Source organism: Balaenoptera acutorostrata, chromosome 12, assembly GCF_949987535.1.
Source record: "Balaenoptera acutorostrata chromosome 12, mBalAcu1.1, whole genome shotgun sequence".
NCBI classification, from domain to species: Eukaryota; Metazoa; Chordata; class Mammalia; order Artiodactyla; family Balaenopteridae; genus Balaenoptera; species Balaenoptera acutorostrata.
The window spans coordinates 10607079-10661234 of NC_080075.1; the positions used below are offsets into that span (position 1 = coordinate 10607079).

Sequence of the window (54156 nt, forward strand, 5' to 3'; positions counted from 1 at the left end):
GAAAAAGAGACCATAACTACAGATAAAACAGGGATTTTAAATAAAATAAAAATATTTGAACAACTTAATGGCAAAAAAGATAAACTTTTAGAAAAGCCTAACTTAAAAAAATTCAAGAAGAGATAGAAAAACTGAATATCCCCTAAAACCAGTCAAAACACACACTATACAACAATAATCCCAGTTTAACAGGTGAATGTAACTAAACATTCAAGGAGCACAAACTCTTCCAAGGGTAGGGAAAATCATTAAGTTGCGTAAATCCCAGGAATGCAAGTGTTCTTTAACATTAGAAAATTTATCAATGTAATTTACCACATTAACAGATTAGAGAAAACCATACAATCATCTCAAAAGATGCAGATTTTACTACTGTTCATTAAAAAAAAAAACTTTTTTTTTAAATAAAAGATTAAAAGACACATGTTATATTCATCATTTTATTGGGCTACACCATCATAAAGCTTACATGATGGACAGGTCATATAAACAGCTATACCAATACCTAATAGTCATACAGCACTTGATAGCTTACAAATCACTCTGCACCCATTATCTACCTAATCTAGCCACTCTCAAGGAGGTATGACATTTTAAAATATATATAAATGAGGAAACAGATTTAAAAGGATGACGTGATTTGTCCCAAATCCCAATTATTTTCCTTCTTTATTTTGTTGGTTCTCTGTGATATCCACACATAGATAATACATAATAGGAAAAAAACACAAAATTCTGAATCTAATTCTCCAGTGGTTCTCACATGTTCTTGGAACAAAGATACAAATAAAAATGTTTAACCTCATAGTTTATATTCTTAGTCATATCTATCCTTCCTTCTTGAATTTGTAAACTATAATTAAATGCTGGTATTTCCTCAACTTAAAAACTATAGTTCCCTCAAAGCTAGATGACACTTGCAGCCTGATAGTTTCTACCTTCCAACCAGGCAATGTATCTTTGGGGAACAAGTGAGCATTCCTCTTGGTCCTTACTTGGTTACAAATGCCCGGTGTAAGCTACAAACCTTTGATGCAACTTGACCTGCCATTTCAGTGTCAGATGGAGGATGTCATGGGAAAGATGGAGTGGTGATTTCCCCTATTTCTCTAAGTATAGCTAAAACCCCTGGACGTTCTATAGAAAACAACATAAGATTCTGAAAGGTGGAGAGAATACAGACAGGCTGGGGACCTCTGGACCCGAAGAACAACACAGAGCTCCTTGGCTTTTCTTTTTGCTTCATTTGTCCCAGACTGGGTTCTGAAGAAGCAGGCAATCCAGAAACACCAACAAGCACAGACCAAAAAAAAAAAAAAAAAAAAAAGCCCAAGAAAAGTCTGCTCTTTCTAGCCAAAGGACTAGGAAAAGAGCAGCTTAGCAAGACAGAAAACTTTTAGACAAGAACCACCCTACTCCGGCCAGAGACCATGGAAAAACACTGTGGTCTTATCCACAAACAACAAAGGCCAAGTGGGGAGCCTACACATCCACCCTCACAGGCTGTAATGAGGCTCCTCAATGCCCCATCCCCACCCTGAGTGGTGTCAGAGAAGGTCAAGTGGGGGACAGGATTGTCAAAGCCAACCCCTCCCCCATCCCACCCCAGCAGTGTCACCGGGGACCCTCTGGGGAGACTAGGCTTCCAACCCTACCCAGGGACAAGACGTCTCTCCCCTTCCTTACTGGTGTGGTGCCAGTGGAGGCCACGTGGGGAGCTGGCACTCCTCCCCACCCCCAGCCCAGCAGTACTGAGGATCCCTGTCCCACGTGTCAACAGAGGCCAATGATGGGCCGGGACTTCCAACACCAACGTATACTCATAAGGCAGTGTCCCCCCAACCCTTTCCACCAGAGCAGTGTCAGAGGAAGGCTGCTCAGACAGAAGCTCCAAACAGAGTCAGAGCCTCATAATACTCAAAATGTCCAGATTTCAATGGAAAATCACTCATCACACAAGAACCAGGAAAATCTCAACCTGAGTGAGATGATCCACAGATGCCAACACTGACATGGCACAGATGTGCGAATTACCTGACAAGGATTTTAAAACAGTCATTATAACAATGCCTCGGTGAGCAATTACAAACACACTTGACACAAATTTAAAAAATAGAAGTCTTAGCAGAGAAATAGAATAGAGAATCAAATGCAAGTGAAAAATACAATAACTGACGTAAAACCCAATAATGGGCTCAAATAGTAGAATGGAAGGGACAGAGGAACCAGTGAACTTGAAGACAGAACAATAGAAAATAACCAATCTGAACAACAAAGAGAAAATTGCTATGGACTGAACTGTGTCCCCCAAATTTATATGTTGAAGCCCTAACCCCCAATATGACTGTATTTAGAGATGGGGTTTTTAGAAGGTAATTAGGTTAAGTGAGGTTATAAGTATGGGGTCTTAATGTGATAAGACTGGTAGACTTCTAAGAAAAGGGAGAAAGAATTCTCTCTCTCCACACCCATGCACTGAGGGAAGGCCATAAGAACACAGCAGGAAGGTGGCCACCTGCAAGCCAGGAAGAGAGCTCCTACCAGAAACCAAATCAGCTGGCCCCTTGAAACCAAATCATCTTGGCCTTCCCAGCTCCAGAGCTGTGAGAATTAAATCTCTGTTGTTTGAGCCACCCAGCCTATGGTACAGGCACACCTCAGAGATATTGTGGGTTCAGTTCCAGAAAGCCACAATAAAGTGAGTATCGCAACAGTGAGTCACATACTGTTTTTGGTTTCCCAGTACATATAAAAGTTATCTTTATACTGTAGTCTATCGAGTGTGCAATGGTATTATGTCTAAAAAACAAGTATGTACCTTGATTTAAAAATACTTTATTGCTAAAAGTTGCTAACTTTCAGCGAGTCATACTAGTAACATCAAAGACCACTGTTCACAGATCACCATAACACATATAATAATAATGAAAAAGTTTGGAATATTGAGAGAATTACCAAAATATGACACAGAGACACGAACTGAGCAAATGCTGCTGGAAAAATGGCGCCAATAGAGTTGCTCAACAGTGGGTTGCCACAAACCTTAAATTTGTAAAACAAAAAACAAAAAACAATCCCACAATACCTGCAAAGCGCAATAAAATGAAACACAATAAAACGAGGTCTGCCTGTATTTTGTTTTGGAACCTAGACAGATTAAGATAGGTTTTGGTACCTAGAAGAGGGATGCTGCTCTAACAAATACCTAAGAATGTGGAAGTAGCTTTGGAACTGGGTTACGGATAGAGGCTGGAAGAGTTTTGAGGTGCCTCCTAGAAATATGGGTATTAAAGGCCATTCTGGTGAGGTCTCAGACCTCAGAAATGAGGAACACATCGTTGGAAACGGGAAGAAAGGCAATCCTTGTTGTAAAGTGGCAAAGAACTTCACTGCACTGTGTTCCAGTGTTCTGTGGAATGTAGAACGTGTGAGCAATGAAACTGGATGTTCAACAGAGGAGATTTCCAAGCAAAGTATTGAAGGCATAGCTTGGGTCCTCCTTACTGATTAGAGCAAAATTCGAGAGGAGAGGGACTTCCCTCATGGCACAGTGGTTAAGAATCCGCCTGCCAGTGCAGGGGACACTGGTTTGAGCCCTGGTCCAGAAAGATCCCACATGCTGCAGAGCAACTAAGCCTGTGTGCCACAACTACTGAGCCCGTGCGCCACAACTACTGAAGCCCACGCGTCTAGAGCCCACGTTCAGCAACAAGAGAAGCCACCGCAATGAGTAGCCTGTGCACCTCAACGAAGAATAGCCCCCACTCGCCACAACTAGAGAAAGCCTGTGCACAGCAACAAAGACCCAACCCAGCCAAGAAAAAAAAAATTCGAGAGGAGAGAGAGGAATGAAAAAGGAATTGTTAACCCAAAAGGAACTAGAACTTAGAGGTTTGGTAAATTCTATCCATGTTGCAAAACACGAGAAAACTTGTTCTGAAGAGAACACTAAGGGCGAGGCTGAGCAACCATTTGATAAAGAGATCATGGGTGTGACTCATAGATTTAATCAGCCATCTCAGCAGAAGCCAGGGACAGAAATGGGACTATACCAGCAGAAACACAGCCAGCTGGGATTAAAGGGGATAGAAAAACCAGACAAATGAAGGAAGGCTGTTGGACTTCTTAGATCCTATAGGGCCAGACAATAGAGCTTATTCAGCTGCAAACGTGCGCTGTGCTTCAAGAAAGGGAAGAATGATTCTGAAGTCGACTCAGAGATCTTGAGGCTGCCTCCTCAGCTTCAAAGGGTGGGGACATCACCTTGGTTTCAACAGGCCAGACAGCCTCCAGCCACAGTTTGGAGGAAGGGCTGCCCAGCAGAGCTTGGCAGCAGGATGGCTGCACTAGCAGGTCTGGAAGGTGGGACACAAAGCTAGAGAGGTTTATCTTCACCTGAAGATCTCATGGAGTTTGCTTTGCTAGGTTTTGGGCTTGCTTGGGATCCATCACCCCTTCCTTCTTTCCTACTTCTCCCTTTTGGAGTGAGAACATCTACCATATGCTGTCCCATAATCGAATTTTGGAAGCACATCACCTATCTGGTGTCACAGGTTCACAGCTGGACATGAATTTTGCCTCAGGATGAATGATACTTCAAGTCTCACCCATATCTCATTTATGTGATATTTAGATGAGACTTTGAACTTGACTTTAGAGTTGATGCTGCAATAAGTTAAGACTTTGGAGGTTGTTGGGAGGGAGTGGATGTATTTTGCACGTGAGAACATGAATTTCGGGGCCAGGGACTGAAATGCTATGGACTGAATTGTATCCCACCAAAATTCATATGTTGAAGTGCTAACTTCCAATGAGACTGTATTTGGAGACAGGGTTTTTCAGAGTAAATTAAGGCTACATGAGGTCATAAGGCTGGATTCCTAAGCGGCTAGGACTGGTGGTTTTACAAGAGGAAGACAGCAAGCGCTTTCTTTCTTTCCATGCTCAGGCACCAAGAAAAGGCCGTGTAAGGACACAGCAAGAAGGCAGCCACCTGCAAGCCAGGAAGAGAGCCCTCATCAGAGACCAAGGCCGACACATTGATCTTGGACTTCCAGCCTCCAAAACTGTGAGAAATTAATCTCTGTTGTTTGAGTCACCCAGGCTATGGCACTTTGCTAGGGCAACCCATGCAGACTAAGATAAAAACGTACCAAAGAGTAAGTAAACAGAGTCTCAGGAACCTGTGAGACTAAAGATCTAACATTTGTTAGAAGGGTGGGGGTGGGGGCTGAAAATGTATTCAAAGAAATGGTGGCTGAGAATCCCCCAAATCTGGCAAAAGACACACACCTACAGCCTCAAGAAGCACAGAAAGCAGGATAAACTGAAAGAAATGCACACTAAGACATCACAGTCAAACTTGTAACCACTAAAAACACAGTACTCAAAATGTTTGCAAAAATAATCTTCAAAGTTTCAGTGAAAAAAACCAAATATGTCACCTGCCTCTATTCAAGAGTAAAATGATGAAAGGTAAGGATTTCTAGTGTTTTCAAGTTGTTTACAACCTAATATGCAGCGTCAGTTCAGGTCTACAGCTAAATTAAACGATGGCATGAAAAAGCCTAGGGTACAAACTACATACAACTGAGGCAAATTTTTATAAATATGCACATTCTCAGGTAACTCAGCTTAAAACAGGTTGAAAGCATCAGAGGTCCCTTCTGTAGTCTCCCTTTCTAGGTTGTCAGTCTTGACCCTTGGAGTTAATGTGATTCTTAGTAGGTAACTTCTCAATGAACATGGTCTAAAAGACCAAAAGTGCAGAAGTGGACTTGCCAGGCCAACATTCCTTGCCTTCAAGGTGGAAACTTTGTGACCAACTAACAAGCCTGACTGATATTTTTCCTGGTTCTTGGTACTCATTTGAGTAGTTATCTCAATCAACATTTCCTGAGTTCATCCCCCAGCTCTTTTTGTCTATTCTTATTATCCACCTCCTAAGTGCTCTGGTATTTAAGACCACAGACAACGTCCCTTCCACCACCACTCTCAACCCTGTACAGGTTCACTGTGAATTGCCAACCTCTTATTTCCACCCTTGCAACTTGCCTAAAAGGACCATTTATCCCTTCAAAACTTCATCTCCTTAGCATTATGAGACCACCTACCCCAGCCAAGATGGCCTCTTTCCATCATGGCACACCTTATTTCTCTGGCAAGGATTTGGTAGCTTACACACACATTAAGGTGTTGGAAATAATTTTCCCCTCTCTCCAGGGAAATACACAACGTCCTCTGTTACTTTAAAAAATGTAAAACCCTTCTTTCACACTCTAAATAAGCTATGTCCCATATCAACAATGACTTCTCAATTAAATCTTTTTTTGTAACACAGTCTTAAATTCCTTTGTAGCCCTCACAGCATGTATAGTAATTGTTCAATAAATGTGTTCTGAATATACTACATGTACATGACCTTTATCCAGTATGAATTCTCTTTTGCTGGCCAAAGGCTGAATGCTCACTAAAGGCTTTTCCATATTCCTTGGTTTTCCCTCCAGAATGAGTTTTCTGATGTTGAGAAAGGGATGAACTCTGGCTGAAAGCTTTTCCACATTCCTTACACTTATAAGGTTTTTCTCCAGTGTGAGTTTTCTGATGCTTTGTAAGAGATGAGCTCTGGCTGAAAGCTTTTCCACAATCCTTACACTTGTAAGGTTTCTCTCCAGTGTGTGTTCTCTGATGACGAATAAGGGCTGAGCGGTCACTGAAGGCTTTGGCACAATCATTGCATTTGTAGGGTTTCTCCCCAGTGTGAGTTCTCTGGTGTTGAGTCAGGGCTGAACAGTAGCCAAAGGCTTTCCCACATTCATTACACTCATAAGGCCTCTCCCCAGTATGAGTTCTCTGGTGCTGAATAAGGCCTGAACGATCACTAAAAGCTTTCCTGCATTCATTACACTTATAGGGTTTTTCTCCAGTGTGAATGACCTGATGCTGGGTAAGGAATGTGCTTTGGCTGAAGGCCTTCCCACATTCATTACACTCATAAGGTTTCTCTCCAGTATGAATTCGCTGATGTTGAGTGAGGTATGAACTCTGATTAAAGGCCTTCCCACATGCATTGCATTCATAGGGTTTCTCCCCAGTATGGATTATATGATGCCGAATAAGGGCTGAGCGGTGACTGAAGGCTTTCCCACATTCGTGACATTTGTAAGGTTTCTCTCCCGTATGAATTCTCTGGTGTAGAGTAAGGTGTATGCTCTGACTAAAGGATTTACCACATTCATTACATTCGTAGGGTTTTTCTCCTGTGTGAATTCTCTGATGTAAGACAAAAGCTGAGTAGTAACTAAAGGCCTTTTCACACTCATTACACTTCCAAGGCTTCTTTTCTGCACAAATTTTCTCATGTTTCATTAGATCTGAATTTTGTTTCAAGTTCTTTTTAAGTGAATCACAAGTGTGTCGTTGCTCTCCTTGCTGCTGAACAAGTAATGTCCTCCGACTAAAATTTCTTCCAAATCCATCACACTGGTAACTTCTCTCCCCAGAAGGTTTCTTCTGAGGGACAACCTCTTGTATTAAATGTTTCTCATGGTTTTCCTGCTGACTCTCTAAAGAATCCTCACATTCACTGGAACTTTCCTTTGGAAATCTCTCTATTAACACCCCGGTGTTAACAGGGGCTGATTCTTCTTCAGAAATGTCCTGCTCTGGAGTTAGCTCCTTGCATTCCGGTCCTGTATCCCAGTTTCAAAGAAACAAAAATACAATGTATCATTTCCTACACTGAGAGAAAAATAATTGCTGTGGTAGGAAAATAACAAAACAAACAAAAAATGCTTACAGGGGACAGAGGAACTTGTAAGTTCTCAAAAATGGTCCTGCAACCTTGAGAGAGCATGAGAAAAGAAAGATGACTGGGCAAAGCAGTGCTCAACATTCCTGTATCCAGCAAGGGAGGAAATGAGAAAGAATAACAGAACAAGACTAAACAGAGGTGATGGGGGAAATAGCAGATAAGAAACAGGGTCTGGTGGAGACTGGACTGGGATCTGAAAATGATGGTCTCCCATGCATTGCCCACTGTCACCACCTCACCAGAGCATCATGCCCTGAGAATGTCCATCATTAGCTGATCTTACCACCAATCTTTTCTTGTTCCAATATGTCCCAATCACTGCTAGCAGACTCCTTTTAAAAGCCTACCTCTTACACAAAAATCTCTGTTGGTTCCACTGTCTCAAGGTAAGACACAAATCCTAGAAGCTAGCATTCAAGGTAGTCCAGATCTACAAATTCAATTAGTAATTAAAAAGCAACTGATCATCTCTGATCGTGCCACACCGAACAAATTGGAAACAGCAAAACAGAACCAACCTTTACAAAAAAATAAGTAGTGTGTGGGGAGGGGAAGGTCAAATTCCCACATGCTCAGATTGGTCCCCAACCTGTCAGGACACCTGCCCCCCAAATACCAGGCTTCTTAGGAAGAGTTTGGGGAAAAACACTGCACTGCTAGAAATGTTTAAATATTCTAGGCTTAAATGGTCATTAATATCCATTCCAACCATGACTCTACATGAAATAAATCAATACAATGTAACATTCTCAATGATGTATCATAATCAAGGAAGTGGCTAGGATTTTAAGGATAAATAGGTAGAAACAGCTTAAAGGCAAATGGACTTTTAGCTAAGGAGAGTGGAAGAATTGAAGCCCCAAACATTTGCAGAAAACACATGGTTAGCGGAGGATAGTCAGAGACTTGCCTGTCTCGTGTTAAGGGTTCAAGTTGAATAGAGAAGATAAAATGACTAGGCAGGTAGGTCTTGAAGGCAGGTAGAGGAATACAGAACTGGCAGAGTAAACAACTCACTGTGGGAAATCTGGCAGTATTATGCTGCCTAATTAGACAAGGATAAGAAAGTATAACTAAAAGCTAAAGAAAGTATAATTAGCTGGTAGTCTACTGCAGTATCCAGTTTGACAGAAGTGATAGGCTCAAATCCATGACATCTTTCAAAAGAAAAGTTAGCAGGACTTAATCATTAGCTATCACTTGCTTAGCATATAGCCAGGTACTGTTCTAAGCATTCCCTTGGATTATTTCATTTGATCCTCACAACAACCCTATGAGTTAAGTGCTATCATAACCCGCATTTTACAGTTGGGGAGTTTGAGTCACAGAAAGAATAATTAATCTGTTAAAGCTCACAGAGCTAGTAAGTAGTTCAGATTGGCTTTGAACCCAGGAAGAGTGGTTCCAAAGTCTGCATTCTTAACCACTATGCTATGCTACCTCCACTTAGAGAAGAAGGCAAGGGACGACTCAGAGATCAATTTATAGTCATTGTTCTGAGACAAAAAGTCACGTTATCCTGAAGAAATAAAATAACGTATATGAAAAAACCTGTTTAGAGCCTTGCACCCAAACAAATTATTAACAAACATTAAAATGTTGATTTCATTTCACCTTATTTGGGAAAAAGAATTGGTTTGAAAGGGTGGAAAGTACAGAGTTTCTAAAAAATAAAATTATGACTCTATAACAGATCAGCATCATCCACAGAGCTGGAGTATGGCCCAGGAGAAAGGCACTTCACTTCAACCTTTCCATGGGTCTAGCGAAATCTGGAAAGGCTCCTCCACAAGCATTGCAAAGATGCTTTTCCCACTGACCATCTGGGTTTTACGTTCACTGTTTCCAAAAATCACTCACCTGGACTAGTTGCTTTAGAGACTTCTCTCTCCAGCTCCTCCCCACACTCCAACCGAGAGATTACATCAGGCTTGGAAATTGGAAGCCCTGTTCGTGGGGAAAGAAAAAGGAGTCTGGTAAAGAGCTCAGTGTTAGCTCCTTGGTCGTTAGAAAAGACAGTCAATATAAGAGAGAGAAAGGTCAGTTCTGGATTTCTCCCTCAACAGCGCTCAGAAGAAGGTAGGAAGATTGATATGGGGTCTATTTGAGTTCAGAATAATTGAATCACTTGTTTTTACCTCTCCCTATTAAAAGAATAAGCACCCATCTCTTAAGAGGTGTTTTTATTAGAACGTTGTCTCAACATCCTTGGTCAGGGAGTAGGGAAGAAGGACGCTACCGCCTAGGCAATTACGATATAAAGGTGTCCACTTCTAACTCTAGAAGGTTTAAACTTATATCAGGAAACAAAAAGAAGAAATTGCCCGCATCAGACCTTACATAGGGATTAAGAATCTTTGAATCTAAGAACCTCAGAGCTCCTAGGAACTGAGGAAGCAAAGGTACCACACTGGGTAAATTCCCACACTGGGTGTGGGCCGGGGTGATGCTTACCCAGCAAGACCAGATTCCTATGCTTCTCAGGCACATCTCCTTGAGGAGCGTTCAGCTGCCCCCACTGGGTGACAGCTTCAGCCATATCCCTGATCATCGACTCCTGAAAAACCGAACACATCAAGTGCTCACCAAGGGACGTCCTTCCAGAAGCCTCTGGGAAGGACTCAAACAGACGGCATAAGAGGAGAAAGACAGGAAGGACAGGAAGGTTAGACAAAACGACCTCTACCGTCCCTTCCAATACTAAGATTCTCTGGTGTATTTGGAGTCACAGACTCGCTCCTTACCTCCACGCATCAGAATCGCATGTAACCTGCAAGTGCGAAGGAACACCTGCAGGGTAAAATCTGAAGGTACCAAGTTACCAGTTTATGTGGTGAAAAGTTAAATTATAGAACTACAGAAATCCTTACTATTTGGCAATAGTGGAGATATGGGAAAGTGGAGATATGGGATATCTCCCAATATGGGATATGGGAAAGTGGAGAAAATATAATTATGAATGAAGTATTTTCTTTATGGTATGATTTTAGAATACAAGAGATTCAAGAAATATGAATTTTTTTCTCTCTGGTTTTCCTTTGAGAATAAAATCAGTCCAATATATTTTCTAAAAATTAAGATGTTTGCTACACGTCACAGTATATAGATTTGTAAAACAGTATTTCAAGCCCAAATTATCAGAGTTCCGAAAGTGTTCTTGCCATTTCTCCCCAGTCAGTCTGACCACTCTCCCACCCGCCTCCACCATCTACTCGCTAACCCATCATACACTTCTCCTCCTGCATTCTCTGTGCTCCAGTTGCCGGCTGCCCTTTGGCTGCTTGAAATGTATGTCATACTCCCTCCCTTCTGCCCCTTGACACGCATTGCTTCCTGTTCTTGAATGTTCTCCCCTTGCCCCATCCTTTCAGCTATCTTAATCCTACTCACACTTCAGATCTCAGTTCAGGGGTTACCTCCTCAGGGAAGCCTTCCCTGACTCTCTGGGTGGTAGCACCATGTTCCTTCCCTCCTCTTGGGTTATGCACACATCAAGGGGACTTTGTGATTAACGTCTGTCTGTCCCATTAGACGCTAACCTCCAAGAGAGTAGAGGCCAGGTTTAATTTTGCTCAGTGAAGCAGCCCTAGTCTCTGGCACAGAGCAGGAACACTGTGAATATTTGTCAAAGAATTAAAAGAAGGTGAAACACTTGAACAAGAATTAAGTTTAAATGGGGTGTTCTATAAAAGTGTGCCTGGGAACAGAGGTAGGAGGGGAAGAGAAGTGTATCAAACATTGAAAACATTACAGAAGTGTTTACTTTACCTTACCTTAACCTAGATGACAGGCACAAAGTTTAGATCATCTACTAAAATGTAGGGAGAGTGAGCAGGGTGGGTAATGCTCCTTTGAATCTAGAGCTGAATCGGTTTACTGCTGATAAAACAAATGTCTAATAATTGTTCTAACTCTATTAAAAATTTTTTCTATACAACTTCAATGTAATGGAGTCACATTGAAACAGACCAGTCCCTGGGATGCTAGCAAATGAACCAGTCATGGCTTTCTTTGAAACACCACTTTTTCCATAGCCCCTGAATATATGTGTATATACATATATACATGTATATATGTATACACACACACGTATATATGTATACATATCCTCCAAAACCAACTGGTAAAATAATTCACATAATGACATAAAGTTAAGAGAACTACCTACTTTGAAAATCCCCTGCTCAAAATAATTTAAATCTTTTTCTAATACTTGAACTATGAAATCACTTCCCTTTTTATTTAAGTTATGGTCCCTTAAGGCCACATGCCTCAGGATTGCTCAACACAAGCCATGCAATTTGTACAGTCTCTTTCCTTTACAAACAATGCAGCAGTAACAGACTACCTAGCAGTTCCTTTCAGACTTTAGTTCTGAGAAAACCTCAGCAATCATACTCGTTTAAGGAGCTGCTGCTCAGTGTGAGTATGTGGGGGGCTTGAGGGCACAGGCAGACCAATCACGCACTGTCCAGCAGATGCTACTGACTCTCTCTCCTCTTCCCTCTGAAAGAGATCTACCAATTCACATCAGAATCAGTACTGGTGTTTCTTCCTAGCGTTTTGCATGGATTGTCAGCACCTGGATGCTGTGAGGCAGGTCTGAGGTTGACAGGCAGTCCCAATGCCTTTACCACGGGGTCTGCCATTCTGCCAGTATCCTAGGCCAGATCCTACAGAAGCATCTTGACTAATCTTCTCTCTCCAATCATTCACAGCATGTTTCGTCTTGCTGGGCCTCTAAAAACTTTCATGGGGCCTCACCTGCCTTTGGAATAAGATCCTGTGTGGATTTTTCCTGTGGTCTGGCTACAACACGCCTACATTTCCCTCATCACACTCCAGCTCACTCCACAGTGACACACCTTCTCCCTGAAGACCTCTGACTCTCTCATCACTTGGAGACTTTTTGCCAAAGCTGTTCTCCCTCTTGGAATATTCCTATATTTTATTTTCCAACTACCTACTCTCTCCTGTCTTCCAAAATGCAGCTTTTATCCCAGCATTTTACCCCCAAATACTCTAGAGGATGGAAAACCTCTTCTAAGGTCTTTTATGACTTGTCTATACTAGTAATTTCTCTATTAAAAAAAAATATATATATATATATTTCTTCTTGCTGTTTAACTATTTTACTTATCTATATATTATTTCCTCAGTAAACTTCACAAGGCAGAGGCAACTGGCTTTTATTCCTTTGCATCTCGCCAGGAGGCCAATTACAGCACTGAAGAGCTTGTAAGTGTGCATCTAGCACTAAGCGGATAGAGAAGTGATGCCAGGAGGGAAAGTTCTGTCCATGTGAGGAGCATTTACTATCAGGTTCACCGCTCATCACTTTATTAGGATGAAGCCAGTGGTCTAGGAACCACGGCAGAGCAAGTCCATAACAATGCTAGAAACCATATTCATGTTCTGAGAACAGAAAAAAAAAGGAGAAGTTTAAACCCACCTGGGATGCAGGGGTCAGCAGCACAGTGGTCAGGCCATTTTCTTTTGGGTTTCCAGCATGGGGAAGGTCTGAATTCTCAGAAAGTGACCCTACAAGTTGAAATAGGAGCCACAGTGATTACTCTTGCTTGCAGTACACTCACAGAAACTGCCACACACAACTACTTGTCACCTAAGAAGAGTCAACACAGGGAACCAAGGGACAATCCCACAACATCTCTTATACAAGACAGTCATGACCATGGCTGCCTCAGGTTCCTCCTATGCGCCTCTGCCCTTAAACTCCAGTAGAACTCTACTACAAGATCCTGGACACTTAAATACATATTTCCATTTCTCATCTGCTGAGTGTAGTCAAAATAATCTCAAAGGCTCGGTGTGTCAATCCGTGCCTCAATGAGTCACTCCTGTTCTATTCCAGGCTCACAGGATGAAAGACTAGTTAAATTCTTTTTGAACATTGGCTTTTCAGATACAAAACTGGCTTTCTCAGAAAAGCAATGGGCCTGTGGGGAAAAAAATCCAAGTACTCTAAACAAATCCTGTGACTTCTCGAATCCTCACTTTCCCCATCTGCCAAATGGGTCAAATATGATAGTCTCCTTCCTCCATAACCGCCTTATGAGGTTCCTGTGAGAACAAAAGAAAGTCATTATCAAAAGCCAAATTGTCAGATCTGGTGATTTGGGGGGGCAAAGGAGGTATGCATCATCCTAAAGACCAGCAGGGCAATGTAGGTAGCGGGCTCCCCTTAAACCCCAACGTGAGACCAACTGGTAGGAATGGGCTCTCTCCCAGAGAAGACGTGATGCTCGTCCTTCCAGAGCTTGCCCCAGCCAGAGGGCAGCCTTTCTCCTTTTTTCTCTCCAGCAGGCGGCATCCCTCTGAAATTCTCACCTCTGCCCTTAGGCTCCATGGCGACTTCCTCCCCGCCGGCGCAAGTGACGACCGTGGGAGAATGGCGCGACGAACGCACTAGGGGCCGGGGGTCCACAGCTCTAGTCCACCCCGAGGCCCGGGAACACGCGCGCGCGACCCTATAGCTGGGCAGCCCGGTGTCCTCCACCCGGGGGCCCTCCACCGCCCTCCTTCCGGCCACTCAGACTCAGAAGGACACGCGCTCAGCCCTCCTGGAGCCCAGGCTCGACCTCGCGAACAACACTGTGGAGGCCCGGCCAGCGACAAAGGCATCTAGGAGCCGGCCGGGCCGAGTCGCGCCGGCCCGAACTCGCTAATGAACTACAGCTCCCAGAATCCTCCGCAGGGCGCGGCGCGCGTCACCGGAGGACGCTTCCCAGAGGACCCCACGGGGCCGCCTCTGCCGCCGGCCCTGCGTCTCTGCGGTGGCGCGCGGCCGTGCTGGGTCTTTAGGAGTGCTCGGCCCCTCGGAGAGCTCTTTCCTGGACGCTCCAGGGGCCGCCCCTTCCTCAGTGTGTACTCTGGCCTTCGACCCCGGAGGACGTGTTCGGCCGCGCCAAACCCCGCCTCGAGAGGGAAATTCACTCCCCGCAACTGTAACAGGCAGAGGGCGGCGCCCCACTACCCACCCAGGATTCCTCCCTGGCTGCTGTGCTCCCTCGGAGGGGAGGCGCCCGCGTTCCAAGGATGTTCACCCCACCACGTCGCTTCCCCTGTACTGCGCCTCCACGACCCATTGTCGGGGGGCAGAAATTACCTCAAGTAACCAGGGATGTTTATTCCCTGCTGCACCTCGAAATAATGAAAAGCAGAATCTCAGTCCCAGAAAGCACCTCAGTCCGGTCCCCAAGAAGCTATTAGTTAATAGTTGGTACCGCTGACCTTAAGGTGCCTGGAACATGAAGGTCTTTCAAACTCCCAAGGAGCTCTAGGAAACGTCAGCTGGGAGTGGGTTTATCTTCAGGCTGGTGCATGTTCTCACCTTCCTTCCCACAATAAAATGGCCAATTTTCTATCCAGCTCAAGTTCCCAAGAAAGAAAATCAAAGTACCTAACTGTCCCTGCTTGGGTATAAGCCACAACGTCTGTTTGTCCTTTCTCTAATAGAATCCCCAACTTTTAGCTAGGCTTAAGGCTGCCTGGAGTAAAAATGACATCTCTCATCGTCCCTACCTCTTGCCAGGGGGATGAGAGCAAAGTGATTCTTTTTTTTTTTTTTTTTTAAATTAATTTATTAATTAATTTATTTATTTATGGCTGTGTTGGGTCTTCCTTTCTGTGCGAGGGTTTTCTCTAGTTGTGGCAAATGGGGCCACTCTTCATCGCGTTGCGCGGGCCTCTCACTATCGCGGCCTCTCTTGTTGCGGAGCACAGGCTCCAGACGCGCAGGCTCAGTAATTGTGGCTCACGGGCCCAGTTGCTCCGCGGCATGTGGGATCCTCCCAGACCAAGGCTCGAACCCGTGTCCCCTGCATTAGCAGGCAGATTCTCAACCACTGCGCCACCAGGGAAGCCCCAAAGTGATTCTTAAAGGAAAGAAGAAACTCCTCCATGCTGGCTGGAACGCAGGCTAGTCATTGCGGATGGTGTGGACAAGGTTAATACCCTAGGAACGGCAAACCAATAAGACAGAAGGAACTGAGCCCCTAACATTTTGGTGTACCAGAGCTTGGTCTTTAATGTGGGAGAGATGTAAACTCCTGTTTTGTAGAAGCCACTCTTATACTGGGTTTCTGCTATACAGATAATTATGCTTATCTCCTAATTCATCTCTAGGTTGGCTGATTTTGGTCCAATCAGCTAGGGCTGGGAGGAGAGGGTGCATGTGATAGAGAACACAGCCCTACCAGCTCAAGCTGGAGGGAACCAACACCCCCCTCTCCACCCCCACCCCCCATCAGCAGGAGGTATGGAGTGGGCAGTTTCTTTCAAAAAATAGTGTGTGAAAGGTACCACCAGTTGACATATCTGGAACACCTGGGAATACCTTTCTTCCTTTTGTTAACTATCACCATGAAATTCCCTTTCGTTACCAGATCAATGGGCAGTTCTCAGTCCTCTTCACTTTACCTATGAACAGTAGTTGATAAAACGGACTAGTCCCTCCTGGAAACACTCTGGTTTTCCTCCTTGACTGGCCACTCCTTCTCAGTCTCCTTAAGTAGTTCTTCCTCCTCTTCTCCCTAGCCTGTAAACCAGTGGTGGTCAAACTATAGCATGGTCAGGATCACCTGGAGAGCTTGTGAAACCATAGTGCTGAACTTCACCCCTGTTCAGGATGTCTGAGGTGGGCCTGAGAAATTGCATTTCTAAGAAGTCCCCAGGTGATGCTGAAGCTGCTCATTTGGGAACGAACTAAATGTTGGAATATCCCAGGGCTCAGTCCTTGGACTTTGTTTCTTTTCCAATCAACACTTACTCCTTGGTAATCTTGTTCATTCTAGATATTCTAAATGCCATCCAAATGTAGTCAACTCCCAATTTATCCCTCTAGCCTAGGCTTCTCCCCTGACCTTGAGCTGTCTCCTCAACCTCTTTACTTGAATGTTCGGTAAATATCGCTGATGTAGCATGTTCAGAAGTGAACTTTTGATGTCTTTCCTCCCCCACTGTAGTTTTCCCCACCTCAGTAAATGGCAACTCCATCCCTCTATTTGCTCTGTTCAAACACCTTGGAGTCACCATTCTTCTCTTTATCTCACCACCCACATCCACTTCCTCCCCAAATCCTATTGGCCATGCTCTCAAAATCTATGCAGAATCTGACCACGTCTCACCACCTCCACTGCTACTACACTTGTCTAAGCATCCATCATCTGTTGTCTGGATCGCTGCAAATGCCTGCTAACTGCTCTCACTCCTACTCTTGCCCTGCATATTCTAGTCCCAACACAGTGCTCCCCTATCTCAGAAAAAAAGCCGAAGTCTTTACAGTGGCCCGCAGAGCCCTTCAAAATCTGCATCACTGGGAATTCCCTGGTGGTCCAGTGGGCAGGACTCGGTGCTTTCACTGCCATGGCCCGGGTCTGTGCGGTGCAGCCAGAAAAAAAAAAGTCTGTATTATCCACACCCACTAACTCTCTGATCTCATCTTCGACTACTTTCCCCTCCTTTGTTCTGCTGCAGCGACACTGACCTCTTTGTCACTTTTCAGTCAAGTGAACATGCTTCCACTACGGAACCTTTGTGCTTGTTCCCCTGTCTGGATATCCTTCCCCAGATGCCCACATGGCTTGCTCTCTCACCTCCTCCCAGCCTTTGTTCATCTTCCCTGTGAAGCCTTCTCTGACCACACTTTTTTTTCCCATAGCACTTATTGCTTGCTAACATATGATTATTAATTTTGTTTACTAGGTGTCTCCAACACACATGCACCACAGATTAAGCTCCATGGGGCAAGGAGTATCACTAGAGTATTTACTGGTACTTAGATGATCAACAGCTGTATGAGAGTATGCTCTGTACTTGTAGAGAAGGAATAAATGCCTGCAACTAATATGGCCCTCGTTGCTTTTCTTGGCTCTCATTTGTGTGCTGTTGGAAAACCTGGACTTCCTTTATAACTCTGCTTTTATTTGCACAGGCCCAACGTTTGAACGGACACTACCAGCTGGCCCAAGTGCATAAATTGGTGTCACAAAGCAGCACAGAGGAGTTGGAACCCCTTGGGATTAAAAACCCATTGGTCCCCAGTGAGTCCCCATTGTCTCTTAAGGGTGGATTGACCTTGAGCTTTCCTAAATTTATTAAAGTTCCTAAGTTTAAATTTGAGAGTCACTGTTTCCATCTAGTCTGTCTTTGTGTTTGCCAAAACAACCTGCCAGGAAAGCATCCTTGCCTTCCTCAAGAAGCTAAGGTGCCATCAAAGGCCATGAAAGTTGACGTAAAGAGAGGTAAACAAGGAATCCGTTAATAACCATGGAAGAGGGAAAAACCGAAAAGTAAAGAAAGGGTTTGGGTGGCAAACAGGTGGAGGTTTGAGGGACATGAGATTCAAGAGAAGAGAGAGGTGCTAAAGGTCTCAGGCAGTCAGAGAGGAAGGCAGACTTGAGACAGGCAATCGAGCTTGGATTGAAATAGCAAAGGGAATAAATCAGACGTGAGTCCTGTGCCTGGTCACGTTACCTCTGGGCCTCTGCACAGACCCTCAGCTCTTTGCTCCATCTCAGCTGCCAGAGCCCGGAAGCGCGCTCAGCCTTGCGACTGCACCACCTGCAGCGGGACAGTTATTGGCCTGGGCGGGCCAGTCTCTGCCCTTGCTTGCCACAGGCCAAATAACTGCACACTGCAGGTTCCTGGCTCCTGGTACCACGCCCAGACTTGTTGATGTGCCACACGATGGGTTGTGGGATCTGGCTATGATGCAACCTGAAAATGCGAGGAAGATGGGAGGGATCTGATCAGATAAAATCCTTCTGCTTCTCTGCCCATCACCTGCTCCAAGGCATGGTTTCTCCACGTAGACTGTCTGGAGAATTCTTTTTTTTTTTTTTTTTTTTTAATTTTTAAATTTAATTTTATTTATTTTTTTATACAGCAGGTTCTTATTAGTTATCTATTTTATACATATTAGTGTATACACGTCAATTCCAATCTCCCAGTTCATCCCACTACCACCACCCCTCCCCGCCACTTTCCCCCTTTGGTGTCCATACATTTGTTCTCTACAAATGTGTCTCTATTTCTGCCCTGCAAACTGGTTCATCTGTACCATTTTTCTAGGTTCCACATATATGGCTCAGTAAGTTGAACTTCTGATCCTAGGGTATTTGGAATTGCTGCTTTATTACTAAGCAGGGATTCTCAGAGATGTAGGTGTAAGGAAGCCAATCTATGTCCCCACTGTGGTGAAGATAGGACAGTCTTCATTTTGGTTTCACAGATACTTATGTTGAGGGCAAGAAGGACATCACGTCTAATAGGACATGGTGGCCCTGCTTTCAGTTACATCCTCATGTCAGCTGCTTTAGTCCTGAAGGATGACCCCTCGCGGGTGAGCTATGTCTGGAGTTAACTTTGGCTTTGTGGTATTCTTTGAGATTAGACATGGCCGCATCTCCTGGTTCACTGTGGTTGACTTCTTCAGCCTGGGACCCCACCCAGCTGCCATGGCTGCAGCTGGCTTTTGCAACTGGACTTTGAACTTCTGGTATGAATGTGTTTCCCTTCAACAGCTATGAGTGAATATATGATGAGAAAGGGAAGGTATTCTGTCCAGGGTATTGATGGAATGACAGAGCCAGGCTAAGGCATTTTAGGGACCAATGAGATTAAAGATAAAAACAACCACTACCCTAGAAACAAGAGCAGTTGGGTAGAAACAAGAATAGTCGGGTGATGGGTTACTCTACCAGAGCCCAGAGGTCAGGTAAGAGGGCAAAAGAGGCAAACTCCAGGGAATCTGAAGGTCCTGAGGAGCTAAAGTGAAGAACAAGAGCATATAAACCAAATCAGAGCTCCAAGAAGCTCCAAGAAGAATGGATTAAGAGCTCATAGCACAACTACAGTGAAGGTATTTGCATTGCTAAATATATTAGCTTGATGTTTATTTTCTTACTGAAGTTTCTAGTTCTAGAAAGTGCATTGGATTTGGGACTCAAGTTTTCATGACTAGACAGGTATTCATTCATTCGGGAAATATGTAGTAAGTGTCAGGCACCACACTGGGGACACAGCAGTGCACAGATATGAAATAGTTCCTGTCTCATGGAGTAGTCAGTCTAGAAAAAATAAATGCATGCATGAATGAATAAAATATATGATGCCTATCTTAGAGTCCCCTTCAGACACTTACAGAGCATATTGATTGGAGAGGTTATGACCAATTTGGGGATCCTCAGAATATGATCTTAAATTTGAAGCATCCTAGGGGAAATCTATGGCACAGTCCATTGAGGCTATTTATTGAGACTGTGGTACCAAATGGAGGCATGAGAATAAGCAGTAGTCAGAAGTGCTCAGACATAAATCTTTATTATTTTGAATAAGAGCATCCTAAGTCTCTATGGGGGTCCCATGTCTGGCAGAAGCACCTCTATGATATTCTGAAGACTGTTTGGTATAACGTCGCTAATGCTGGATGATAGATGATTTGCAACTGAACACTTTCCCACACACACCGCATTCGTAGGGCTTCTCCCCAGTGTGCACCGTCTGATGTTGAATAAGTCGTCTTTTCTGGAGAAAGGCTTTCCCACATTCAGTGCATTTATAGGGCTTGTCTCTACTATGAATATTCTGATGCTGATTAAGGGATGAGCGGTCAAAGAAAACTTTTCCACACTCACAACATCCAAAAGGAGTCCCTCCAGTGTGGGCTCTCCTGTGGTGGAGGAGCGAGGAGCGGTCAGAGCTTTGTCGCACCCCTTGCACCCAGAGGGCTGCTCTCCGCTGTGAGTGAGCTGGTGGCGGGCAAGGATGCTCTTCTGGCTAAAGGATGTCCCACATTCTGTACACTCATAAGGCCTTTCTCCAATATGGGTTCTCTGATGTCGTGTAAAAGAGGATTGGACAAAGAAAGCCTTGCCAAACTTGTTACATTTAAAGGGCTTCTCTCCCGTGTGAGTTCGCCGATGTTCAGTGAGGGTTAATCGGTCATAGAAAGTTTTCCCACATTTGCTGCATTCAAAGGGGTTCTTCCCAGAGTGAGACATCAGATGTTTCTAAGACTACTCAGATAGCTGAAGGCTTTCCCGCACTCTTTACAATCATAGGGCTTCTCTCCAGTGTGAGACCTCTGATTGCAAGTGCGGGACAAGTGGTTGAATAAGGTCTTCCTACATATGCTGCAAAGCTTCTCCCTTTACTGTTGGTTTTCTTAGCAGGAGTGGATCCTTGCCTGGAGTCCTTTTCCTTGGGGGAGGATTTCTTCAAAGTCTCCCCTGAAGGATTTTCCTTCATCGTGCCCTCAGGGTTTTCTGGGCCAAGTACAGGACCCAGAGGACCATCTTCTCTGAGTTTTTCCATTAATGTCTCTCGTGACTTTACTTTTTTAGAAACATCCTGCCTTTGAGTTGAGTCCTGGCTCTCAAGTCTAGACTTCTGGTCTAAAACAAATAGAAAACAGAGATATAACTGGGTTTAGTGCCAGTGAAAAAGAAAACATTGTATATGTTAAGAAAAGAACGAATACAAAATATTGCCTGGTTTATTGGTAGCTCCTCAAGAGAAAGACATCATGGAGAGGGTGAAAAATGGCGAAGAAAAGAGAGGAATAGAGACTGGAAGTGGAGGGTGGGCATTTAGTCCATTAAAAAAGTTTCAGTTATTCATTCACAGATATTTACTAGGTTTCTACTAAGTGCTAGGCGCTTGTAAAAGTCACTGGGATTCTAGGGGCTTCCCTAGTGGTCCAGCAGTTGAGACTCTGTGTTTCCAATGCAGGTGGCACGGGTTCGATCCCTGGTCGGGGAACAAAGATCCCACATGCCTTGGTGGCACGGCCAAATAAATAAATACATAAAAGAAGATTAAAAAAAAGTCACTGGGATTCTAATAAACAAGACAGACACGGTCCCTCTCCTTGTGATGCTTGTATTCTACCACACAGAAGACAAAGAATAAACAAACAAAATAGAACAGATGGTGAAAAACACAGTGAAGGAAATAATGAATGGGAGTTGGAGTGGGGCCTTCATTAGAGGGACCCTTAAGAATGGTCATCTAGAAGCGACATTTAAGCTGAGATCTGAAAGACAAGGTAACCATATGAACAGCCAAAAGAAGAGAATTTCAGAGGGAGATACAGATGCAGAAAAATAGGAGAGACACAAAGAAGCACAGAAATGACCGGGCAGTTTGTTATGTGTCCGTGAGTGTAAACAGCAGAGAGTAAGTGGGGAGACAGGCTAGCACCTGAGCAAGGGAACTGTCAGTGACTATGAACGGTGTTTTAGAGGAAGAGGAGGGAGATATGGTAAAGGGCAAGCAGGAAAGATAAGAAATGTTAGCAGAGCTGAGATAAAGATAGATCTCGGAACTTCCCTGGTGGTCCCGTGGTTGGGATTTCACCTTCCGGTGCAGCGCTGTGGGTTTGATCCCTGGTCGAGGAGCTGGGATCCTGCATGCCTCATGGCCAAAAAGCCAGGGCATGGAACAGAAGCAGTGTTGTAACAGGTTCCAATAAAGACTTTAAAAATGGTCCACATCAGGGGGCTTCCCTGGTGGCGCCGTGGTTGAGAATCTGCCTGCCAATGCAGGGGACACGGGTTCGAGCCCTGGTCTGGGAAGATCCCACATGCCGCGGAGCAACTAGGCACGTGAGCCACAATTACTGAGCCTGCGCGTCTGGAGCCTGTGCTCCGCAACAAGAGAGGCCGCGATAATGAGAGGCCCGCGCACCGCGATGAAGAGTGGCCCCCGCTCGCCGCAACTAGAGAAAGCCCTCGCACAGAAACGAAGACCCAACACAGCCATAAATAAATTAATAAATTAATTTAAAAAAAAAAATGGTCCACATCAAAAAAAAAAAAAAATCTTAAAAAAAAAGAAAAGATAGGTCTCAACCCACCCTCAGAAAAAAACCAAGAGAAAGGGCCTTGTTATGCACAGCTCCACTAATTCATTCCTCTGACAAGTATCTGAGTGTGTGCTACATACCAGGTACTGTTCAAAACACTGGGGATACAGTAATGAACAATATAAAACAAGAATCTCTCATGGAGTTTACATTTTAATCGGAGAGTAGGTGTGGACAGACAATAAACAAAATAAAGAAGTAAAGATATAGTATGTTAGGAAGACAGAGCTGGGAAAAGAGCTAGGTCGTGCAGGGGCTGGAGACGGGAAAAGGATGGAGAGAGTTCACTTTTAGTTAGGCTGGTCAGGGCAGGCCTGACTGAGAAGGTGGCACATTTGAGCAAGAATTTGAGAAAGGTAACAAGAAAGCCATGTTTCGATCTGGGGGACAGGTTTTCCAGGCCAATGCCCGGTATGGCAGGGACCATCCCCACAGGTCTATGAGACCCCAAGGAGCAGGATCTAAGTGAACTGTCCAGCACAGTCCCACCTGCCTGGCTCACACATACCTAGAGAAGTACCTCCTGGGACTTCTTTCTCTTCCGCTTCCTGAAAATCAAGTTTCCACGGCTCTTCGCCTCTCTCCAACTGGAAAATCACATCAGGTTTAGGGGCTAGAAGTCCTGTTCACAAAGAACAGAATGAGAAATGGCTGTTTAGGATGGAAATTCATTCATCTCAGGGTTTAATAACAGCCCCTTACTCTCTAGAGAGGAAGATGGAACTGTCCAGAAAGCATACGCTAATTTCTAGAATAAGACACTAATTTCTATTCTCTGAAGGCAAGTCAGGACTGACTTTCTAGAAAATCTGAATTAGATCTTTTGAAGTAGTTCACTTCTTTTTCCCAATAAATATCTAGGAACCTCCCCCCTATGGAATTGGTATTCCTGAGGGTTTTGGGAAAATTCTTGGCCTAGAGGAGTGGAATATGGAGAAGGTTCTGCACCTCAAGGAACTAAGGTGAGGAAGACACCCTGTGTCCTTTGGTAGTTTTTTAAATAATAAATTTTATTCCCTTAATTATCCCTCTGTGCAACTGTACTGAATTTGATGAAGCTACTAATCAAACTGGAAGAGTTTTAGAAATATAATTCACCTTTCATACAGTTAATATAAAACACTCAAAACTGAAAACATCAATAAAATTTTTTTTTTATTCTCAGAAGATAAATTATGATGTCTTTGGCTTTTAAAATTTTCAAGTAGTGGCATTTATAAAGCCTTGATTTTCTACATTTAGTTTTTTTTTTTTACATTTAGTTTTTAAATGCATAATTAAATATTTAAGACATACAAAAGGCATAAAAACTAAAACAAACACCTATGAACCCACCATCTAACTTAAGAAATAAACATTAAAGCTAAGATTGAAGCCCTTCCCTCATCCCCTCCCCCCTTCCCCCCATGAGGTAAACACTACGCTAAATTTGATGCTAATCACTCTATGCATTTAAAAATGTTTCATTTTCTTTGCACTTTTTAAAATACTTTAAAATATTCTGTATTCATTGTAGATAATTGAGAAATGCAAAAAAGAGAAAAGGAAAAGCCACCCGCAAGCCTACTAGTCAAAGATAATTAGGGGTAAAATTTTGGTGTAGGTTCTTCCAGACTTTTTCTATGCATATAGATATATGTTGTAAATGTACTCAAGTTCCAATCATTTTGTATCCTGCTTGTATCACTTAACAATATATCATTACTGTTTTTCTAACCCTATAAATATCATCATTGTCAAGGCCCATATTATACTGTAGTCCATTATGGATATACAATTCGTTTATCTAAATGCCTATTACAAAGTATGTATGTTGTGTCCATTTTTCACAATTTTAGGCAAATTGAGATAAACATTTATCTGATTTTTTTCCCCTTAGGACAATTTCCCGAAGAGAGGGTACCCATTTTCAGTTTTATATGATACAATTTTTTTACTTAAAGCTAGGGTCTCGTCCAACCTTCACTTATCCTATAGACTCCATCCAGATCAAAAGGAAACTCTTGGCCCGGGGTTTCCCTCAAGCTGAATGATGAGACTTCACTGGCATGACAGCCACATCCTTGGCCACTTTTCTGCACTTTCTTGTCCCTGGCCTTAGGAACTTCTGTGGCTTGGACTCAGCAGTCTTCCTTAATGCTGTTCAGATGTCCTGTTCTGCTTGCCATTCTTTTGGTCCATTACTGTGGTCTAGGGAGTTCTGGGATTATCTCAGGCTTTCCTCTCTTCATTTTAAAAACTGTAGGTGGTTACTTTTCCTACAAGATGCTGTATGTTTTCTCTATATCTTACCTTTCCTTCATTGTTGTTCTTTTTTTTTTTTTCATTGTTGTTCTTTATGACTGTATTTCAATTTCTTTTCTTTTTTTGGCTGCATTGGTCTTCATTGCTGCACGTGGGCTTTCTCTAGTTGCGGTGAGCGAGGGCTGCTCTTCGTTGCGGTGCGCGGGCTTCTCATTGCAGTGGCTTCTCTTATTGCAGAGCACGGGCTCGAGGTGTGCAGGCTTCAGTAGCTGTGGCACGCGGGCTTAGTTGCTTCGGGGCATGTGGGATCTTCCCGGACCAGGGATCGAACCTGTGTCCCCTGCATTGGCAAGCGAATTCTTAACCACTGCACCACCAGGGAAGTCCCTTTAATGTCTTTTGAGTGAGTTTTGACATCAACAGGAACCTGTTCTTTACCTCTTGGTAAGGAGGTAGGATTTCATTACTACTTTGCTAGGCAATATATTTTAAAGCAGCTCCTTGAGGCATCTACCAAATCCCAGTAGTACTAGGATGTCACTAGTTAAACACAAACAAACAACAAAAAGTATATAAACTCACAAAGCATTCTTTCATCCTTCCCGGGAATCTATTCAAAGATGTACAATTCTGTCCCAGTAAGAAAGGAAGGACCATATTCTTTACACACACACTGGATGGCAGATTCTGAGTCACTGAGGAAAATCATGCTCACCCAAAGAAACAAAATCCTGATAGTTCTCCAGCATCACCTCCCTGTAAAGGGCTCTCTGAATAGGAATCAGCTGCTTCCACTCATCCTTTGAGATCTTCACAGCCACATCCTTAAACTGGAGTAACTTCTAAAAAGACAAACATATTCTTACTTATGTGTCTTCTTTTATGTATCACTGAGGAGGCATAAAGACCACAGCACTGGAAGACAATGGAATGGATAAGAAATGGTTTTGATGATGTCAAGAGGACTGGATATTTTAAGGAAGAGGTACAGGTCTGTGACCTGAGGCATGAAACTCTTGGTTATGGCCTCATACCATCGTGCCCATGGAAGAACCTCCAAATTTCAGGGACACTGTTATGTAGCCTCAATTTTTTAAACTATAAAATGAAAGAATTAGATTAGATCATCTTAAAGTCCCTTCCAGCTCGAACATTTATGGATCCATGAGATCGGAGCCTGACCAACTGGTTCTCAAGTCAAGGGAAGACCCATGATGGGTGTACCCTCAGTTGAGGATACTTTAAAGCAGGGGTCCCCAACTCCCAGGCCGCAGACCAGTACCGGTCCATTGCCTGTTAGGAACCGGGCCGCACAGCAGGAGGTGAGCGGCAGGCGAGCGAGCAAAGCTTCATCTGTATTTACAGCCGCTCCCCATGGCTCTCATTACCGCCTGAACTACACCCCTGCCCCCGCCCCCGGTCTGTGGAAAAAGTGTCTTCCACGAAACCGTTCTCTGGAGCCAAAAAGGTTGGGGACTGCTGCTCTAAAGAACCGAAACTAGAGAAATGGCATCAAAGACACAGCGCCTCTTTGAAAGGCAAGATAACATCCTGTCCAGACTAGAAGATTCAGACTATTTATATTCTCATGAAAGAGAGCCCATGGACCACCAGACTCATTGCCATGGACAGAGCTGCCTCAACTCTCTGCTCCCCAGTGATGATCAACTCATGAGGGGGCCGGTTGCCAAGGCTTTAGGAAGGGTGACTCCGAAGGAAGGTCTCTGCAGCTGTGTTGTATGGTTTGAGAGGAGAGAATCTGGAGCCAGACAGGGTACTAGTGAGTATTCTCTACAGAGCCCACCTTTACCAGAACGGGACCAGTCTCCAAGGCATTCACTCTGGCTGGCAAGGAAGCTTCAGACTGAAGGAGGTCCAACTCACCTGCCATCTGGCTGTTAGCGGCACAGCTGCCATTCTCTCCTCTTCTGTGTTCTCTTGGAAAAGGACCAGTCCAGGGATGGCAGAGCTATAGACAAGGAAACACGGAGAAGAATCCCATTTTGCAGTTGTCAGACCCAGGCTAGAAAATCTCTACCTAACAATGAGGTGTGAAACGGCCTTTACTCCCAATACCCTACTAAGAGCAAAGCAACCCCAGAAATAAACTCACCCTTTCCCAGGGGGTGTATATTATGGATATTGCCAAAATTTTGTTCTGGAGTTGGCAGATTCCTGGGAACAGAACTCTATTTCCACATCGGAAAACTATTAAAAATCAAATAGTTTACACTGAGGTTAATTTTTACCCCATTTAATATATCTACAATCAGCATTGTGCTCTGTAGTATTTTGACATAAATAAACATTTAATAAATAACTCAATTGGACTTTTCAGTTATGACCCGGAGGATGCTTCTACTAATATTTTCTTTAAAGCTAATGCCTGTATGGTCAAGAATAAAAAAAAGTAAAAGCAAATAGACGACTACGTATTAGTCAAGTTTTGTTTAGTTCTAAGGACCAGAAATATATTCAAGCCAGTTCAGGCAAGTGAGGTGTTATTTTTAGGGTACAGTGGGCATTATAAGGACACTATAATCAAACTGTATCCAGGCCTCCTGAAAGTTGTAGTCCCTACTGGGATTTAAAGAGCATTGGCCTCCTGTCTTAATTCCTTTGATTGCCAGGGGTCTCAAGTACAGGTTTAAGAAACTGACTGGGTCCCATCCAGCCAAGAGAAAGGCAATAAGGGACTTCGCTGGCGGTCCAGTGGTTAAGACTCTGCGCTTCCACTGCAGGGGGCGCGGGTTCGATCCCTAGTTGGGGAATTAAGATCCTGCATGCTGTGCCATGTGGCCCCCCCCAAAAAAGAAAACAAACCAAGAAAAGAAAGGGAATCAGAAGCCAGATGCTAGAAATTCCAGCCAGTTTCTTTGTTAGGGTCATTTTTAAAGTTCTTGCAGAACTAGGAGGCTGTACTCAAAATGATACTACTCAGTGGTCAGTCCAAGACAATACAATTGCTTCTCCAGCAACAAAGGGCAGCAGAACCAAGCAAGATGGATAGACTGACCAGAGCCCTGCAGCATTGGCTGTTATCACAGAGGACCATGGGAGATAAAGTATTAGCCAGAGAGCTAAGGACTGTTATAGTCACCTGCAGAGGCAGGTGGACCCCACCCAAACTTTGGTGCCAATGTCGAGACTGATGATGCTACACCCACACACACCAAGAGTATGAAAAAGATTATTATTTATTTAATTGAGGTCTCTGGGGAGAGCAGGGCAGGCCTCTCAAGCAGGTTCAAAATGGCTTGAGAGAGCAAGGAAAGAAGACTGGCCTGGGTTTTTATTTATTTATTTATTTATTTATTTATTTTTGGCTGTGCTGGGTCTTCGGTTCGTGCGAGGGCTTTCTCTAGTTGCGGCAAGCGGGGGCCACTCTTCATCGCGGTGCGGGGACCGCTCTTCATCGCGGTGCGCGGGCCTTTCACCATCGCGGCCCCTCCCGCTGCGTGGCACAGGCTCCAGACGCGCAGGCTCAGCAGCCGTGGCTCACGGGCCCAGCTGCTCCGTGGCATGCGGGATCTTCCCAGACCAGGGCTCGAACCCGTGTCTCCTGCATTAGCAGGCAGATTCTCAACCACTGCGCCACCAGGGAAGCCCCTGGCCTGGGTTTTTATCGTGGTTAGGGGATGGGGCCAAGGTGAGGGTTCCCACATGCCCATGGGAATGGGCTTGTGTGGTTTGAATCTCCTGCTGATGTCAAAGGAGAGGACTTCAGGCTTCCTCATCAGCTTGTTCAGGTGTGGGGCGTAAGGGGAAAAGGGAGAGGTGAGGCTTTAAAAAGCTGTCAGCAGTCAAATATCAAAAAATGGAGGCAGGCTACACAGAGTAACGATACATCCAGGGAAGGAGGGAGAATCTATATCCCCTTCTCTCCAGTCCTTCTCAACCTTATGACATTACAGCACCTGGAAGACATAAGAGGTAACAATATTCTCATGGGAAAGATTCGTTCATCTGTCAGAAGTTTTAAAATGAAAAACTGAAAGACCCTTCGAGGAGTGGAGCCAAGAATAATGGTCTCCCCAAGCTAGTCCACAAAGAATGCCAGAAAAATATTCTCCTGGGCTTTCATCACAAATGCTATTGCAAGATGTAGTCAGTAGGCAGTAGAGAGGGCAGAAGGGTAGAAAGAGGAAAAGGAATTAGGGGTAAAGGCACCCATCAGTACCCACCCGAGGCTGACTCCATGAGATACACTGCTATACAATCCAACGGGATAAGGCTCATTTGGCACTATCTTCTGGATTCCAACTATGGTTATGACCCACTACCAATCAGATTTTATTTCTATTTTTTTAAATTTCTTTTGTTAGTAGACTTGTGTGCCTGCTGGATATGGAAGGAACAATGATGGTGCTATTCATCTCTATCTCTTGCTCCTTGAGATCTCTAGACAGAGAACCTGGATATACCATTTTGAACCTTTAGAGTGGCCAATAGCAAGATTACATTTATACTTTCTGTGTGTGCAGGGCATCTGACACGTGCCTGGAGGTGACTGCAAATGAGAATGGTGCTGGAACAAAGGCTGCTCTCTAAAGCCATCAGGGAACATGAGTCTTGTGTCTTTCCATCCCTCAAGAGAACGTTCTCAAAATTCTCCTCTGTACAGACAAGTCCTCCTGGACTTACTGATGTAATACCCACAATTAACTGGCCCTGGTCTCTGTGTCTCCTACTTGAAATTCTCAAGACACTATTGATTGTTGGCCATTGAGAGCCTAATGACCTTAAATCATGTTTCCACCTCTTGCCCAATCAGTTGTGGCCAAGGAGCGAGGTTGGGGGGGGTGGGGTGAGGAGTTCTTGGAGAAAGGGATTACAGCCAGGCCTGGCCAGGCTTACTATTCTATATAAAGTAGCTTTCTTAGTAGCAGTATTTCAAGGTGAGTGACAGGCAGCTATTGTTCTGTCTCCTGAGATCTGCCAACAACACTTCACACTTTTTAAGGAAAATCTTTACCCACAACTGAACATTTATAAAAAATGACTTCACTTCCTGGCCAAAGCTGATTGGCATCTGAACCAATGAGAGTCTTTACCCTGGAATTTTGGAATTGGAACCAAGAAGAGGTCAGTCTCTTCTCATGAGGTTCCACTTGAGGGAATGAAAACTTGGGAGCCCTTGACAGTCACATTTTGTCACGCCATCCGAGAGCAGAAAAAGCTAGTCAGCAGTGACAAGAAAATATGAAACATAAATATATACAGAAGTAGAGGCGAGGGGTTACAAGAGGGCCCTGAATTTGTTCCGGCCCCTGGTTCCAGTTTACAGGCACACCTGCAGTCTTCTCCTTGGGTTCCGTGACCTATCAAGTATTCTCAAAATGAATCCCCTTTATACTAGTTTGAACTGAGTTTCTGTAATTTGCAACCCAAAGAGACCTAAGACAAGGAGCAAAACCTCCCAGTTGCCTCACCTGAGGTTTCATTTTTCATGTTCTGCTACCAAGACCTCTCTTCTTAGAGCTCTTCGGGGTCCTGAGGATACAGAGAAGACACAGCATCCAACGTGGTTCACAAAATCAATCTTAAGATGCCCACCAGTGCCATGAAAAGAAACTATGCAAGTTTCCAGCCAAGCCTATAAACTCGTTTCCAATCCACTCCCAGATGAATCCACATCAGGAAATAAAGGGTCAGGGTCATTTATCTTCTTTGAACTCTCAGATTTCTGTCTCAATCACCTAATATATCCTATCTTATACTATAGTTATTTGTATTTTTGTTTTATCTTTCTAAGTAGATGATGAATCTTGGGAGCCAAATCTTGCTTTCCTCAAAGAAAAACTACTTCCACATATTTGGTACTCAAGAAATCTTTGCGGACTAATTGAAATGCCAAGTTTTGCAAGAAAGCCTGATTGGTGTTGGAAAGCGGCACGGAGGATGAAAAGAGGGAGAGCCTTTGGGCAGCTGCAAGAGGCCGGGTGGAAGGGGTTGAAACCCTGGACCATGTGCAGCGAACCCAGAGAAATGACCCATCAGGTGCTTTCCGGGAAAGCTGGATCAGCAGGATTCAGCGGAGCCGGTTCAATCCAGGTGTACTGGGCCCCTAGGACGGGTAAGCAGGGGGACTGCACGGCGAGTTTCGGTCAGGAAGGCTAGGGGAGGGAATGCGCCGTCCCACCCGGCGGACAGCACTGCTGACCGTGGCCCTGCGCACCCCCAAACACGACGTCTAACACTCGGGGGCCAGGCTATCGTGACCTCGCTTCACTTCGCAGCCACGTCTTCACCCTGAGTCGTGCTGGGCCCACAGCTAGCGCTTGCTCCCCTACCCCGCGGCGGGCCGGTTCAAGGTCAGCCGGGGAAGCGGCGGCCAAAGATAGTTCGAAAACACCCCATTTCGGTTCCACCCTCAGGTCATGGCGCTACGCATCCCACCCTACCTCCCAGCCCCTTCCTCAACACGTCCCTGCCCGGCCGCCTCTCCCACCACACCCAATCCTAGGTCCTCACCCTGATGGCCAACCCGCTCGCGGCGCCGCGTGAGGCGCAGAGAGCGCAAAGCGCCTGCGCAAAATGCGCTCGGAAAACTACGATCCCCAGAAGGCCTCCGGCGTAGCGGCGATACTAGGCCACGCCCACTGAAGACGCCCCGCCCCCTAAGGTAGCAACTGGGTATTCGTGTCCATCACTTAAAAGGTGCAACCTCGCCGTTTTTAGTAAATATGGAGGAAAGCCGATGAGTAAAGAGCCAAAGCGGTCTCATAGCCCTGTTCGCTTGCCCCAGCTTGGCCCGTCACCCTACCGCGGATGGCTCTGTTTCCTAGGCAGCTTGCTATCCAATTCTCCAGAAGGATATTTTTAAACATTTTCTACCCTTCTCAGGCACCTGCTACTTCATCGTCTCCCTCACTTCGGGAGGGTGTGGGTGGGCAAGACGCCTCAGAGTTTCCATACTTGCCCGTAATCAAATCTACAAATCTGCCTTTCTTCACCTCCATTCTTTCTGCCTTCTGTAATTGTAACAATAAACAGAGCTACACCCGGGGTTCGCAACTGTAAAAGTCAATAAAGCACCTTCAGGCTTAAGCAAGTTGGGGAAGCATTTTCTGTCTCCTATACCTAAAGCATCCTGATAAATGTTCACATCTCTAACATTTTAAAAGAAATCTTCCCTCAGTGTCACATCCGCCTCCAACTACCATCCTCTCTCCTTCTTATCAAAGCCAAACTATTCAGCATTGCGGATACTTGCTGTTTTTACCATACACATCCCACTCATTCCTCAACCAAGTTTATTCCAATATGACTTTGGCGCAACAATTTAAGTTACCGACAAATGCCAATAGACTCTTTGTCCCTTTTGACCTCTTGGCAACATTGAATGCTTTTTTTGGCAACATTGAATGCTTTTTGACTATTCCGTTTCTTGAGAGTCTTTTCTCTTGAATTCTGTGACACTGCTCTCACCTGGTGTTGCTCTTACCTCTTCTATTCACTCTGCTTTAAGGGCTCTTCCTCTCTTCATGCCCCTTAAATGTTGGTGCTCCCCAAGGACCTGTCCTAGACCCTGGTCTCTTCCTACACTACACCTTCATGAGCAATTTCCCTCCACTCACATAGTTCCAGATATCACCTATATATCTGGGATCACTCTTTTCCATTTCAGTCTGCCTATAGAACATTCCCATATATGTTTGGATATTTCACAAGCATCTCAAACTCAATATATTCAAATGAAATCACTCTCTACCCTCATGTGGAACACTTTGGGTGCACCACCTTATTCCTTGGCCCAAATTTTACCCCAGCCATCCTATAGCAATCACTTTTGCACAGATATAATCAGATAACACCTCATCTTGGTTGTATCCCATACTTCCCACTTTCCTCTTGGAGTTTCTCTGACTCTGCAACCAGGGAAGACTACAGAAATCCCTGGTGCTCGTTCAGCAGCACTTAACCAATTGGGTGTGGGAGCTGGTAGTTAAACACTCCCCACTTCCATATCAAGGGCTGATAGTTCTGAGGCTCACTCACCATGACGCCTTAGGTCCCAGCAGGATCGAGCCTCAGTTGCCCACAGCAGTGACCAACGTGATCATATACTTTTGTATTGGCTTTTTCTTCTTTTTTTGCAGGTACTTGTTATTAATAATGTAATGAGTAACTTCAGTATTTTAATATTCAAATCTTGCTTTATCAGATTATATAATGCAACAAATTTAAATATCTCAGTGGCAGGACAATAAAAGCAAATTGCTAGTGTGTTAAGTGAAGTTACATTTATGCTATTAGTGGATCAGCTACTGGGTATAGACAAGAATGTGTTAGCTAGATCCATGGCTGCGTATCAGTCAAGGGGTGACTTGCAACTATCTTCTGATACAGAAACAAGATGAAGCAGAGAACTAGCTGCAGGTGGCTCCACTTCATTAACTTTACTGTGATAACTGTAGCAGTTAACTTCCAGGATCTAGCTTTTTAATCAGCCAAACCAAGGAATCAGAAAGGAAACAGTGGGACAAATCCTTCCACTTTATCATCATGGCTATAATTTTCCTCACTGTTTTATATTTACAGTTTTGGAGCGTCCATTGCCAGCACCCATTCATGCTCTGCCCATTCTAATAGAGCTTCCTCCTCCCTCCAGAATCATAATAAACGGATTCTAATATCCTGCTCAGAAAGAGATAAAATACATGATCACATGAAGTATCTTTTAACTTTCCCTAACTAGCAACCTTGGATACTTCCTCCTCCATATCCTCATTGGGTTGTTAGAGGTTCATCAGGTAACATCTTTTCCCCACTTGAGTTCTGGTCGAACTCAGAACAAAGGAGGCAGGCACATAGAGATCAGAACAGCTGTTTTGAGAGCTGTTGAAAAATGTGTCTGAGGGACAGTGACAACAGGTTTCCCCAGCCTGGACCCCACCCAGATATTTGTCCTACTGGAAGCAGAAGACTGCTTTCTTCAGGTACACAGTGCTTGCCATGTGGTCAGGAGCAAGCATCCCTCTAACGTCTCCAATGATCAAAATAATCCCTTACATTTTACCTCTAACAGCCCCTGATGATTTTGCAAAACTGTGCTATACAATACAATAGCAGCTAGCCCAGGGTGGCTACTGAGCATTTGAAATGTTGCTAGTCCGAATTTGAGATGTGCTGGAAGAATAAAGTACTTGAAGACTTAGTTTTAAAAAAATGTAGTATCTGTCTCAATGCTTTTTATATTGACTATATTTTGAAGTTTTAAAAATATTTGAATGAAATTCAAATATTGATTGAAATGAAATATTAAAATTAGCTTTTGCTATTTCATTTTAATATTTAAAATATGGCATTATATTCCTGTTGGGCAGCACTGATCTAAAATGCCTGGACTCAGGTATAGGGCTTAGAGTCTCTTCAAGTTGATTTCATATTTAATGGTCCTGGAGGGGAAAAGTACTGCAGTTTTCCAGGGCCAGATCTGGGTCCTTGTCTCCCACATTGGTGCTATATGATCTTCACACTCCTACTATCAATATAAGCTGAGACATACATTTCCCCTGTACATTCAGGCTCTTGTTAATGTATAGTCAAGGAAGACTCTCACCAGGATCCCCATCACCCCAACATGGGTACTTCAACTACTTTCTGCCTTTTTACCGCAGAAGTCCCACCTTAATAACAGAGACCACTTAGGAACTTGACATCCACAGCCAGCTTTCTCTTGGACTTTCTGAGGAATCACGATTCTGGCTTTATCAATATGTTATCTAGGGACTTCCCTGGTGGTCCAGTGGCTAAGATTCTGCGCTCCCAATGCAGGGGGCCCGGGTTCAATCCCTGGTCGGGAAACTAGATCCCACACGCATGCTGCAACTAAGAGTCCGCATGTCGCAACGAAGATCCCGCGTGCTGCAACGAAGACCCGGCGCAGCCAAAATTAAAAAAAAAAAAAAAAAAAAAGTTATCTACTGACCGGCACCCAGTAGCCTTGCTCCCCAGCTCCTCCTCACCTCTGTCTTATTTATGTGAGACTTGGGGGTTATTTATTCTTAGAAGCACAGGCTTGGGGGTGAGATAAATTTCTGGGATTAGTAGTCCCACCAATTCTCTGTCCCAGGCTTCAGTGCACCGGTTTTCTCTATTTACCATATTGTCTTCATCTCAAATTTCCCTAGCATTGCTTATCCTTTTCTTTAAAGCGTTGATTCATGGTGTGCTTCTATTAATTTGTGTGGTAAGTGTTCAATTCTCTTAAACTTAGATAGGGCTTATTTAAACACCAGAGAGATTATTTCATTTTTTGAAACCCCTTTTAAAGTATTTTGCCTTGTATCTTAAGAATGTTGGCATAGGGACTTCCCTGGTGGTCCAGTGGGTAAGACTGTGCGCTCCCAATGCAGGGGCCCAGGTTCCATCCCTGGTCAGGGAACTAGATCCCGAGTGCCGCAGCCAAAAAAAAAAAAAAAAAAAATAGATAGATTAAAAAAAAGAATGCTGGCATAGTTCCAGTTTGTCCAATTTCTGATTCGAAGATTTCACCCTACTAATGGCCATTCAGTGAAGCTAAAACCTCAAAATTTAAGACCTCCACTACTCCATACCCTATTGAGAGGTAAAATGGCCCTTTCCTTAGAATTTTTAGCAGGAGATGGAACAGTACTCCACCTTTTAAAAATGCTCTGCAGATCACCAAATTTTAGAAGGGAACAAAGGGAGAACTGCTGACTTTATGTCCCCACTCTGTTTCGATTACCACTTTACTCAAAAGTCCATTCTAGTCTCATCTTGCTGACAATGGCAGAGTATCTTAGGGGAATACCTGACCTTCAATTTACTTTTAACAAGGCAGTAAATTAAAGATTCAGAACTCTCAGAGACAGACAGTCATCAGCCAAAAGTTTGTCAGTAGTTTCTTTTATTTGTACTTGACATTATTAAATAATGATATTATCCACTTCAGTAGATTCTGCACTCTGTTCTTCCTCAAGTTACTTTGAAAGTCCACATGTGAAAAGTCTTCCTGCCGCTCATCTGCTTTAAGAAAGGTGGACCAATAGGGTTGTGAGTAGATTAGGGAAGGGTCTGTTTGGAATTCCAGCTTCTTGAATCAGACTTTTACTCCCAGGGAGAAATGCATGTTGGTCCACTGGGATTCATGCAGGGCGAGGTAAGTTCCAGACAGCCTTTCAGAATCAAGTCCTCTTCTGGGTTTCACCTTAAGCAAACAGAAAGGGAATGCAGATGCCTAGAGTCAAAGTTGCCTGGAGCCTGTCAATAAAGTAAAAATATAGGACTGGGCCCAGGGAATAGAAGGGTTTTGGGAGTCGAGATTTCAAGTTTAGCAATGTGGGATCACCTCATGGCAGACCTTAAATATTCAGAGACGTCTTCATTAAACAGGGAGCTATTTTAGGTCTTGAGTAAGGCAATGATGGGCAGGAAGGGATCATTTGGAAAGACTGGCCTAACAGTAATATGGAAAATGTAACTTGTGACAGAGGCTGTTTATATTAACCAAATGCTGAGGCGCCTGTTGACTTTCCTAGTCTCTTGGTGCTGGGTTCTGGTTTATGAGATATAAACAGAAGTGATGGCCCTTAAAAATATCCTCCCAGCATAACCCCCAGCTTTCTCTTCCATAATGACCTTTGAGGCAACATGTTCTAAATGATGAGGATGAAGGAAGACAGACTCACATCTGAGTTTATGTGAGAAATGAATCTTTGTTTTTTTGGGGTTTACTTATTGCCCCATAGCTTAACATCCCCCTCCTCAATAATGAAGAGGAAAGAATTCGAATCAAGGAGTGTCTACTGCAGTAATGGGAGCCTGAGATGATAAAGGTACAGGCTAGACTGTGAAATTCAGAGAAAGGATGCGAATCTAAGAGGTGTTTTAAATAGAACTTGGTAAGTCAAAGAGTCATTAATTCAGATAAATATTTATTGAGCACCTATTATTTGCAAGGCACTGTGTGAGATACAAAGACATATAAGTCACAACTCCGAGTGCTTACAATCTGGTTGAGGAGATAATACATGTACATAAATTATAAAACAAACCTTATAGCATTATGGTAAAGAGAACAGACTTTGAAGGGAGATCTGTATTCAAGACCTGGCTTCACCTTTTACTAGCTGTCACATTGGGCAAGTTATTTAACCCCTCTAAACTTCAGTTTGCTCATCTGTAATATGTGGGTAGTAACAGTACCTACTTCAGAGGGTTAGTGAGAGGAGCAAATAATCTACTCCTTGCAAAACTCTCAGCTGAGTGCTTGCCCCATAATAAGCGCTCAATAAGTGCTAGCTACTAGTAGTAGTATTAAGAGATCTAGAAGCTGGGACACAACAGAACAAGGTCAGTGCCCAAAAAATCTCCAAGAGAGAGGGACTAACGGCTATAAAGAAAGGACTGTTCTGGAAACAATAGTATTGCTCTGACATTAGTGTGCCTTCCCCTCCTGCTGTGGCCTCCAGTTATTTAAAGTGTAGTGATACCTGGGGCCCAGGACGAGAGGTGTGTCTGAGGATCGCATCCTAACGTTTGTCCCTATCGTCTGACAAACCTCTGCAAAATGTTGACTCTAAAGAGTCACATCCTAATTTCTGGCATCCCACATCAGCTCTATAACACAGTGGGTAGAGAGTGTTCCTTCAAACACTGTGGTAACAGAGGCAGGTAAGGAGAGTAGTAGCCAGAATAGGTGCAATGACCGGGAGATGGGTTTAAGATGGGGAAGACCTATCTTGAGTTTGCATGGAGGTCCTTTAACTAAAGCTTTTGCTCAACTCAGTCTATTCCCTGTTTGGCATAACGCCTTTGATGTTGAATAACTGATGATTTGGAACTGAAAACCTTCCCACACACGCTGCATTCAAAGGGCTTCTCTCCTGTATGAACCCTCTGGTGTCGCGTAAGCCGGCACCTCTGGCTAAAGGCTTTCCCACATTCGCTGCATTCATATGGCTTGTCTCCAGTGTGAATCTTCTGATGTTGAGTAAGGGAGGAGCGGTCAAAGAAAGCTTTCCCGCACTCACTGCACTGATAGCGAGGCTCTCCAGCGTGGGCTTTCTGATGTCTATTCAGTGATGAGACACCATAGAAGGCTTTCCCACACTCGTTACATTCATACGGCTTCCTGCCCGTATGGATTAGCTGATGTCGAGTAAGAATACTTTTCTGGCTAAAGGCTTTCCCACATTGATTACATTCATAAGGACTTTCTCCAGTATGAATTCTCTGGTGTCGAGTAAGGGACGAGCGGTCAAAGAAGGCTTTTCCACACTCGTTGCATTTAAAGGGCTTCTCTCCAGTATGAATTCGCTGATGTACAGTTAGGGATGAACGGTCGAAAAAGGCTTTCCCACAGGCATTGCACTCGTAGGGGCTCTCCCCAGTGTGCGACATCAGATGTCTACTGAGACTGCTCCTGTGACTGAAGGCTTTCCCGCACTCAGGACAGTCATAGGGCTTCTCTCCAGTGTGAGTCCTCTGATGGCGGATAAGGGAGGAGTGGTCAAAAAAGGTCTTCCCACAGTCACTGCATTCCTGGTCTCTCTCTTTAGTGAGAATTTTCTTGGGAGGGGTTGCCCCATGCTGTAACCTTTCCTCCTGAGAAAGGGATTTCTTGCAGGCCTCCACAGCAGGGCTTTCCTTCTCTGTTCCCAACCCACCATCCACTGCATGAACTTCAAATTTAGGAGATGGAGGACCTTTCACTCCAAGCTTTTCCCTCAATGTTCTTTCTGATTTTTCTTCTTCTGAAACACCTTGAATTTCAGGCTTAGTCTCCCAGTCTGGAATGGACAGAAAACACAGATGCATGTTTTCTTGGGCTAGGAAATGTTACAGCAGAGAGGAGAGATGCTATGATAAATCTGAAAAGTCATGTACAGTCACCGCATTGCTTGCTCCCAGAAATACTGTTACACTCTAGGGAGAAACCAACACTTGGGACTGAAACGGGGAATAGAACTGATAGTGGAAATCTCAGAAAAGAGGAGAATTTCCATTGGGAGCATGGCCAGGTTAATTAGGAGAGCTGGCTAAGTGGAGGGGATGGTGAGGAATAGGAATATCAAAGCGTGAATGGGTAATGTGACAGGTCTGAGAAAATAAACATTTGGTGAATAATAGTGAACAGAACTTTAAGGTGTAGAGAAAAAGAAAAAAAAAAAAACCCTGGTGGGGGACAGAGAATAAATAATAAAGCAGAAGATTTGAATTTGAGAAAAAGGTGATACCCAATACTCCCTCCCACATACACCTAAATAACAACCACAAAACAAAACTCTGCCCTGCCCGGTTCATACTCAATTACCTTGAGAGACATTCTCTGCACATTCTTTCCCCTCAGATCCATGAAGCTCCACTATCCAAGGCTCATCCCCTCTCTTCAACTGAAAAATCACATCAGGTCCAGGAACTGGAAGTCCTGCTCATGGAGAAAGAAACAAGCCAGGTGGTCATGGGTGATTAAATACACAATGATTCCAAAGCTAATCCCAACCTCTAAGTCTTGCAGAGAGCAAATGCAAAAGGCAGAAAGTGCACACCAGGAATACAGAGTATGAAGTCATGCAAGGAATTCAGGAAACTCTGAATGGAAGTCAACACTGAGGTTCTAAAAAGGAACAAATAGCATTTGGTCAGAGAGTTGATAGACTCCATTTGAATTAATGTGTTTATTCTTCCCCACGAAGTGAATGGGATGATCCTAGCTTTAGCACTGGTAGGATGGGGGGAAGAGTCCTTAACTCAGAGAAGATGAGAATGAAGAAAGGTCACCTTGAATAAGAATGTGTAATGTGGGGGCTTCCCTGGTGGTGCAGTGGTTAAGAATCCGCCTGCCAATGCAGGGGACACGGGTTCGAGCCCTGGTCCGGGAAGATCCCACATGCCGCGGAGCAACTAAGCCGGTGCACCACAGCTACTGAGCCTGCGCTCTAGAGCCTTCGAGCCACAGCTGCTGAAGCCCGTGTACCTAGAGCCCATGCTCCGCAACAAAGAGAAGCCACCGCAATGAGAAGCCCACGCACCGCAACGAAGAGTAGCCCCCGCTTGCTGCAACTAGAGAAAGCCAGCACACAGCAACGAAGACCCAACGCAGCCAAAAATAAATACATTTATTAAAAAAAAAAAAAAAGAATGTGTAATGTGTATAATGTAGGTGCCCATTTCTGTTCATTTATTTACCCTTTACTATTGTGATTTTATTTAAACAAGTGGATCATGTTCATTGCAGGAAATCTAGAGGCATGTACAAGTAATAAGAAAAATCACCTTTTGTACTTTGTATTCATTTCTTTCTTTCTATTCACTTTGATACTGAAAGATACCTATAGATACATTTTGTTAAAAACTGGATAATGACAATTATATCTCAATTTTTGAAAATAAAAAAAACTACTGGAGAGTGATTTTGGAAAATAACTAAGACTACCCCAACTAAAATCATTCCTATCTGATTTATTTTGACATCTACAAGTAGATAATTTCTAAATCCATCACGATTCACTATATATAACATATGTCACTCCAGGCACTTTTACATGTAAAACATCATTTTGGGCAGAAGACTCTCAATTAAAAAAAAACAAACAAAAAACAAACAAGTAAAAACCCCAAATAACTGGATAATGAAATAATGCTAAATTTTAAACTTGATTTTTTCACATATTAATAAATTTAAAATATTATTTTAATTAGCACAGCTCTACCTCACCATTTTAATGGCTACATGGTATTACATTGTATGGAATAACATCATTTATTTAATTAATCTCTTGCTGACAGACATTCCAGACTGTTTTCAATGTTTTGCTAAAACAAACAATGGTATGATGAATATCTGTGTACACCACAGGCTGCTAATCTTATTATTTCCTTAGGACAAATTTCTAGAACTGAATCTGTCCATCTTTGGTTACATTTAAAAAACAGATCCCCTCCTAGAAATAGTCTTGAGGTCTAAACTTCCCCTGCATTGGGACCCCTGACTTGGGCAAGAGAGGTACTTTCTTCTTGGGCCCAAGGATCATCGATCTGGTTGTATGCTGACTCTCTGCTGAGAACGGCCACATCCATCACCTGCTCATGGCTTCCTGTCTCTATCCTTAGATTTCTATTTTTCCCACCAAAGTCTGTGACAAAGGCTCAGCAGTCTCCCTTAATGCTCCCTAAACATTCTCTTCTATTTCCAGATTTGGCCTGTTTAAGCTAATCCAGGGTGTTGTGCTTGCTTTTTTGACCTGCCTTGAATGAAATCTGCGACGTGACTCCTTTTACTGCCACCTGCTGCTGATTTTAAGTCTATTCTAAATCTGTACACACTCAGCCTCTTATTCTGGAAGCTCCTGAGAGGTTCTCCTTACAGGAGCCCAACTTTACTCTCACGAATACCTCACATCAGCAGTAGCTCTTAATTTTCCTTTTGTCACACAAGTCTCTATCATTGCAAAGTGCCTTCTGCAGGCATCTCTCTAAGATGTCCTTAAGACAAATATTCAAAATCAAACACATTTCTAGTGACCTATTCTGAACTACAACCTTATAATCTCACCCCTACATGCCCTCTTTTTTTTTTTGGCATGCGCGTGTGGCATGCAAGACCTTAGTTCCTGACCAGGGATCAAACCCACGCTCCCTGCAGTGGAAGCACAGAGTCTTAACCACTGGACTGCTAGGGAAGTCCCCCTCTTTTTTTTTTTTTAATTGAAGAATAGCTGATTTACAATGTTGTGTTAATTTCTGCTGTACAGCAAAGTGACTCAGCTATACATATATTCTTTTTCATCAATAGATTCTTTTCCATTATGGTTTATCCCAGGACATTGAATATTGTCCCCTGTGCTAAAGAGTAGGACCCTGTTGTCCATCTGCCCTTTTTTTTAAAACAAAACACTTCTTTCCCCCTCCTCTGCTTCTCTGAGGAAAAATCTTCCCTCAACGAGAATGCCCCTTGCACTCCCCCTTAGTACTCTGGATGGAGCTGAGTGAGTTACTGCTGAGCTGGGGGAAGACCTGGGCGTAGGTAACTCGGCCTCTTCTGCTGGCCCCAACCCTCTGGAGAGCAGCTCCCTGCAGCAGGCTCTCACATGCCCTGCTCCTCCTGGCCCTGGACCTGGCCCTCCGTGTTGCAGGGCCAGGCTTCTCAGCAAGGGCCCCTTGGTTGTCCAGTCTGCTTACAGCTCAGGGAGCAAGCCTGTCCCAGGCTGGGGTTCAGGATTAAGAAATCCACTCTTGCTGTACACCTAAGCCACATCCCTCTGCTCTTCGATCTTGTCTCTCAGGGCTTCTGACTTGGGTGGGAGGAGAAGAGGTGTCAATTTATTAGCCTCTCAAGCTCACATCAACACAGTACAGAGTCTACTCCTGGTGGGAAACTCTCCTTACCCAACGAGACAATGCTCTTATAGTTCTCCAGCATCACCTCCTTGTAGAGGTCCCTCTGAGTAGGGACCAGACGCCTCCACTCTTCATCTGTGAAAACCACCGCCACGTCCTCAAATGTCACTGGGTCCTGGAAACACAATGACGTTCTCCTTATTCATAACCCTTCTCTTTACATGGACCAGACAAAACTGTCATAATGATGACAGCCTGGAGGATGCAGAGGGAGTGGAAAGAAAATGGTTCTGACAAAGTAGGGCTTTGAAGCATTTGGGGAAAGTGCTATAATCCCCCGAGGCATGAAGTTCTTGGTCACAACCCCACACTTCCTTCCTAGCCGAGCCTCTGAATATCAGGGACTCTTTTTTCAGACTTACAGAAAATGTGCAAGAATAGAACAAAGAATTCCCATGTACCCTTCACCCAGCTTCCCCAAATTAACATTTTCCACAGTGGCTTTATCTTTCTGTGTCTCTCAGCACATGCACATTCACCTATCTTCTTCCTGAACTTCTTTAGAGTAACTTGCAAACATGATGTCTCTTTACTCATAAATGTTTCAATGTGTATTTTGTAAGAACAAGGATATCCTCTTGTATAATCACAGTATGACTGTAAAAATCAGGATAGCAGTGATATTATATATATCTAATCTACAACCTTAGTCAAATTTCACCAATTGTCTGTGTGTGTTTTAACAAATCCTTCAAATAATGGTGTAGATTAGATCATCTTTAAGATCTCTCTCATTTCAATCTGTTGTTCTGTGATTCTGTAAGGTTGCATCTTTACCCCCAGTCCTGAAACCAAGATGAGTCTCCACAGTGTCTGGAGAAGTTCTAAGCCAGAGCATGGAATTCAAGACTCTCTGCCCTTGGGCAGGGAGGGGGTAAACCACATGTCTCTATCCACACAAAACTCTCTTCAGGACTCTTTCAACCTCACTGAGGTGCTTTACAGTATGTGTCACATTCTCCACCTAACCCAACACCCCCTGGGATATGGGGGCCTACTTTCAGTCCATACATAGTGGATGTACTAAAGGGAAGTCAGAACTAGGAACAGCCCGCTGTTCCCCAAACCTTCCAATCAGACCCGTACCATTGGTTTTTAGGCAAAATTGCTCAGGGTGAAGGCCACAGGGGCTGTGTGCCTGGTGACAGGCTAGTGGGCACACGTTCAAGGCAAGGAAGCATCACTGAAAGATATCACAAATCAAATGGGAAGGACACACTCCCTAAGGAGTCCTTCCTCCACTTGGTTGGGTTTGATCAAAGAAGCTCCAAGATAGAGAAAGAAAAGTGGTTACCTTCTGGAGCCTGATAGAGTATTTCAGAAACACACAAGTCCACCTCACCTGGAATCTGGCAGTTGGAGACACAGCAGCCATTCCTTCCCGAGTGCTCTCCTTGCAGAGAAGTGCCGAGTCCTAATGAGGCAGAGGTATGGGATGAGAAAGAGGGTATAAGACCAGTCTTGTTTTGTAGTTTTGTGACCCATGAAGCAAGAAATCTCCACACACCAGTGAGTTATGTACTCACCTTCATTCTCAATACCCTACAAAAAGGGAAGGCAAAGTAAAGTAAGGCCAAGAGCAAGCCCACCCCATCCCAGAATTAGAGCGAAAGGCCATGGATATTGCTATGCAGAACACAATGTGGTGCTTGTTTTACCATAATCTTAGAGGCAAAGTTCTGTTCCTGGCAGTCAAGAACATATCAAGGCTCATACCATCTTTATAAATTCACATTCAACATTGCTCATAATGATTACTAGACAAAAAGCATAAGAAATTTTATGAATGGCTATACGGACAAGTCCTGTCAAGGAAATACCCATAGCCTCTTCAAAGGAAAAATGCCCCATTCACAGCAATACCCGATGCTAAAGGAGCAGCCCTTGGGCAGCCACTGTTTGTTCCACGTGACCCTGTGTCTCACTCCTGGAGCCATACTGATTAGGCCACAGGTGGGCAATGCACAGGCTGACCAGTGGACTGATGTATGGTGTGGCTTGAAAAGATGACATCCATCCTCAGGATCGTGAACTAAGAAATGTCAGGACAACGAGTGGGTGATGAGCTGCAAGGATACCATGAGGGGCAGAAGTAGCCACGAGGGTCAGAGCAGCCAAAGGTACCAGGAAGCAGAACCCATGAGCATGTGGGAGGCACGAGGTGGAGAACAGGCTGTAACAGACTAAACACAGGCGGGCACGTTGGTGGTGAAGCACTGAAGCAAAGACCCTAGAATTCCTGGCCTTAAAGGCCCTAATGCACCTAGCACCACACCAGACCGCACTTTGCATGCAGACCAGCCTTATTTATTCTTAGATTTCCATAAGACTCTAACCCTCTTAGGCTTTGTGTGAATCTTTATCACCAAACTTTACTTGCATTAACTGAGTACATCTCAGTTTGTCACAATCAAGAGTCTAATAAGACATGGCCAAATCAAGCATTTTGGGGATTCATGAGTGGGGTGTGGGGGGAGTGTGGTCCTGAGAAGAAGAAGGAAAGGGTGTGTATGTGGCTCAATGATTACTGTCCTGCAGCCAAGGGAATGTATTCATTGATCCTTGTTATTCGTTCATCCATCTATCCAACCAACATTTATTCAGCACCAACTATTTATACCAAAGCAAAAGAAGTATGACACTGTCCTTGTCTTCCAAAAGCTTATGGACTACTACGCAGGACAAACAAGTAATCAAGTTAATATTTCACTACAAGATGAATAGATGCTCTAAAGGGATGTACACAGGTAACTATGAGACAGCACATCAGAGGCTCGCCTAACCCAGACGGGAGGCAGGGAGGAACACTGCCGGTTTCTTGGCAGAAGTGGGACCTAAGATACGTTTTGATTTGGGGGAGGCATTAGAACATTCTAGGCACAAAAAAAATCAAGTTTTCCAAAAACAAGGAGGCAGGTCTTTACAGGGAAAGGATTAACAACTGTAATGAGTTTAGAATGGCAATGTCTAGGTTGGGGCAGTGCTGCGGGGGAAGATGGGGTTGGAGAAGCAGGCAGAGACCAGCTAGATCAAGGAGAGCTCTGGGTGGTCCTACTCCCACTGGCATGGGGATCACAGAAGGATTTAAGCATGGAAGGGTCATCACCAGATTTGTGTTTTAGAAAGATCTTTGCAATTTGTATCAAGGGCCTTAAAATAACATATCTTTGACCCAGCAATTTTCTCCTCGGAGTTTTTCCTAAGGAAATAAGTAAGAACACATGCAAAGCTTTTTATTAATCATCACTAACACTAACCTTTACTGAGTGCCATGTGAGGCAACGTCCTAAGCACTCTACATGTGTCATCTCATTTAATCCTTACAGTACAGCAAAAATTTGAAATAGCCAAAGTTTCTAAAATAGGAGATTTGAGGGCTTCCCTGGTGGCACAGTGGTTAAGAATCCCTCTGCTAATGCAGGGGACACGGGTTCGAGCCCTGGTTCGGGAAGGTCCCACATGCCGCAGAGCAACTAAGCCCGTGCGCCAATAGGATAAACTGTGATTTTATATGTGTATGTGTGTGTGAATATTATACATTGATTAAGATGAATGAGCTAGGACCTCATGTTAGTAATATAAATTTCAGAAATATAATTACTGAGCAAAAATAAAGTTATAGAATGACTTACTATGTAATAGTTATATAAAATTTTAAAACAGGTAAATGGTATCTACAAAAATCTATATGGGACAATAAGCAACAGATTGTGAGTGTCTCTGGGAAAGAAGGGAAATAGGATTGGGGAGGGATACCTAGGAGACTTCAACTTTGCAATGTTTTGTTTAAAAAAAATCTAAAGGGAAAAAACCCAAAGAAATTCATACAATATTAAGTGAAGAATGCACACTTTTAAAATTACATAATTGAGCATGCACACACGTACAGAAAAAAGACTGGAAGAATATATATTAAAATGTAAATGGAATTTGAGTGGTGGCATTACAAGTGATTTTTATTTTATTTCTTACAATTCCTTGTATTCTGATTTTTTTTTTTTTTAACAAGAGTTATGTGTTTACTTTGGTGAACAGGAAGGAAGGAAAGGAGGTGTGCAGAAAGTTATAGCAGACCTGAGACTGCCATCCTTGGGAACATCTACTTGCAAGGTTGGCCCTTGGCTGGGGTCTGGGAACTTCAATTTTAAGAGGGTTTCCTAAGAGGTAGGGTGGGCCATTATGCCTAAACTATTTGTGCAAACAATATGGTTTCTGCTGAACACCTGCTGTCCTGCTAGAGGGCCTGGAATTTTGGTATATGTTAGGCAGGAGGTGCCTACGTGACTAGCCCTCACTAAAAAGCTTGGGCTCTGAGTCTAAAGAATTTATTTGGGCTGACACATCACACACATGTTGCTGCATTTTCATTGTCGGAGGAGGAAGTGCTCTGTGTGACCCCTCATGGGAGGGAGAGAGCATGAGGAAGACTTCCCATGGTTCCTCCAGACTCTGCCTATCTGTCCCCCTTACGACCTGGCTGTGTATCCTTGCGAGATCACTGTCATCACCTTAGCCATGAGTACAAATATGGGCTGAGTCCTGAGTCCTTCTAACAAATGCCTGAACGAGGGGTGATCTTGGGCCCCCCCCGACACAGGCGGCCACACCACTCTGGGTAGCTGTGGCAGAATGGGAGCAGAGGAGGTGAGTAGACCGGTGAGGAGACTATTACAATTAACTAAGCAAGAAATGATGAAGAACTGAACAGTAGACATAGAGAGAAGGGGAATTACTGTTGATATTAAGAACAGACCATTGATTGGAAGCGGAGGCTGAAGGTGATGGGAGAGGCAAGGATGACTCCAGGTCACAGATCTGAGTAACGTGTGAATAATGGCAGCATTCATAGAGATGAGCGACAGAAAAGTAGTTTTGGAGGGAAAGCTAAGAAGTACAGTTTTGGGCATTTAGAATTTGAGCTGTTCCCACATCTTTGGATAGGAAAAAAATCAGATGACTCTGGCTCCCACTGACCAAGTTGTAAAAATTATTACTTGAATTTTGAAAAACTGTGAGTTTCATTCAAAATAGAAAAGTTAATATAAAGTATTTTAAAAATGGTTATAATACAAAGAAGGCAATGTTCAAGCCTTTAGTTATATATAATAGTCCTTTGCTTTTTTCTATTATTTGTATGACTATTCATAAAGTATAGACGTATCCTTGAGATATATAGTTGTATTCATTCATATAAGCATGAAAAAAGAAACCTAGGAAAAGGGGATAAGCAAAGTAACCCCAGAAATAGGAATTCCGTACCCAAAACAGGAAGGACTAACCAGCAATGGGACCAGGTAGAAAGAACATGGGCTCCTCACAATGAACCAACCTCAGATTCTAAAGAGGCAAAGTAACTGCAGACTTAATCCTTCTTCCCTTAGGAGATGAGCCCTCCAGCTGGTCTTATTAATTATAAGATACTAATAAGGTAAGTTACGTTTTCAAAAATGCCAAAAGACTAGATCAATATATACTTACTAGACAACGGGTTAACACCGGCCAAGCAAACTTTAAAAGAATATTGCCTTGAGGGTGAACACCAGTTTGCAAAAACTAAAACCTATGTGAAAGGCAAAAACTTAAAAACAAAACTTACTGGAAAAACAAGTTTGGTGTAACTATAAAAAAGAATCTCAACCTGAGGAGGGATTGGGGTTTGAATCTTGCTAGGAGGCCAAGAGGATACCTGTACAAATGGAAACAAATATACATCAGTTGGCAACCAGAGCCTCCAACTTGTGTTGTCTGCGGCAATATGTATTCTTATACTTGTTGGTCTGTCAAGATTCCTCCATCCCCAGGAGGGTCTCAAAATATTACCGTTGGGTCCTATGGAGATGTCAAAATTAGCATTTAGAGATACAGGAGAGTATAGGAGTAAAGGCTCTGGCAGACCGCTTGAAATCAAAGTCCAGCTCTGCCTCTTCCTACCTGTGTGACCTTAGGTAAGTTTCTTAACCTCTCAGTTTGCCCATCTGTAAAATTGGGATAGTGAAAGTACATATCTCATAAAGTTATTGTGATGCTTAAATGGGATAATACGTGTAAGGCATTTAGAATAATATGCTAAGTAAGTATGAGGAGTCCTAGGGAGATAGAAATAATGAAAATATTAATTACACTGTGTTGCTGCTGTTTTAGAGTAGGTTTAAGTGTAAGTGTAGCCACAATATCGGGATCAAAGTATTTGTATATGTTGTCTAAAGCATTAGAACTCTTTGAACAAATCAGTTGAACTACATCTGAAATTGTGGTTGAAACTGCTCAATGTTTAAATGCTTAAAGACAATTTTCAAAGTTTCATTTATTAGATTATAACTTTAATACACTGAGCATTAACCAAATTACAAACGGAGGTGAGCATAAAAGCTCCCCAGCCATTAAACGACCAGCTAATAGTCCCAAGGCGCTCATCGTCCGTGGGCTCCCTGCCAGGCCAACTTCACTCCCCATCAGGTCTAGACTCCACCAGCAGTCACTTCGGTAAGCTCTCAACGGTACTCAGGACTCCTCAAATCCACCAAATTCACATGGAATCACTGCCAGCAAAGGGTCACCTCTGTTTTTCCTTTCCCTATTTCTGGATCTCAGAGTATTTCTGGAGAAAATGCTCTTCAAATTCTTATTCTATACCTTCAAAGAGTGCTCGCCTAGAAAGCTTTTACTGTTCCCATCTTAGCTACACAGCTATTCCAAACCTCCATGGCTACCCTTCAATTTCAGCAGAACACTGTCTTTCACTACACTGAAGCTTCGCCAAGAGTGAGTTCTGAGCGAGGCAGGACTGTGGTAGAAAGCATTCCACAGGCCTGGATTACTGACTGTGAAGACTTGGGCGAGTTACTTAAGCTAACGGTTGACCGCCCCCCCCATCCCCTGTTTTTTAATACCTATTTCACAGGGCAGTTATAATAGTAAATGAGACAATTAATGTAAAGCATTTATCTTACAGTCTGTTCAATAAATGAAAGCTTCTTTCCTTTCTACTACCCAACACCAACCCATTCAACCAATATTTCCAAGTACCTGTTATGTGCTAGGCAGCCTGGGTGTGAGGCCAGCAAAATGGAAACGTCTCTTTTCCAGGACTTTACCTTAGTGTCCTACATCTGTGTCCTACTTTCTTTTCCACCATTGTTTCCTCTCAGAATCTGCTTCCTGCATGACCCACTCTTCCTTTCTCCAGCATCTCCCATCGCTTCAGTAGCTTCTTCACATATCTTCAAACAGATATAATCCTCCTCGATGTGAAATTATCTTCACTGAAGCCCACGGCCTCCCTCTGGCAAAACAGTTCTCATTTAGATTTTCCTTTCATGATCAAACTTCTTCTACATACCTACTGACTTCACATCATCACCACCTACTCTTCTCAAAGCCATTTTTCTGCTCCTGCCACCCCCACACACCTGAAACCGCATGCTTGAAAACTGCCAATGCATTTCTGAGCTCTAATTCCGATAGTTCTTTTCTCCTTATTTCTCTGCAGCTTTTTGACTCTTTGGACAAGTTTCTGATGCTGCCCAAGGCTCAGACTGTGGACAGTGTTCTTCTCGCTATCCTGCAGAAAGTCCATCCACACCTGGTGCTCCATTCCCACCTTTACAGAAATGCTTATCGAGTCTAGTCCCAATCCCTCTTCCAAACTCATCCTGCATTTCCAAATGACTAAGAATTGTGAATTAGGCATTTTGCTGGCATCTTAAAACCACCTTCCCCTATGCAATTCCCCACATGAGCTCCTCTCCTTGTCCTTACATTTCTAGCAGATGCTCTATTATTCTCCCAGGTGCCCCAAATTCAAACTCTTACCTAGCTCTCTTTCCTCCCAAATCTAGTTAGTCACCAGATCCTTCCGAGTCTTCTTTTGCAATGTCATTTGTATCCTTCCCCACCACTGACACCACCATGATTCAGGTCCACAACAGCTTGCTTCAGGACTACCACCACTACCAAGCATTCCTAACTGCTTCCCTGCACGAGTCCCTTCCCTTCTCTAGTCCTGGATGGAACCTCTAGAATGAATAACTGTACCAAAACAGTTTTAGTCCTGTCAGTCCCTGATCCGTCCCATACAATCCACCCCGCTGGCCGTGTCTTGTCCTGATCCTCTATGCTCTGACCCCGTTGTGCTTTTCCCCACCCTTGTGTCGCACTATTCCTCGATACTTCACTCTTATACATAGCATTTCCTTCTCAAACCTGCCTAATGCATCGCTATTTCTTTCCTATTTTTTTTTCACATCAAATTCTACCTCCTCCATGAAGGTCCCCTGATCTAGTGCGGAGGCCTATGGTAGGGAGCTAAATGAGACAATCTGATGCGATTTCTGGGAAAGACGGACGGACTGGAGTGGGCGGCACCCTAGATTGAGTGTCAATTCCACCCACGTTTATTAAGCACCTATTACGGGAAGAAGGTACGGGAGGAGCGGAGGAAGCCTCCAAACTTCCCACGGAACACATGCACACACGGGGGCTGGGGGGACAACTTTCCGTCCGCACCTGTCCGAGCCGGGACGTCGACACACACACACACACACACGCACACACTCACGCACACACGCACACACTCAGACGTTCTGCAGGTTGGCTCCGCCCGCGTCACCTGTTCTACTCCCACAGCACCTCCCCCAAGTTCTCAGTGTCCCCTTCTCTCGGCCGCTGCGCTCACTCAGCTCCGCCAAGACACACACCCACAGCCCTCACCTCCGGCACAGACTGCTCGCGACCCAGGAAGACGGCGCCTTTTCAGGTCGGGAAAGCACTGCGCCGGCGCAGAGGGTTCTGACGTCCGCGCTCCCCACCAATGCTCGGCCTTCGCAGACTCCATTTCCCAGAAGTCTCAGCGGCTGGCGAGCTTTAATATGATGTCTAGCGATCTGCGCAAGCGTACCTTTCTAATGAAGGGGTGGGCGGTGCCGAACCGGATCGCACGCGGCAGTGCGGCAACCTGAGCGCGGAGAGGGAACCGTCGTGGATGCTAGGGAGGCTTGTGGTCAGCCTGGAAGTACTGTCTATGTGTGATGTCACGTCCCTCCAGTCCTCCGATGGGAGGGCCGTCCTAAGGAAATGTGTCTCTTTTAGCTTTGGGGTCCCGTCCCTACTGGGAACGACTTCGAGTCTTCTGGCCCTCGGAAGGGGCTTGTTTCTGCTTCAGCTTGTTCACTTTAAGGAATTTGGTTGTAAAATTTGGGCAGGAGTGACGCAGAGTTTGGTTCTGAGGATGGGGCTGGGTACGTGCCATTTTTGTGCAGAAAAGAGAAGAGCCCGGGAATAGGGCAGGTAGCCCGACTCACGACATTTTGAGCGCACCACAGCCTGTCTTCCTTGGTGCTACTGGAAGGACCCTCGTTGGAGTCTCGCAGGGCTTCTCAACCTTGGCTGCACGCCGGAATCACAGAAGAGCTTTGATATATTCATTCCTGGGGCCCACTTTGAGGAGTGAGAGTTTGAAAAGATCTGCAGGTGATCCTAATGTGCAGCTAAAGCTAAGAATCACTGCTCTATAGCTTCAGGGAAGACTTGAGATTATACAAAGAATGTGATGAAATTCTACAGTCAGGAACAAGTCTACACTTGCACTCAGAAAACCTAAATTGCCTGCCATAGGCAAGGCATTGTTACAAATACAAATAAGACACAGTTACTGCCCCAGAGGAACTAGTGTTCCAGTGGACAAATCAGAATGTGAAATTGTTACAACACAAAGCAGTGTGTTCTACAATTATGTCACTATTGGGAGACACTCTTGGGAGTACAACTGAGGAAGCAATTAACTATGGCCGAGAAAGTTGGAAAAAGCTTCCTATAACTGGTATACTTGAAGAAGAGTAATTCGAAAAAATGCAGAGAGAATAGCATCTGCAAAGGTATAGGCTAGAGGATCAAAGTGCAAAGAATTAGTAGCAAGATGAGTGGCTGGTGGATAAGGTTTAGGGGCTGATAACCATAACTTGGAGCCAGGTGGAGGACGATTTTGTGCTATAGTAAGGGGTTTGGACCTTCCAAGAAGATTAGGACTTGGAAAAGTTACGCTGTCCAAGACATATTTTCTTGCTGTTCCCTTCTGTGGGTGGTTTTTATTATTCGTTTAGCCTTATGCTGAGAGTGGAAATTTGGGGGTCCTAGGTGAGTTTCTTAGAGTTCCCCACCCTTGGGCAGGCCTTAGGGTTTCATTGCTACCTTAACTCCCCAGGTTGCTGTCAGAGTGGGAGCTTAAGTTCTCCAGGGTTTAGCAGGGTAAGAGTTGGGTTTGCTGCTCACTCACCTCTCAGGGCTCTAGCTTGCACTTCCTTATTTTTTAAAATTGAGGTATAGTTGATTTACAATATTATATTAGTCTCAGGTGTACAACATAGTGATTCACAATTTTAAAAGATTATACTCCATTTATAGTTATTATAAAATATTGGCTATATTCCCTGTGCTGTACGATATATCCTTGTTGCTTATTTATTTTTTACATAGTAGTTTGTACCTCTTAATCCCCGATCCCTATCTTGCCCCTCTCCACTTCCCTCTCCCCACTGGTAACCACTAGTTTGTTCTCTATATCTGTGAGTCTGTTTCTGTTTTGTTATATTCACTAGTTTGTTGTAGTTTTTAGATTCTGCATATAAGTGATATCGTAAAGTGTTTGTCTTTCTCTGTCTGACTTACTTCACTAAGCATAATACCCTCTAAGTCCATCCATGTTGTTGCAGGTGGCAAAATCTCATTCTTTTTTATGGCTGAGTAGTATTCCATTGTGTGTGTGTGTGTGTGTGTGTACACACACAAGTCCACTGTCCTCCTTGGCAGCAGATGCCCATTGAAGGAGACCCAGCCCAACCTACCCCCATTTTTTGCTGGAATATTTTTTACCACATCTTATTCATCTGTTACTGGACACAGGTTGCTTCCATATCTTGGCTATTGTAAATAATGCTGCTGTGAACATTGGGGTGCGTGTATCTTTTTGTTTTCGTTCATTTTTTTTAACTTTGCAAATTCCTTACTTTCATGCCTGTGTGTTTAGAGAGATGATTTATAAGTTTTCAGCATTTTTAGTTTTTAAGTTTTTTTCAATTAGGGTTGTTCAGGGAACCCAATCTGCCATGTTGCTGGAAAGATTAAGAGAATTTTAGCCAGTTTTCTTAGAAGAGTTAGGAAGGGCATATGGATGCTGAACAGCCAAGAAACAACCTTGTTTAGAATAAAACAAGGCCTGCCAGCTGGGGGCTCTGCCAAATTGCAAGATGTTATGGCTATCTGCTGCTGTGTAACAAATCACTTCAAACTCAGTGGCTTAAAACAACGTTTGTTATGCCAATAACTTCTGTGGGTCAGGGACGTGGACAGGGCACAGCAAGGGTGGCTTATCACTGCTTCACACTGACTCCATTGGGAGGACTCAAGTGTCTTCATCACTTGTGTGTCTGGTACATGGACTGGCATCCGTGGCTGGGCTCCCCAGGACTGTGGACCAAAGTCCCTACACGTAGCCGCTCTTTGTACTCGGACCTCCTCACAGCGTGGTGGTCTCAGGGTGGTCAGACTTCTTACATGGCAACTCAGGGCTCCAAGAGAGAGAGTCCCAGTGAATGAGACAGAAGCTGCATGGCCTTTTATGACCTAGCCTCGAAAATCAATGGTCACTTCTGCTTTACACTGTTGGCTGAAGCAGTCACAAGCTTGCCCAGATTCAAGGGTAGGGCATTACAGCCCACCTCTCAAAGGGAGGCGTGTCAAAGAAACGATGGTTGTTTAAAAAAAAATCTGCCACATAGGATTTTAGCCTTCCCCTTTCATGGGTGTTTCTCTTATTTATTTATTTATTTATTTATTTATTTATTTTTGG

The 54156-nt window shown here is 43.9% G+C and overlaps 3 protein-coding genes across 7 annotated transcripts; all 3 read right to left on the bottom strand.

Annotated features, from left to right (window-relative positions):
* Positions 1-426: 426 nt before the first annotated feature.
* On the bottom strand, positions 427-14470 carry ZNF892 (zinc finger protein 892). The gene is made up of 5 exons (XM_057558789.1): positions 14162-14470; positions 13266-13354; positions 10268-10370; positions 9674-9760; positions 427-7691 (listed from the first exon to the last, which is right to left on the bottom strand). Exons 1-5 carry the CDS (start codon positions 14178-14180, stop codon positions 6424-6426), a joined length of 1566 nt encoding a protein of 521 aa, XP_057414772.1. The 5' UTR covers positions 14181-14470; the 3' UTR covers positions 427-6423.
* Positions 14471-20200: 5730 nt separating this feature from the next.
* Positions 20201-31448, bottom strand: LOC103016887 (zinc finger protein 2-like). 3 transcript variants are annotated; one of them, XM_057558491.1, is made up of 6 exons: positions 31419-31448; positions 30377-30437; positions 26829-26913; positions 25660-25786; positions 23209-23322; positions 20201-21228 (listed from the first exon to the last, which is right to left on the bottom strand). In XM_057558491.1, the coding sequence occupies exons 3-6, from the start codon at positions 26859-26861 to the stop codon at positions 20855-20857; spliced, it is 648 nt and encodes a 215-aa protein (XP_057414474.1). In that variant the 5' UTR covers positions 26862-26913; positions 30377-30437; positions 31419-31448; the 3' UTR covers positions 20201-20854. The 3 variants fall into 3 exon arrangements, 2 of the variants coding, with proteins under 2 accessions (XP_057414474.1, XP_057414475.1); XM_057558492.1 differs by lacking the exons at positions 30377-30437; positions 31419-31448 and adding an exon at positions 27058-27132; XR_009009951.1 differs by lacking the exons at positions 20201-21228; positions 23209-23322; positions 25660-25786; positions 26829-26913 and adding an exon at positions 28281-28861.
* A 4377-nt stretch (positions 31449-35825) lies between these two features.
* LOC102999631 (zinc finger protein 2) lies at positions 35826-51084 on the bottom strand. 3 transcript variants are annotated; one of them, XM_007197362.2, is made up of 6 exons: positions 51024-51078; positions 49409-49596; positions 43657-43728; positions 42303-42429; positions 39229-39342; positions 35826-38704 (listed from the first exon to the last, which is right to left on the bottom strand). In XM_007197362.2, exons 3-6 carry the CDS (start codon positions 43687-43689, stop codon positions 37698-37700), a joined length of 1281 nt encoding a protein of 426 aa, XP_007197424.1. In that variant the 5' UTR covers positions 43690-43728; positions 49409-49596; positions 51024-51078; the 3' UTR covers positions 35826-37697. The 3 variants fall into 3 exon arrangements, with proteins under 3 accessions (XP_007197424.1, XP_057414795.1, XP_007197425.1); XM_057558812.1 differs by having other exon boundaries at positions 49341-49596; XM_007197363.3 differs by lacking the exon at positions 49409-49596 and having other exon boundaries at positions 51024-51084.
* Between the last annotated feature and the right edge of the window lie 3072 nt (positions 51085-54156).

Bases quoted from the DNA above. Each gene is read 5' to 3' on its own strand.
- ZNF892 (XM_057558789.1), bottom strand. The intron at 9,761-10,267 runs GTAAGCATCACC...CCCCACGAACAG, and splicing joins TAGGAATCTGGTCTTGCTGG to GGCTTCCAATTTCCAAGCCT. The intron at 7,692-9,673 runs GTGAGTGATTTT...ACTGGGATACAG, and splicing joins CTCTAAAGCAACTAGTCCAG to GACCGGAATGCAAGGAGCTA.
- LOC103016887 (XM_057558491.1), bottom strand. From the start codon at position 26,861: ATGGCAGCTGTGCCGCTAACAGCCAGATGGCAG. The intron at 23,323-25,659 runs GTGAGCATGATT...CTTTGTGAACAG, and splicing joins TCAGGATTTTGTTTCTTTGG to GACTTCTAGCCCCTAAACCT. The intron at 21,229-23,208 runs GTATGTGTGAGC...TATTTGTTTTAG, and splicing joins CCCAGGAGGTACTTCTCTAG to ACCAGAAGTCTAGACTTGAG.
- LOC102999631 (XM_007197363.3), bottom strand. From the start codon at position 43,689: ATGGCTGCTGTGTCTCCAACTGCCAGATTCCAG. The intron at 42,430-43,656 runs GTGAGGTGGACT...TTGTGTTTCCAG, and splicing joins CTCCAACTGCCAGATTCCAG to GACCCAGTGACATTTGAGGA. The intron at 39,343-42,302 runs GTAAGGAGAGTT...CTCCATGAGCAG, and splicing joins TAAGAGCATTGTCTCGTTGG to GACTTCCAGTTCCTGGACCT.